The sequence below is a fragment of the Mus caroli genome, unplaced genomic scaffold (genome assembly GCF_978045245.1).
Source record: "Mus caroli unplaced genomic scaffold, Mus_caroli_1 scaffold_8, whole genome shotgun sequence".
NCBI classification, from domain to species: Eukaryota; Metazoa; Chordata; class Mammalia; order Rodentia; family Muridae; genus Mus; species Mus caroli.
Window position 1 is genome coordinate 43904901 of NW_028227263.1, and position 71788 is coordinate 43976688.

Below are 71788 nucleotides of genomic sequence, written 5' to 3' on the forward strand. Positions count from 1 at the left end.
AGGGTTCCTTTTCCGCCTTTCCTGTACCACTTCTTGCCGTGTTCCTGTCTCATTGCCACCACCCTCCACCGTCTTTCACGGGCTCAACTATGATGAACATTTTTATCACTTCGCAAAGGCTGTCTGGTCCTCACCCAACTCAAACAATGACAGATCTTCCAAAAGCTGCTGTCCAAAGCAATGCTCTGGAATATTCAGAAAGCCATCCCAGGGTGAGGGAAATTCCAAACCCACCCCCTCCTGAATTCTCTCTGCTGTGAGAGTTTGTTAAAAGGCATGCCTCTTCTGGTATCCAGAGGGAGTGTGGTCATGCCCAGGCAAGCCCTGGCTGAGAGGGAGGAGAGTATCCCTGGATTGCTCCACAGCTCCCGAGGCTTCTCTGATCTTCAGGGTCGATAGCGTTTCTGCAGTGAGGTGGCTAGTTGCTGAGGATGCCTGGCCATAGCTCAGATTCTAAAACCCAGCAAGACCCAGGCAAACCACAACAAAGTGCAAACCCTAAACTCGTGAGAAAAGAGCACTCTGTAGTGACTACCCAGATGCAAACCCAGCTCAGTCATTTATGAGCTGTGTGACTTTGAACTAGACTTTACCCACTCCATGTCTTGGTTTCCTTCTTAGTAAAATTACTTTTTTTTAATTTCATTTTATTTTTAGAGAGGGCCTCATTATGTAGCCTTGGCTGACCTGTAACTCACTATCTACAGGCTAGTCTAAACACACAGAGATCTGGATCTAAAGGCATATAACACAACATTAATAAAAATGAAGATGGGGGGAGGGGGCTGGGCAGTGGTGGCGCATGCCTTTAATCCCAGCACTTGGAAGACAAAGTTCAAGGCAGATTTCTGAGTTCAAGGCCAGCCTGGTCTACAGAGTGAGTTCCAGGACAGCCAGAGCTATTCAGCGAAACCCTGCCTCAAAGAAAAAAAAAAGACTTTTTTTTAATTTTAGATTTAGTTATGTGTATGAGTGTCTTGCTCGCATGCATGCCTGTGTATTGTGTGTGTACTTGGGGCCTGCAGAGCTCAGAAAAGAGCCCTGTACCTCTCGAAGTTGGCATTACAGGCAGTTGTGAGCCATCATGTGGGTGCTGGCAATTGAACTTGGATCCTCTGCAAGAACACTAAGTGCTCTTAGCCACTGAGCCATGCCTCCAGTCCAGTCTCAGTTAACTTTTGAACACATTTGGAACATTTCCTGATATACAATCACTATCAAATAAGCCCAACCTTCATGTACAGCCCCCTCCTGCTCCTCATCCATCTACCCCCAAGCAAAGCAGAGTATCTATCTGTCTGTGTGGATCTGTGCTTGGTGCTCTGGTGAACTCCGGCTCTCCCTGGACTCACACTGGTAAAGGAAAGTAAGCCTCAAGGACAAGGCCAGGCAGGTGCTGCAGCCAGACTACAGGGGCTAAGAAAGGGACCAGACTCTGCAGCCTAGTGCTTTTGAACCAAGAAACCCAGTTTTCTCAGCTGCTTTCCTCTGTCCTAGCCAGTGTGCATTCAGCACAGAGGTGAGGCCACACACCTGTGTGTTCTTGGCTGGCTCCTTTCTCCCCACTTTGACTTGGGTCCTTCCCAGTCTCCTTGGAACAAAGATTCTTTATATACTTTCTAACCAAAGTTGTTTTTTTCTTTCCTTGTTTTATCTCTGAACATCATTTTCCCCCTCTCATATACTACATTTAATTTTGTGTTTTATTAACAAGAAAACACATCTTGTTTAACTCAACAAGAAAACACATATAACATCCCAAAATAAATATCTTGTACAGGAGCTCCCTGAGGACAAGAAATGTCTTATTCATCTGTGTAGCTCCCCAAACACCTGGCATTGTACATTCTGCTCCAAAACAACACACACACACACACACACACACACACACACACACACACACACCGGGTAGATTCCCATCATGTGAGCCTCAGGCTCCTAAAATAACCATTTTGTTTTAACAGCCCCTGATCCTCTCCCCTGGTGCCAGTCCAGGACCAAAGTCAATGGGTGAGGATGGAAATACCAGTATCTTCAACCTTTCCTACAGCAGCTTTCTCTTGGTGGGCTTCCCTGGATTGCAGGAAGGGCGACCCCTTCTGGTCCTGCCTCTTACCTTTCTCTATGTGTCCATCGTTTCTGCCAATGCCTTAGTCATTCATACAGTGGTGGCCCAGAGAAGTCTGCACCAGCCCATGTACGTGCTCATTGCTCTGCTCTTGGCTGTCAACATCTGTGCCTCCACAGCCGTGATGCCTAAAATGCTTGAAGGCTTTGTGCATTATGCAAATCCCATCTCACTCCGCGGCTGCCTCGCACAAATGTTCTTTATCTACTTTACGCTCCTTCTGGACTACAATCTCCTGCTGGCCATGGCTCTAGATCGCTATGTGGCCATTTGCCACCCACTCCGCTATACTGACCTGATGACCTCACACTTACTGGGCCTGATGGCCACTTTTGCGATAACACGGAGCCTAGGAGTGGCAGTGCCCCTAGTGGTACTAACTGCAAAAGCTCAATTCTGCAAGACATCCATCATAAGACACTTCACCTGCGAGTACATCGCACTGTTGAGCATCGCTTGTGGAGACCTGACCTTCAACAACCGCTTGGGATTGGCTATGCGGTTGGTCACTGTGACTTTTGATCTGTCCTTATTGGGAACCTCCTACACCCGTATCATCTATGCCGCCTTCCGGATCTCTTCTGGAGGAGCCCGAGCCAAGGCCTTGCACACTTGTGGCTCCCACTTACTGGTCATCCTCACCATCTACCTTTCTGGTCTTTCCACTTCCATTGTCTTTCGAGTGGCCAAGACTGTGTCTCAAGATGTCCAGAACCTACTCAGTGCCATATACCTGCTGCTCCCAGGAGCCTTGAATCCTCTCATTTATGGGGTGAGAACTAAGGAGATCCGGCAACACATAGAGAAAATGCTCTGTGGAATGCAGTCACCCCAAGACAGCAGAGAGAAGTCACAGAATGTGAGAGGGGAGAGGGAATTGCCAGGGTAAGAGGGGGGATTTAACTTGAGAAGCTGGGGCTGCGTCCTGTGAGAACAAGAAGTGGATGGTCTGTACTAACAGGCTGGGTGGGTCCTGAGCACGGTACGGTTCAATGGCATCCTCTTGTTGCTGCTATGACTTGTTGAATTCTTAGAACATTCTGTTACTTACACCACCACCACCACCACCCCAACAATAAAGCTGCTTGTATTTATCCTTCTAAGTCATTTTGTCTTCTTTCCAACTCTTAAAAAAAAAAAAAAAAGCTCATTCTATTTGAAGATAGCTACAGCTTCACTAGGAGATACAGAGCAAGTCAAACAGTTCATTACCTGCCCTGAACCCCTGTTTGAAGCAAATGAAGTCCAGGTCCTCCCTTAGGGCTCTCTCTCTCTCAACTATAGCCTAAGACTTGACATGAATTTTCATGTGATCAATATGTCTGTCAGCCCTGGGGCTAATTCTAGAGGCCTGTTAGTCCTGAACATGAGGGAAAGTCCTTGCCTGAGATTCCTAATTTAGCACAAGCATACAGACCCAGACAACCCCGATGTCATTTACACCACACAAATAGGTCAAGTCCTACCCAGGAGCCTCAGTGTAAAGGATGGTCAGGCCAGATCTTCTCTGGGTTCTGGTCTGACAGTCTTCATTTAATTTCTATTGCTGGGATAAACATCACAATCAAATGCAACCTGATCAGGAAAATGTTCATGGGGCTTCAGGTTACAGCCCATCACAGAGGGAAGTCAGGGTAGGAACAAAGGCAGAAACCTAGGGACCATGGAGGAACTTACACGGGCTTGCTTTCCGATGCTTGCTCAGTTTGCAGTTGGGCTGTGCCCCTCCCCTATCAATCATTAATCAAGAAAATGCCCAAAGACTTGCTTGCCTACAGGCCAATCTGATGGAGGTATTTTCTCAATTGAGCTTACCTCTTTCCAGATGACCCTGGCTTGTGTCAAGTTGACCAAAAACTAACCAACACAGATCTGAAGACCAGAGTATAGCCAACCCTATGGAGCCTCAATTACCTTACACCCAGGCCAGAACCCTGAGGTCTCCTTAGATACATAGACAAGGTGTTGCTACAGAGTCCAAATCAAAGAACTGATTAGTCCCTGACCTGGGCACCTGGGTGTGACCCAAACCCACATCAGGTCATTCTTTCAATGGCTGTATGATCTATGGAAACATTATTTCCTCGCCAGGTGTAGTGGTAATGTCTCAGGATCACCTGATCCAAGGAGCTGAAGGCCAGCCTAAGCAACACAGTAAGACTATCTATATAAAATAATAAAGAAACTCTGTTGTTTCCACAGCCTCCTGTCATCTATAAATACCCTTTAGGTATGTCCAAGAAATAAGCTATTGTGCCTGAATACTAACCACCTGCAAACCAAACTGGACTTTTTTTCTCTTCCTCTGTTAGTAGATCATAGGAAACTCCTTAGGAAGCTCTAGATATAGATTGGGAAGAAGTCAGTGTGGCAGGGGCAGGGACCATGACCTGAGAGCCATTTCATGCAGCTTGTGCCTCCAGTGCTTGCTCAAGTCCAATTTTATACATGTTCCTTCCATTTGATGACAAAATGCTGTACATGCTCAGGATTATGGCTTGTTGAGTCAGACAATAGCCCGCTGGTGATATGCAATCCATGCTAAATGGTAACTTGGTGACCCACAGTTAAATGTCCAGCCTCTACTTAGGCTCACCACCACGCCAAAGGTTGTTTCTCAAAAGAATATACACCCAAAGGATGACAGGATTTTACCCCCAAATCCAGGTACTCTGCTGTGGGTCACCTCCACACTCCTGCCAAAGGCTGCAGTTATCTTCTGTCTGTCTCTGTGACTTCAGGGTCATCTTTGGATTTGCTGGATATCAGGGTCTAAGGAGTACAGCAATTTGTACCACATCCTGGATCTGTGGAGAGCCTCCCCTTGTTCCTGGACACATTTAAAACAGCTTTTCCAGTTACTCAGTAATCAGGTTAGACTAGCACACCCAAAGGAGTACTTTGCCTCCCAAATCCAGAAGACTATTTAGATAGAACCCTTTTCTTGATTGTGAAAGAGGTCTGGTACAATTTTTCCTTTACCTCATATCACAGGATCTTGGGAAATTTCACTGATGTTGAAGGCCTCTGAATTTTTGTCAGATTCATTTCCTGCCCATAGATTCCAAAGACCAGCTTTAGCACCAGAGGATAAACTGAGGCAGCCAGTGATTGAAGAAGTTAGCTTCTTTTTCTCAAGAAAAAGAAGGAAAGAGAAAACACACACACACTAAGTGGAAAAAAACAAAAGACAGAGTCTAATAACTTCATACACAAAAACATACTTGTATACGTATGTACATACACATACATTCATGCATATGGACTTACAGACATATATACATTTACACATAGAATGGTTACAGCAAAGCTCCAGCAAGCAGGTTCCAAACATTTCACACCCACCCACACACACACATATACATACATACATACATACATGGAGACTGACACACAATTGGTGGATGGAACAAACTCTAACACACACTCTGATAAGCTTTATATACATACATATACATGGTTGATGGATGGAAGGAACAATGTTCCAACCCACCACACACACAAACCTTACACACACACATAGTCAATGCATGATCCAACCCTCATTCACACAAACTTCAAACATATACATACATACATACATACATACATACATATATACATACATAGGTACATACATACACACTGTTGATGAATGGAAGGAACAATGTTCCAGCCCCCATTCACACAAACTTCACACATACACATAGAGTTGATGGAGAAACAGTGTTCCAGCCACCATACTTTATTCTTTCTTCCATAGTTTATATATCCCAGCAAAATTTTTCAAGCAGTATAAAATTATAATGTGGTTACATTTAAGCTTTCTTCTAGTAAATGATTATAGAAAAACAGTGTGTTTCCCAATGCCTTTACAAGAAATAACATTATGTAGTACAGGTAAAGAAAATAAATTATTCCCTAAAACCTATGTACATTCGTAACTAAACAACTTGTTGTAGAAGAACAAAGTGTAAGCAAGCAAGGGCGTTTTCTCAGCCAGTTTCTCTTACTGGCAGGCAGCAAATTGTGGTTACAAAGAAAGGAGTAATTACTTTATTATTTATCTTTAAAAGTAATCTTGTAAAATCTTAAGAGAATCACAAATCTAAACTTTTACATAAAGATCAGTCATATCTATTCTAAATCCTCAAAATGTATATCTACTCATCAGCGATTCTTAAATCATATCAGGAAGCTGAGAGCAAAACGGGTGTAAGAAAGCTGTCCCAGAACTTGCTATGATCAGGCTGGCTTAAACTTCAGAGATCCTCCTGCCTTTGCCTCTCACCATGCCCAGCCTTAAGATTTAAGAAAAATGATGTGTAGGCATGTGTGTTGGTGTCAGTGTGTGCACATTGTTCGGCTTCCCACATCACCTGTGCAGTCTCAGTGAGACTCACGTCTGCCAGTGCTGCCACTGTTCTTGTTCCCTGACCATAAAAGGTCCCTTGCTTAACTCTTAAGAGTGTGGCTTTCTGAACTTCATATTGTTCCCTAATATTTTTTACATTAAACCCAGTAGGAAAAACATCTCAACCTAGCCTCACTAACAACTTTATTTTCCCAAATGCTTTCCAAGGGTGGCAGTCACCGTTGACGATCTGCTTCTCCAGGTTCCTCTCTGGGGTGCTGCTCCAGCAGCAATGCCTGGAAGGGATCAAGCATTATTATGAGTGCCAGTGTCGCTGCCCAGTGAGGGACTGAAAACCCCCTTAGAGTTTTCACACAATTCTTAGGTTAAGAGGGATGTGAGGGCAGCAAGCAGAGCAGAACTCCAGAACAGCATAAAGTCCTCAAGACATAGAGTCCTCGGGGACATGCCACACGGAGACTCACTCATGTGACTGTGGTAACCCATGGGCTGCATTCCCTGAGTTCTAAAGCCATTTGTCCTCCCTCCTGCATGGCCCTTAGTACATAGACATGCTAGTAAGTCTGAAATTGTCTACTTCTTCCTAAATTACAAACACCACTCCGATCTGCAATATCATCAATGTATCAGTTCTGTCTTACAGAAGGAAAAGCTGACTGAAGTCTTGTGGGAACTAAAATTATGACACAGAGCTGATGAATAAGATGAAGGGCTACTGTTGAGGTTTTCTTTTACTGTTTATTGTAACGCTAAGTGCTGGCCTCCAAGATTTGGAATCTGCACATAGCCTGAGGAATCCTGCCCCTAGTTAATTCTGGTTGGCAAATAAAGATGCCAGGAGTCACTAGCTGGGAAGCAGAAACATAGGTTTCCCTGACCTAAGGGAAGAGACCACAAGGCTGGAGAGAGAAGCTGCCATGGGAGAGTAAGAACGTGCAGGAGGGAGAAAAGCCACCATGGCATAGAGAAGCAAGGACAGCCGCCCTGGGCTAGGGGCTCAAAGAACGTGGCCCAGAGGGCTGCCTAATTGGAGCTAAGAGCAGCCCAGATGAAACATAGTAAGGAATAACTTGAGTTACGGAAAGGAGGTCGATTCTAACAACATGGAGGGTAGGCAGCTGCCCAGCTATTATACTGCTTAAGGCATATTAAAATTATAAAGCTCTGTGTGTGTGTGTCTTTCATCCAGGAACATAAATGGTAAAAGGCGGGAAGAAACCCTGTGTGGGAATTTTAAAAATATTTCTTACTACAGGCTGGAGAGATGGCTCAGTGGTTAAAAGCCCTTGTAGGAGACCCAAGTTTACTTCTCAGCACTCACATCAGGTGGCTAACAACCATTATCCCAGCTCCAGATCAGCTTGAGACCTGATGGCTTCATCTGGCCTCTGTGGGAAACTGAACAATGTGCACACACTCTGACACCAACCCACATGCCTACACATAATTTTTTTAAAATCTTAAGGCTGGGCATGGTGGTGCATGCTTTTGATCCTGGCACTTGAGAGGCAAAGGCAGGAGGATCTCTGAAGTTTAAGCCAGCCTGATCATAGCAAGTTCTGGGACAGCCAGGACAACATAGAGACCCTGGCTAAAATAATATATAATAACCAATAAAATATTCTAAAAGAGTGAAAATATGTTCCTGCTCTTGTCAACTAAAAGCAAACATGCTTCTGGTGGCCTTTACTAAGACTAAGGAGGAAAGACTTTTTTCTTTTCCTTTTTCTTTTTTTTTTTTTTTTTTTTTTTTTTTTGATTTTTTGAGACAGGGTTTCTCTGTATGGCCCTGGCTGTCCTGGAACTCACTTTGTAGACCAGACTGGCCTTGAACTCAGAAATCCGCCTGCCTCTGCCTCCAGAGTGCTGGGATTAAAGGCATGAGCCACCACGCCCAGCGAAGAAAGACTTTTGTCTTCAAATCAGTAACTGTTTACCATTCAAGCAATCAAAAAATAAAAAATAAACATCTGATTGGAGTCACCACCCAGTTATGAGAATCCGTTGTCATTCTCTTAGTTTTTACACAGTCATTTAGGTTGAGTTGAATAAAGATGTAGACATCACCAAACTGATAGTGATCTCTGAAATGTTTATTTTCTTTTCCCAGTATGTCACTCAGCTTGGTCTAGTTCTGGAGAAAACGGGTGTTTGGGAGCAAAACAGGCAACTTGAAGTCAAATCGTGGGTCCAAATTGGTGGCCTCTGTTCTGCTGAGATGGCTTTCCAGACTGCTCTCTGCATGTGTCTGAGATGACCATTTCCACTACTCTGTCCCAGGCTGGCCCTGAGCTCAGGAATCTGCCTACATTTGTAAGCATAAACAACAACAAAAAAAACTTAGCTGGGTGGGACCTTGCCTTGTGATCACTCCCTAAATCTCTTTTTTTTTTTTTTTTTTTGGTTTTTCAAGACAGGGTTTCTCTGTGTAGCCCTGGCTGTCCTGGAACTCACTTTGTAGACCAGGCTGGCCTCGAACTCAGAAATCCGCCTGCCTCTGCCTCCCGAGTGCTGGGATTAAAGGCGTGCGCCACCACGCCCGGCCCTCCCTAAATCTCTTATCTCCTTCCTTAGTTTCTTTCTGATAGCTGGCTCCTAGTGTAGCTGCCTCTGCTCCTTTAGATATGTGAAGTCCCTTATACAATTCATATTGCATCCTTGTATTTTTTGCATATTGAGAAATATATTTTCAAATTCATGTTTTTAAGAGTTCTTTTCCAAAGCCTTAATGGCTTGCTGAGACATTAGCCACACCTTTTCCTCCTGACTCATGCTGTCTGTGAGTATCATGGAGCCAGTAACATTAACAGGGAGGGCATTCCTTGGAGGAAAATGAAAATTATGTGCATTACTAATCAAATAAGCCTCATGCTCACAACAGCCATCAACACTCATGGAGGCCCATGCCTGCTGGCCCTACAGAGGCCATGCAGGACACAGCACATCACCCTGTAAAAGGCAAGCAATAAAGATTTAACTCAAGGGAATGTGGTCTCCCCTTCATTCAGACTCTGGACCTGTAAACCTGACTAACCCTGGAAACTGGATGGAGTAATGTAACCTTGTATAGAATTTGAATTAGACTGTTTCCTTGGCCCCAAGCTCTTCTGCTCATACAGGTCAAATGAAACAGTCCTCCCATCTCTTTAGTTTCTTGGAACTCCCTAACTAACTGGCCCAACCACAGATTCTCTATAGACAAATAGCAGAGCCTTGGCTCTGCTGGCTTTTATTGTAACCAAGCCTATGGGGGTGACTGGGACAGCTCTAGAACTTCATGGAAACATTTACCCATGCATAATCCAAATATGTGCTAAGGAAACTGAGGCTTCGGTGACCACACACAGTTAAGGGCTTCCACAATAAACAAAGCAGTAGAGCCTGAGAATCTCATCTGCAGAATGGACTTATTACAAGTCAGTCTCAATTCTCAGTACCAAAACCCACAGGGCATGCCAGTGACAGAAAACAAGCAGAAACTTCCTCAAACAACCAAGATCTCAGCCCTCCTGGCCCAACACATTAACACTGCCTCAGGCTAGAGAAGTAGCTCAGTAGGTAGAGTGCACCGATCCTCAGGAGCCATTGGCAGGAAGGTCAGAGGCTCAAGGTTACCCTCAGCTACTTAGGAAGTTTGAGGCCAGCAAAGCTTCATGAGACTACAGTCACAGAGCAAAACAAAAGCCAGCTGTCTTAAACTAAAAGCTAATACAAAACATGGGCGAATTAAGTAAATGAAATCAATTACAAACATCAGACTATCAACATAGATAAAAATGATTTTTTAAAACATAAAATTTAGGAGCTAAAAACTGAACTGAAATATTCACTAGAGGTACTAAACAGCAGGCCTGTGCAAGAATCAACAAACTCAAGGGTTGAAAAATCAATTACCGAGTCTAGGGAGCAGAAGATGGAAGGGGACAAGCCAAAAGGCCGTGCACAGCCTCCATTACGTAAACCAGGAGATTCATTATGAGTTTCAGAAGGGAAACAAGGAGCAGAGTGATTACTTAAGGGGAAAAAATGCCCAAAACTCATGTTTAACCAAACAAGTCAATCTACAAGAGCAGGAAATTCCCCACTCATAGACGGGCTTTATCAAAAATATGAAAATCGAGTGTTATAAGGTATGAAGACAGAATAAGGTCTTTTAGTACTTTTATAGAAATATAACGGTGCCGCAAATGCACCTCCTCAAAGTCAAACACAGTTATATAGTCCAGCAATTCTTTGCTGTATAGAACCACCAAACCTAAAGGCAGGAATCCAATAGGTATTTGTAGACCAATGTTCACGGCAGCCATTATTCTCCCTATCTAAAGGGAGGACACAACCAAGATTCATGAACAGATGACAGGATGGATACAAGATGGTGTGCACATATGGAGGGACAGCGTATTACACTGTGATGCGTCTAGATACCATGCAAGCCATACAAGGACAAATACCGCGTCATCTGTACGAGGCCCTGGGATTCATATTCATAAAGGTGTAAGAGGAGTGCTTGTGAGCAGAGTCTCTGGAATGATGGAATGTTTTGGAGATGGTGGTGTGGACGCCAGTTTACACAACAGTGTGAATGAACTAAGTGCCACAGAATCAAATTATAAATGAAAGAAACTGTCAATCTTATGTTGACAAGATTTCATCCTGGGGCAGGAAAGGGCATATGTTAACACTAGATATCCATACAATCTAAATGTCTTCAAAGTTTGTCTCTCTGAACTCAACAGAAAATGTTGGGTTTTTGGGTTTTTTTTCCTAAACTGTCTGTATGATAATAGATGACAAGTTTAGTCCCACACAATCACTTAGACATTTTTATTTCAAAATGACCTATAGAAGTTCGTCTAGACAAAGGCCTTTAGCTGCTGAGTAATTGCTTGATTTTACTTCTAGGCAATCAGTCAAATCGAACTAAATCTCTTTGCCCAAACTGAGAATGGCCAGGCAGGGAAAGCTGGAGAGATGAGACTTCCTAAGTCTCGTCACTATTTGCAGGAAGGCTCTTTAGTATTCCCAAAACCTCTACTTTGATTCCTAATATCAAAGCTGGCTTTGGTTTTCTGTTTGTTAAAAATGACATTTACACTGTGTAGAAACAGTACATGGCTCCCTGTCCTGGCAGGCACGTCCAGCAGAGCTGCTGATAACCAAGCAAACTCACTATCCTATCTATGCTCAAATTGTCTGCCACAGCAGGGCAGGAGAGCCCGCTGTATCTCCCAGGCCCTGCTTTTCTCAGGATCCACACATCAGGCACTCCTCTCTGTTCTCCAAAGAGCACACCATGGCTGCTGTGTTCCTCTCCTTCTCCTCCTCCTCCTTCAGTGCCTTTTCCTTATCTTTCAGTTTTTCCTTGTTCAGAGTGAACTGGATTGGATTAGCGGCAGGCCTCGTCCTTAAATAATACATCCCAGTCTTTAAACCCTGCAAGGGAAGAAAACGTAGCTATTAGGAAGAACTCCAGAACACTAGATAGTCTTTGTTCAAAATAATTCCCAAATGATCAGTTACAAAACTAATTTTTAAAATCTTTAAATGTATTCCTATAAACCAACTTAAGCTCTTTTTTTTTTTTAAAGATTTATTTATTTATTATATGTAAGTACACTGTAGCTGTCTTCAGACACTCCAGAAGAGGGCACCAGATCTCGTTACGGATGGTTGTGAGCCACCATGTGGTTGCTGGGATTTGAACTCTGGACCTTCAGAAGAGCAGTCGGGTGCTCTTACCCACTGAGCCATCTCACCAGCCCAAGCTCTTTTTTTTTTTAAACTTGTAATTTTATCTCCTCTACAAAGCACCCTGAAAAATGCTTGAGTTTTTCATTCCTGAAATAGGAATGTTGCCTCTTTGGAATAGCAAATCTTTTTGTTTCTTTGTATTTACTTTTACGTGTATTGCTTGCAGGTCTAGAGCACACACCTGCCTTAGCCTATAACCATTTAGGGGATGAGGCTGCTTCTGCAGAATACTAAATCCTTCACGAGGGTAATCTTCCTGGCCACGATTCCCAGGACAGACAGACAAAAGCATGCAAGTAAGAAAGTCACTCTGTAATTCCACAGAAGGCCTCACACACATCAAGACATAAGAATGTAAGGGAAAATAGAATTACAGCACTTTGCAGTTGGCAACAGGGTAACCGGCTCATACAGTGGGATAAAGTTGGGAACAATGGACGTTTTTGGTTTTTTTTTGTTTTTTTTTTTTTTAAAGATTTATTTATTTATTGTATGTAAGTACACTGTAGCTGTCTTCAGACACTCCAGAAGAGGGCGCCAGATCTCATTACGGGTGGTTGTTAGCCACCATGTGGTTGCTGGGATTTGAACTCTGGACCTTTGGAAGAGCAGTCGGGTGCTCTTACCCACTGAGCCATCTCACCAGCCCAATGGACGTTTTTGAATAGTGGACTGACAGTGTGAACCTACTTTGGAAATGACAAAGGGGTTTGGACGGGAGAGGTCAGCTGAAGAGGAAGAAAGACTTATGAAACAGTACATAGGGGCAGGAAGACTGTAAGAGCCAGGGACCCTGACATTTAGAGTGACGGTGTCTCTGGCTGCAAGCAGGTCATTGTTCTAGCATGGAGTTCATGAGCCACACCCTGAGGAGGTAAGGACGGTTTCTTAGGAAAAGAAAGTTCCTTCCAGGGGATGGTCCCATAACCAGAAGTATACAGACAGTAGAAACTGACAGACAGATAGACAGACGTAGGAGTTGAGAGGTAAGGGGTCTGGGAGTCGTTAAGGGTGATTATGATCAAAACACATTGTATGAAATTCTGAAAGAGTAAAAAAAAATTCTAAAACAAGGCTGGATGATGGCTCAGTAATTAAGAACACGTCCTAGCCTTCTAGAGGACCTGAGTGTTCAATTCCCAGCACTCACATCAGGCAGTGTACAACTGCTGAACTGAAACAAGAAAACCCAGAGAAAGTCTGAGCTGCCATAAAAACCACTCATGAGTTTTAACACTTGAAGTGAAAAAACTTTGAGACAGCAGGCAGCTAGCAGCAACTATTCCATTCTGAAACATTTCCAGCTGGCAATGAAGTCCTCCTCAGCATGCTCAACCAACCTGCTTCCAACCGTAGAAGTGCATACTAGTGAGTTTGCCGTAGTTGGGCTCAGCAATATGGATGTTTAAAGACTGGCTCTGATCGATGAAAGCACCTCTCTCGGCTGCCATCTTGAGAACAGTCTTCTGAGAGATTTCCCACACGGTCTTATAGAGTTGCTTCAGGTCATCAGGAATTTCTGGTATGCTCTGAAAAAGGAAAACTATGTGCTGTTGTTGTTGTTTTAATTCTAGTTAAAGAAAGCAATATAACTAACAGACTAATTATCCATGCAAGGATGCTGGGTTGGATCTTCCTGCAGACCTGACACCGCTATGAGTTAGTATCTGAATGTTTATAGAAAGTTAGCCCAAACTGCTTATCTCTTGCTTAGAACATCAATAAAATCTCATTTTATCAACCAAATATAAATGTGATGCATGACTTAAACATCCATCTTGAATTGGCTTATGGACAAAACAGTTACTGTTCTAGAGGTAGTTAGGAAAGGAAAATAAGAGCTAAGCTAAATGAAAGAAAAACAAATAAATAATCAGGACTTTACAGGGACCTGATCAAAGGAAGTACTGAGATAAACTCCTTTAAATTGCTCTATGGACAACTGTATTGAAACACACAAACTGACTGATGCTACACTTTCTGCCATGAGACTCTGAAAGAGGTTAAGTTGCCAAGCTGGCCAAAGCATCTATTTTTTTTGGTTTTCCGAGACAGGGTTTCTCTGTGTAGCCCTGGCTGTCCTCGAACTCAGAAATCCACCTGCCTCTGCCTCCCAAGTGCTGGGATTAAAGGCGTGTACCACCACTGCCCGGCTAAGGCGTCTATCTTGAGACCCAAATGCCTATGGGTCAAATGCAGTCACTTTATTGTTAAGTGCTGCCTTCTACACTGTGGATCTCAGTCCCCACACTTTTTTAGTTGAACTCCAATTTCAAGTTTTAAGAAATTTAAGAATTCCTGACTTACTTAGCAATAAATTCAACCCAAGCTTCAAGGTTTTAAAAGTTGTGCAGAAAAACTGGGAACTGGTGTCTCTATCGGACACACACAATACAGACCATATAAAGATGTGTGCAATTCTAGCACAACAATGCAGAGACATTAATAGAACCTGCACGGCCACAGTGAAAGGCCATTTGCCTACGCACTGCCTGGCTGGGAGAAGGGACCTGGCACCACAATGCTCAGCTCAGCTCCTAGAAGAAGCACCTGTTACTTCCAGTCTGTACCTGAATGGAGCCATTGCATGCAATAATCTGATTTTTCATCTCTTCATTCCACAAGCCCCGCTCAGTAAGATCTTTCAGTAAGTGAGGATTCACAATCTGATAAAAAAGCAGAAAACATGTCAAGAAATAAAATAATATCAGTACAACCTACAAAAGGGTCCCAGGCCTGGAGCCTAAAATAAGTAAGACAGATGAATAACTTATTAGATCCCCTAATAAGCCCCACTGTCTTTACACAACTGAGGAGGACATCTCACCAACAAAGCTACAAGACCCTTAAGGTCTTGACATCTACTATGAAAGAAAGTGTATAGCATCACATACATATACATCAGATTATCTATCTATCTTTTAAGGTTCTGACTGTATGTGTGTGCATATCCAGACAAATCAAATCCCCTGAAGCTGGAATTACAGGTGGTTGTGAGCCTTCAGTGTGGGAGATGAGAACCAAACTTGGGTCTTCTGCAGGAATAGCTCATGTTCTTACTCCAAGGCACCTGCACACACACATGCACACTCCCGCTGACACACACAAAACAAGAAAATAAACCTTTAGTTCAGCCATTAAAGGTTATGTGCCACCACACAACTTGAGTTTCTTCCCTGAACTCACATGGTAGAAGGACAGAACTCCCAGGAGTTGTCCTCTGTCCATGGCATGAACATGCCGTCCCCACCCCACACCCAAAAAAAGTTTTAAAAAGCTAAAGAAATAATATGACATTTGCAAAGAAAAGAAGCGGCACTGTGTAAGCTGAGTAAGTTTACAGAGACTGATTCTTCTTTGGTTTTCTAAAGTGACCGAACAATAAGCACTTGAGTAAAATCACTAGAAATGCAATTCCCTATACCTCACAAAACTTATTTCAGGACACCTGGAAATCCACATGCTTGTTTGTTTTAATTAGTAATTTCTGACCTTGCAGCACATAAATTCTCATTTTGTAGCTCAAACTACTGTAGAACTGCCTAGAGAACCAAGGCTGAGCTCAACCTTCTGATCCTCTCACCTCTACTTCCCAAGAATTATGGGCATAGCCACCATTCTTGACCTGAGAACTACTCCTTAATGTTGTGTTTTGTTTTTTTAAAAAGGAATAGGGGGAGAAGGGATGCTATGTAGCCTAGGCTAGCCTAAAACTAGAACGCCTCCTGCTTCAGTTTTCCAAGTGCTGGAACTATAAATACAGACCACCATGCCTGCGTGACACTTCTATGGACACCTTTACTGTCCCAACTGAAGCATGTGAGGTAGCAAATACCAAATGTCATGCAGCCCGTGGTGAAACATACCAAGTACAGAGAAGGCAGAGGCAGGAGGATCACTTAGCAGGCAAGTTGGAGGCCAGCCTGATCTTCATAGTGAGGCTTTTCTAAAAAAGCCAAAAAGCTGGGTGGTTAGCAGCACATACCATCAGTCTCAGCATTCAGGAGGCAAAAGCAGGTGGATTTCTGTGAGTTCAAGGCCAGCCTGGTCTACAAAGTGAGTTCCAGGACAGCCAAGGCTGTTACACAAAGAAGCCCTATCTTAACCACCCTGCCCCAATTTTAGCCACGTGTTGACTCTGACTAGGCCAGGCATGGTGGTGCACACCTGTAATCCCAGCACCTGAGCACTGGAGAAAGAATGATCTGTTCAAGGCTATCCTCAGCTACAGGGTAAGCTGGAGGTCAGACAGGTCTACCTGAGACTGTTTTAAACAAACAAAAGTGTGACTTTCCTACTGTACGTTAGTTGTTTAAGCAAACTATGAGTAAGCGTTTACTCTGTTTTCAGAAGAGCTTCTATAAATCTGGTTGTAAAATTCTCACCTGAAATTCCCCTGACAAGACTCTGCGAGTGTAGATGTTACTGGTATAAGGCTCAATGGACTCATTATTCCCCAGAATCTGGGCAGTTGAAGCAGTAGGCATTGGGGCAATAAGTAAACTGTTTCTTATACCATACCTTTAAAAAGAGAGAGAGAGATATTAGAGATTCGTGCTACTCTGCCCAGAGGGCAACTACTATGCATCACTTAGTGTAGACCGATGCTAGGAGTACATCCCAGAAGCATTTAACTCACACACTGACTTCATTAAACTCCAGCAGGATACAGTCCACAGCACCAACAGAACCAGCACAACTGTAACTGTGAGCCAGTCTTAAAGTCCCCACTGTTGCCACTTGCTCTGTGGCACTTAGGAGTCACACAGAGCACTCAATGCACTGTTTTGCCCAGGAAAACTGAACTCAGTCCTCAGCAGCTCATCTGAATCAAGGCACATCCATTCAACCGCACTCATCTTCTCTGTGCGCCTCTATGACTGCCAGCCCCTTCGTGAAACAATGCTTACAATCCTCATTATCCTGTGTAAAGGCACATTACACTCAGAGAAAATCCAGACTTATTAGTTTTTAAAAAGTTAACTTTTAGCCGGGCGTGGTGGCGCACGCCTTTAATCCCAGCACTCGGGAGGCAGAGGCAGGCGGATTTCTGAGTTCAAGGCCAGCCTGGTCTACAGAGTGAGTTCCAGGACAGCCAGGGCTACACAGAGAAACCCTGTCTCGGAAAACCAAAAAAAAAAAAAACGTTAATTTTTTTACTTTTAAGTGCCAAGAGTGTTTAAACAAGAATATACTATTGAACATTCTTAGAACTCTCCACAGCTTAGCCTAAGAGCTACCAACTCCACGGTCTACAAGATGGCTCAGTGGGTAAAGGTATCTGTCACCAACCCTGAAAACCTGGGGTCAATATATAAGGTATATATTGTTCAGCATGGTAGGAGACAATCAACTCCTTCAAGCTGTTCTCTGACCTCCACATGTCACCAGTATATACGCACACGTACATACAATATATAAATAGTAGAAACGTATGTAGAGATCAACACTATAGCACTTCCCTGAGCAGGTGGGAGTGAACACAAACGTGAAAACAAACACTGTTCATCAAGCCTTTGCAGTGACTCCCACAGACGCTGACTGCACTGCTTGTATTAGTTAAGATCCTCTAACACAGACAGCATATCTTTCCTACATCCCACACTTTCGGACCGAGCTGAGCCTCGGGACTTGAGCGGGTTTGTACAACTAGGTTCAAAGCTCAGTCACTCTCTAGATGTAAGATATCAGTTATCTCACGTCTCTACTTCCTCAACTGTAAATCCCAATCATGGTTATAGATAGGAAAACACTTTCATGTCATACTTGCTCAATCCCAATTACGGAATCATCAGTAATTGTAATTACATTGCACTGAAAGATCTCTAAACCAAACACCAAAAAGTCTCAGAATATGTCATATTCAATCACATTTACATGACAAACTGCATGTGTGTGTATGTGTGTATTATATATACATACATACATACACACACACACACACATATATATATATATGGGAGAGGTCTAGAAAAACACATCATCAGTTACCCAGCTAGCTCAAAAAAAAAAAAAAAAAGAAAAAAGAAAAACACATCATCAACAAGGCTTATCTCTAAAAAAAATTAGGTTTTTGCTTGTTTTGTGTAACAAGCATCTGGTAGAAATATAAAGCACAGATTTTTACTTTCTATTTTAGTTCTGTATTTAGGGTAGGGCACAGTGTTCTATAAGTTTGCAGCCAGCCTGGTCTATGTAGCAAGTTGTAGGCCAGCCAGGGCTGTATAGTAAGATACTATTTAAAACACACACACACACACACACACACACACACACACACACACACACACACATATACACACACACAAAATAAAATTAAATCAATTAATAAAAACATTTTTAAAATGAAGACCTATTTGGGTCAGGTAGTGATGGCACATGCCTTTAGTCCCAATGCTCAAGAAGCTGAGGCAGGAGGATCTCCAAGTTTGAGGCCAGCCTAATCTACATGAGTTCCAGGGCATTCGGAGCTACATAGTAAGACATTTATCTAAAAAAAACCCAAAACCAAAATAAAACAAAAAATTGACTAGCATGGTTGTTCAGCTCCTCAAATAACATCAACTCACACTGAAATGCCTACTGTGTGTTGAAAGGCTTTCACTATGCCAAACAACTTTCATTTAACTATTTTCTTATACTTTCCAAAGCCATTTCTGTGGTAGGTCACTTTAGCCCCATTTCAGAAGATAATTTGTACGTTTCAGAAGTCGTCACACTAGCATATCCAACTCCTGAAGAGCCAGAAGAGCCCAGCCTCCTGGCTTCCAGGGTCCTTTATACCTCACTCCTTACTTTGCAATCTTCTCCTTAAGAGGCTTCCAGTCCCACAGGTCTGTAGGAGTAACATTCCACATGTCATACTGAAGAATCTAAGAGATAAATACCCCACAGTTATGATGTTACTTTGGGGCAATTTAAAACAATGACCAAAAAAAATTTTTTTAAATAACTAACTGCCATATCCCCACATTCCAGCCACTGCATCTTGTTGTCAACACATTAAGGGACATCAGCTACACTGAGTGTTAGACACAGCTCCATTAAGCATATTGCTCAGAAGCAGCCTGGGACCTCACCACACTCCTGAGGATTGACAAATTAGGAAATCTTAACATTCATTAAACATTTTAAGAGATACATTCCTTTTATAATAAAGCACACTCTGCTCTTTGCTTCCTTCATCTGTTTATTTGGCCGAGAATACCAAATTTCAAATAATCACATATTAGAATTTCTAAGTATCAGAACAAACTTCAAAACTAAATCTTTATAAAGAAGAGACAAAGGCAGCAAGGAAATCAACTCTAAGAGGGCTCCCCAGATTCCAGTCCCTGGTGTCCCTGACCATGGATAATTAATCTATCTCCTCCACTAGTCTACTAGTGTGAACGAACAGGTTTTGGGAATATCATAACTCCCAGTCTCTTGCAGAACAGGGATTGCTGGATTTAGGGTGCACCTGAATAAATCTAGGCCTTAATAATCCAAAACAGTCCCATCTCCAGGTCCTTAACTAAATCTGTACAGACCCTCTCACAAGCCAGCACACCCTCCCAGGTCCCATGGAGGACGGGCCATTCAGCTCATTCCCAGTACTCACAGGCAACAGAAAATCTCAGCCATATACTTACACCTTTGCTGACTGGAGATCCCTCATACGTTTCATAGGGGCCATACTCCTTGGCTAGCTCACAGCTGGCTTCCAGGGCTCCATAGTAAATGGTTTCAAAGATCTGCTTATTTAATAACTGGGCTTCTGGGCTCTCAAAGGGGTATCTCATCAGGATGAAAGCATCTGCTAAACCTTGTACCCCAATTCCAATGGGCCGATGGCGTTTATTTGATAAGTGTGCCTTTGTGCCAAAAGATTTAGGAAAAAGAAAAGCAAACATCACTGAACTCAGAAGGCCACATTCTACACGTACACACAACCTCTTCATCTTCCTTCTCTCACACCAACTCTGGGGACAGCCAGACCAGGACAAATGTCCTCCATCGGGATTCAATAATGATCAATAAAGCAGAGAAATCTATCCATACCTCTGGAATAGGGTAGTAGTTTATATCAATTATTTTATTCAGATTTCGGACAATGACTTTAGTGACTTCTGCCAGTTTCTCAAAGTCATACGTATGTTCTGGTGTGACATACATATTCAGAGCCAGAGAAGCCAAGTTACAAACTGCAACCTGCAATACAGAGAACGGTGTCAGAATCACACACTCCTGACTTCTTCCTTTATCAGTGAGATCACTAGAGCCTTTGGAACTACCAGATGCAAAAACTTACAACCACCCCAACACCGGTGCAGAGGACCAAACTCAAGAAATTGTATTAGTCTTTACTGGGAACCTCTTTATAACTCAGTTAAATCCCCACCCCCTAAAATCATGGTTTCCCATCATTTATCAGCAAATTTCTATACCCCATGGATTCTACTCCTCTTGCTGTTAGTCACATGAGTTGCACTATTCAGAATACTGAAATAGATTTTTGGTTTTGGTCTTTTGGTTTTCTCAAGACAGGGTTTCTCAGTGCAGCCCTGGCTGTCCTGGAACTCACTTTATAAACCAGGCTGGCCTCAAACTCAGAGATCCACCTGCCTCTGTTCTGGGATTAGAGGTGTGTGCCACCACCACCCAGCTCTTCACTGTACTCCCTGCTGCATTGCGTTCTCCTTGCTCCCGGGTACTTATTGTTTTTAAAATGCAGCTTAGTTAACATAACTCCTCCACATAATTTCTTTTCAGCCCTAGGGAACAAAATCTCCTTCAACCACTTCAAATAACCACTGGGTTCAGTAGGGAGCGACAGGCAGTAACCACCTCTCCAGTCCCTCGGTGTGCTAGGCAGTCAGTCTCTCCGCCTACCTCATCTTTACTGGTGTACTCTACTATTTCTGTACACAGGTTGCTGCATTTGATGGTTCCCAGGTTCTGCTGGTTGCTCTTCCGGTTACAGGAATCTTTGTAGAGCATGTATGGGGTACCGGTCTCCGTCTGGGACTCAATGATGGCATACCAAAGCTGCTGAGCTTTTACAACTTTTCGGACACGACCCTGCTTCTCATAACTGAAAGACAAAGCTAGTATTATCTCAATATTCACACTCTAGGAAGAATACAGAAAAATATAAAATTAGGCAAATTCTCAAAGCCTTGCAATGAGGGAAAAAAATGAATGACTTTTTTTATTTTTTTAAAAAAGGTTGGTTCTGTTTATTTGTGTGTCTGTTTAAGTATATGTGCATGAGTGTTGTGAGGGCACATGCCTGGGCACATAGAAGCCAGAGCTGAGTTACTGGTATTTCCAGGACACCTGGCTTGTTATCTAGTTATCTGAAATCTAAATCAGGGCCTCAAGACTGTGCAAAAACTCTTAACTACTGAACCATTTCTCCAACCCTGAAATCCATTTTCTATCCGCTAAGACCACAGAAAACCAGGCAGCTCTAGAGTCCTTCAAATGACCCTTAACCCCACCAAGTCAATACTACTTGTCACAATCAAAAGGAACAAAAACCACCATCAAGACTGGTAGCTGCTTACAGAGCCTCTGCCACGCAGCCTGCATCTACTTTTGCTTTTCGTTCTGTTTTGCTTTCCCTGTTGTTCTGGGCTTTCTTTCTCTGAAGTCGCTTCTCCTACATGCAGCTGCACACTGAACACCACTGCTAAAGCTGCCTACTTCCTCAGACCCTAACCTAAAAGGGCATGGCTTTCTCTCTTCCTCTTTTAGACCCCTCCCTGCAGCTGATAATATTTATAGCTTGTCTGCCCTCTTGTTTTTCTCAAACGCTACTGAAACTATCCTTAACCTTCAAAAAAATAAAAACAAAACAAAACATAATTCAGTACTGTGCTAATTTTAACTTGTGTGTCCTACTTACTTGTGATTTATATTACCAAAGTCCTACCCTGGAGCCAGGGAGACGGCTCAGTAAGTAAGGATACTTGCTGTCACACCTGATAACCTGAGTTTGATCTCTGGGACCCATACGGTGGAAGGAAAGAACCAACTCCTGCAAGTTGTCCCCTGACCTACATATATGCACCATGGCACTCGTGTCCCCAAGCCCAAAATAATTAAATGTAATTTTAAAAATAATAATAAAAAGTACTATATTATAAAATAACTCAGCTACTCTTTATCAGTTTTTATAAGGATCAATTAAAAATGCAAAGCACCCAAATTTTAAGAAGATAAATACTAATTTTGGTACCAAAAAAAAAAAAAAAATCAAGAAACATCTAACAAAAATCAAACTTACAATTACACTCTTCTTCTAGATACTTTCAAAGATTTCTAGAAATGAGCTAATGATTAAATGTTTTTCTGTTTTTCCACTGGTAGGGATCAAATGCGCCGGTGCCTAGCAACATGGAAAGTGATCGTTCTCAAGCGCCTCGCCCTTAGCGTACACACTTCTGGTATTTGGATGCCCAACGAGAGAAGTGTTAGCTCTGATGCTTACGACATTAGCAGTTTTCTCATACCTTTCATATAACTTCTCAAACTCCTCTCCCCAGACCTCGTCCAGACCAGGACACTCATTGGGACACATCAATGACCAGTCCTGCCAAAAAGGAGTGCCAGCATGAGAGATGTCACGTAGCAGCCACAGCCCTTCCCACACACTGCAACAAGGGGCTGCCATGGAAATCTGCTGTTCAAGTCAGAGTTGGGGCCTAAAACTGTAGCTCTGCCTGCTTGCATGATATTTTAAACACAAGTCAGGTGTCATCGACTCTCGAGAACTAACCGTCTGTGGCATCACAGAGGTGAAGGACTGAAGAACAAAGCTTGTAAGAACCAAGCTGCGAGGAGCCCTCTCACCTGGTTAGTCTCCACTCGCTTCATGAAGAGATCTGGGATCCAAAGTGCAAAGAAGAGATCGCGTGCTCGCTGTTCTTCCTTGCCTGTGTTCTTCTTCAAGTCAAGGAACTCAAAGATGTCTAAGTGCCAAGGCTCCAGGTAAATAGCAAACGCCCCTGGGCGCTAAAGGGAAGTAAGTCAGCATTCTCATCCAAGTCAAAACAAAACAAAGACGCGTCATAGTTTGCAGAACACTTGCATAATGTCTCCTTTCATCTGTACTATGATCAGTGAGTAAATTAAGTGAAATAAGTGACAGTATCAAAAAAGTAAACTACTAATATTTTTCATAAATGACAGAGAAAACCTGGGGCTGGAGAGATGGCTCAGCAGTTAAGACTCAGTTAAAAGCAGTTTGCTGAAAGGATCACAGTTCTGCTCCCAGCACCACATTCACACTCACAACACAGCCCATAACTCCATTTCCAGATCTGGCATCCTCTTCTGGCCTCCAGAACTCTAGAACTTAATTCCTAGCTACATTTCTAGTACCAACGGTGGGTGTCTCACAATCACTTATAACTCCAGCTCCAGAGGCCTTCTTCTGGCCTCCATGAACACCCACATGCACATGCTCACACACAGATATACACATACTAATCATATTAATAAGAATAAGCTAAATCTTTAAAAACAAAGTAAAACAATATATAACTGAACCAAGTTGTATAGCTAAAGACTTAATTCTGATTTCCGCCCCTTGTCCATAACAAAGTATACCTTGTTTCCACCTTGATCCACGTAGCGAGCTGTGTTGTTATATACTCTCAGCATTGGCACAAGGCCATTAGAATTGCCATTAGTCTGAAAGAAAGGACAAAAATAAAGGTACATGATTAAGATACAGGACTCAGGCAATGAAAAAAACAGAACAGCCCCAAAGTAAAAACTGTTCCTGATCTTTTGTTCAAAACAGTGACAATTTCCTAGGAACCCATCTATGAAGTTTGAGCTACTCCCTACCTCAGCAATGAAAACATAATATCCAACATAAGAAACAACAAAATATTGTTATGTAAGTTATATGTTGAGCTACCTCAACAACCCTACTTTATGATGTAATACATAAAAAAAAAAATCCAAAACCAAGGTAGCTAAATTTGAGCTCTGCAATCTAACAGTCATTATTAGATTAAAGATGTACTTTGGGAGCTGGTCATGGTGAGGTACATCTTTAATCCCAGCGCCAGGAGGCAGAGCAGAAGCAGGTGGATCTCCGAGAGTTCCAGGCCAGCTGGCCTACAGAGTCAGTTCCAGAACAACCAGAGCTACACAGAAAAATCTTGTCTCAAAAAAATCAAACAAACAAAGATATACTTTGGTTATCATAAAAGAAAACAAAACATACTATGATAGCATTTTCCCCCTAAAGAATTCAAGGCAACATAATGAAAATGATATGCTATGCTGTCAACATACCAAGATAACAAAATGGAGAGTCTCAGCAATGACTGGATTATAGAATGAGGCTAAGCAAACAGTGTTATGACTGAGAAATACCTTTCAAATTCTTTAAAGAATTTTCTTTTTTTTTTTTTTAAAGATTTATTTATTATATGTAAGTACACTGTAGCTGTCTTCAGACACTCCAGAAGAGGGCGCCGGATCTCGTTGCGGATGGTTGTGAGCCACCATGTGGTTGCTGGGATTTGAACTCTGGACCTTCGGAAGAGCAGTCGGGTGCTCTTACCCACTGAGCCATCTCTCCAGCCCTTAAAGAATTTTCTAAACCCCAAGGTAAATCTTTGAAAGAGTCTGAACAGATAAGTGGGCTGTGGCTCACTCTACAAATTCAGATAATTGATTGATAGATAGACAGACAGACAGACAGACTGACATGAGGTGGGTAAATCCCTGAGTTCAAGACCAGCTTCATCTACAGAGTGAGTTCCAGGGCAGACAGGGCTACACAGAGAAACCCTGTCTCAAAAAACAAACAAAATGGACAGATAGATATAAGTACACAAAATATTACAGATATTACAAACAAAAATGACACATTACACTCCTACATGCCCCAATACATCATATGACAATTTTCTTGGGAACCTGACTCTATAGGGTTTATGTTTTTTTCACACTGCCACAAAAATGCTGGCATAACTCCCTCCAGGCCACACTGCCTGTAAGGAAAGGTACAGTATGGAAATCCAAGCCCTGCACTTCTCATCACCTTGCTTTCCAGAGTCTAAAGCTGAAATCCCAGCTCTACCACACAGCAAATGACGGACACAGAACAAAACTCTGAAGCCTCACTTTCTTCATGTGAAAAATAAAAACACTGGTGCCTGGATTATTGTAAGGAACAAAGTTGCTAGCGGCTGGATTGGTGGCTGTATCCTAGGCTACAGTAAGTAAAATGAATAATTCCTGTAAAATATGGAACAGACTTGGCACATAGTGAACAATCGATAAATGATAGCTGGCTGGGCATAGTGATAACATGTCTTTAATCCCAGCACATGAGAGACAGAGGCAAGTAGATCTCCCTGAGTTCCAGGCCAGCCTGGTCTACAAAATGAAGCCCTGTTTCAACACAACAACAACAACAACAAATGGCTATTATTATTGCTTTTTTAAAAATTATAATTCTGCCAGGCAGTGGTGGCACACGCCTTTAATCCCAGCACTTGGGAGGCAGAGGCAGGCGGATTTCTGAGTTCGAGGCCAGCCTGATCTACAGAGTTAGTTCCAGGACAGCCAGGGCTACATAGAGAAACCCTGTCTCGAAAACCAACCAAACAAAAAATAAATCATAATTCTAAAATCTGAGCTAGAAAATACTGTAGAGACTATCTCACTCAGCGTAACCCTCCAATACAAGACAGGAAGCAAGAAGCAAAATGCCTCCCTCCTACTCACACCAACAGGTGGTAATCGGCAGAAGCCCAAGCCTCCCAAGCACTAGCATTACGACAGTATGGCCTTCTGGACCACACATATGAGTGGTATCAAGTCTTACAGCTTAACACTTACCCCAGCGATGTAGCTACCAGTGGCCCGAATGCAACTCACAGCAACACCAATTCCCCCAGCAGACTTAGAAATCAAGGCACACTGCTTCAGAGTATCATAAATTCCTTCAATGCTGTCATCTTTCATACTCAAGAGGAAACAGCTACAGTGAGAAAAAAAGACAACCAAAGCAAGGAAGTCAGTGAGTGACATAGAGCGATTAGATTATCTAGACGTCTACATCAGGCAACAAGAGATCTAAAGTCTACAAAGCTCCTAAGTGTTTGCAGAAGATGGGAAAACACCTTTTTTTAAAACAGATTTCTTTATTTTATATATATGAGCACAATGTAGCTATCTTCAGACACACCAGAAGAGGGCATCAGATCCCATTACAGATGGTTGTGAGCCACCATGTGGTTGCTGGGAACTGAACTCAGGACCTCTGGAAGAGCAGTCAATGCTTTTAACCTCTGAGCCATCTTTCCACCCCCCCCCTTTTTAAAGATTTATTTATTTTATATATATGAGGAGAAACACCTTTTACTGAATACAAAACATCAATATATTATTTTAAATTAAATTAACTGTTAACTACCTTAGACATTAAACCCAGAAGGAAGTCTGATAGGTAAGCCTAAAATATCAAGCCTAGTTTTTACCAGACTACTTATGTGCCAGGATTCATTTAGAAAAATGAAGTTCCTTGGTTATTTGTTTTTGTTTTTATGACAAGGTCCTGAACATAGCACCATCCTGAAACTCACTACGTACCAGGCTGGTCTCAAACTCAGAGATTGCACCTATCTCCAGAACCAGGCCCAGCCTTAAAAAAATGAAGTTTTTTGAAAACAAATACCATGTAGTCAGCAAATTCTTTGACATGTACATTAAAAATACCATTCCCTTGGTCTTTTTTGTTGTTATTATTGTTTGTTTGGGTTTCAAGGGTACTGGGTCTTGAGACAGGGTTTCTCTGTGTAGCCCTGGCTGTCTTGGAACTCAATCTGTAGACTAGGCTAGCCTTGAACACAGAGATCCCCCTGCCTTCCAGTACTGGGATTAAAGGCCTGTACCACCACAGTCCAGCCTGGAGTCTTTTTAAAAAGGATGTCTCACCTATTTAAACTTTGGATCTATCTCTTCACACTCACATTCCCTAGCATTAGTCTACCAGGGTCTCTTTGTCATCTTGAATGTTAAAGGACTCAAATAGATTCTATTCACTGACTTTCTATAAAATACTCAGGCATTAAGATTATATACACATGTCTATATAACACCTACCTCAAGAAATAAGATGCCACAAAGACCCTAATTGTAATTTCTGTAATTAGTTATCCTTCTGAAGCCTGTCTTTAATTCAAAATATTATAGCAATCCATGCCTAATAATATGTAGTCTTAACTTATTTTCATGGTTGTAAAGCATTCCATTGCATAATTATCCCATATGTCCGTGCGCTTGTTCATGGTCATTAAATTATTTTCAACTTATTTGCTTTTTTAAAAACTGCTAAAATTCTTCCTCCTCTCTATTTATTTGTTTATGAGGGCATATTAGCCCAAGCTGGCATTGAATTCTCCATCCTTCTACCTCAGCAGTACCATTTCCAATGTTCTCAAGATTCTTGAATAGTTGGGTGTTAGGAATCAAATTCAAGGCCCCTTGAGTCTACCATGAAGCTAGAGGCCCAAGTCTTGCTGTTTGGAATCAGGGTCTTCCTATACAGCTCAGGCTGGCTTTTAATATGCTACAGAGAGAAGACTGGTCCCAAAATGGTAATTCTGCTGTCCTTATCCCCTGAGATCACAAGCATAACCATCATGACTGGCTCTGAACAGCAGAAAATTAAATTTTCTAAATGCTACAATACAGGAACACATGAATTTATTTCTATTGAACTTATATCCAAGTATTTAGCTAAAATCTCCTTAATTCTAATTTGTCCATAGATACTTCTGAATTCTTTATGTAAAAATATTATCTGTGATCTTTATTCTTCCATTTTTCAATCACTTCAATCATTTCAACGTCTTATCTTACAACACCCGCTGAGACCTCCATTGCCACACTAAAAGCGGTAACAGATCTAATGGTTTGGGGTTTGGTTTGTTTGTTTTTTAGTTTTATTTTATTTTATGAGTGTTTTGCTTGTATGTATATATGTGTACCACATGCATGCCTGGTCAGAGGCGTCAGATCCCTTGGAACTGAGTTATGGATGGTTGTGAGCCACCATATTGGTGCTGGAGACCAAAAGTAGGTGCTCTACAAAATCCACGAGCATCTTAACCTGAGTCATCTCTTTAAGCCCAGACTAAGTTTTTAGTGGTTATCTTTTACCAAATTAAGGAGGTTATTTTATATACCAATTTTGCTAATGAATTTTATTATAAAGCAGCAATGATTTATATAAGTGTTAGTACAATGAGATATGTATATAGACACTGGCATATCCTCAACTTCCTGGAACACACAGACTTGCTAAGGGCACTTTTCTACCTTACTCCAAATGTAAAACTGTGATCCCTTTCACAGCTAAGCAGTCCTGTTATTCTGCCCATAATCTCAGGAACCAAACTTAATGCAGGTTTAGAACATCACAAATTCTATCAGTTTAATTCCCATGTGTCTTAGGAATCTGCCTCTCTACTTTCACCTTAATCCTTTTATGATTTTTAAAATAAATTAATAAATTACTGCAGGCATTTTGTAACTAGCTCCAGGTACTTACTAATCATTTTCACAGTGCTGAAAAGTCTTGACCCAAAGGGCTTGTGCGTGCTAAGCACATAATCTACCTCTGAGCTATAGTCTTTTTTTTTTTTAAACAGTCTTCTTGGAATATGCAATTCCCTAGCAAAAACATTCTGTTCAACAGCATCTAAAACAGTCAGCTGTACAAATATCACAACCAATTGTATAAAATTCTCATTTAACTGCATTTAACTTCCAACTTATTTCCCATAAGTCAGAGATTGTCCCAAAATACAAATTATTTAATCAGAGCAGGCAATAATTGAAGTTTTTGTTTGTTTTTAATGTGATAAACCACCTGGCTTTTTCTTATTTCCCCAGTCAAACCTTTTATAAAAGCAGCTTTAGGGGCTGTAGAGTTGACTCGGTGGTTAAGAACATTAGCTAGTCTTTTAGAAGACCTGGGTTCAATTCCTTGCACCCACATAGTTAGCTCAGAACTATCTAACTCCAGTTCCAGGGATCCAATGCCCTTTTCTGACCATGGGCAATAGGCATGCACATATATACATGCAGACAAAACACTAATGTACATAAATAATTTAAAAAAAAAGAAAGCAGCCAGGCATGGTGACACACGCCCTTGATCCCAGCACTCAGGAGGTAAGGGCAGGGGATTTCTGAGTTCGAGGCCAGCCTGGTCTATAAAGTGAGTTCCAGGACAGCCAGAGCTATACAGAGAAACCCTGTCTCAAAAAACCAAAAAATAAATAACTAAATAATAAAAAAGAAAGCAACAGCAACAAAAAGCAGTTATAACTGATGCGTGCCTGGACAGCTGTGGGCGGTTGGTCCCGGCATTGAAGAGAGTAGGAGAGGCATGAGTAAACCACTTCTCAGAAAGTAGGTTGTAGGTTTCAATTGCAGCATCAATATCTTCTTTGTGAATCCCCACAGAAACCCTCATCAACATGTGCTGTGGTCTTTCAGCCACTGAAAACAAAGAAGGAATTTCCAGATAATAAAACACATCAGAATAGTTAGTCTGAAACACATCTGAGCCAAAGAATTAACAGCAAAAGAAACTTCTAAAAACTTTACAAACAAGCAAAACAATTATTTCAATTGTGATTTAGAGATATTTGTACTCTTTTTACTATGTTTGTTTATAATCAAATAACAAAAGGTTATTTGGGTGACTGCAGAATGGCTCAGCGGGCACAAGCACTTGTTGCTAAGGCTAACACCCTGAGTTCAATCCCTGGTTCCCCATTTCCACATGTACATTATGGCACATTCCCTCCCTCCCTCCCTCCCTCCCTCCCTCCTCATATCCATGCACACAAATAAATAAATGTAATAACGTTCTATAATGTGTATGGTGTTTTGCTTACATATGCATGTCTGGTGCCCACAGATACAAGAAGAGGGCATTGGGCCAGGCATGGTGGCGCACGCCTTTAATCCCAGCACTCAGGAGACAGAGGCAGGCGGATTTCTGAGGTCGAGGCCAGCCTGGTCTACAGAGTGAGTTCCAGGACAGCCAGGGCTACAACCTGTCTCAAAAAACCAAAAAAAAAAAAAAAAAAAAAAGAGGGCATTGGATCCCCTAGAACTGCTGTTAAAGACAGTCACAGGGTGCCACATGGATGCTGAGAATTGAACCTGGGTCCTCTGCAAGAGCCTCCTGGGCCATCTCTCCAGCCACAAGTGCAATAAATGTTTTATGCAGTCTAAATAGAAATGTTAAGGCTAATAGTGCAAAGCTCTACATTTAATATAATAAAATCATTTCCTTTTTTTTTTTTTTGGTTTTTTTAAAGATTTTATTTATTTATTATATTTAAGTACACTGTAGCTGTCTTCAGACACTCCAGAAGAGAGGGTATCAGATCTTGTTACAGATGGTTGTGAGCCACCATGTGGTTGCTGGGATTTGAACTCAGGACCTTTGGAAGAGCAGTCGGTGCTCTTAACCACTGAGCCATCTCTCTAGCCCCAATAAAATCATTTTCATTTCTTACCTTTACCATTGATCTTCAACAAATATGACCGTTCCAGTGTCTAGAGGAGCAAAGCAGCCAATGAATTCTCAAGTTTTTAAGTACACAATGGATATGTAATTCATAGTTGAAATCTCTCAATGTTATCATTTTAAATGAAAAGAATAACATTTACTGTTTCTATCTTCAGTCTAGAACATTATCATGTGGCTGTTCTACTTCAGCAAAGATTACATGCCAATTTCTGGAAAAGGCCTGCCCTGCTTGCATGCAAAATGGCTGTGGTATGCAGCAGCAGCAGCAGCAAGATGTCCCCACATCTCTGAGTGCTTGTAAGAGACTATAGACACTAACTGAGACATAATCCCCATCCTAAGACTAAAACTTATTACATAGCTTATGAATAAGAAATGGGAGAGCTGGACACAGTTAGTCTCATATAAACATCCCTGTCCTTAGTCACTGCATTATGTAAGCAACATAATATATTTAGATAAACACTTAGCAGAGTAGGGAATCAATGGTTATTGAGAAAACAGTAGAATGTGGAGTGACCGTGACTCATTACCCATGTAATTTTAATAATAATCCACAAGTAATATTTGGAAAGTTCAAAAACTATTAATGAATACATTAATTTTGCTTAAAGTATCATCACTACCATAACCAGGTGCATTCAAACTAAATCATCAACATAAACAAACCACTGTACTTCCTGATTTAAAAAGAAATGCCCATATATTCGAAACCCATTATTTATTTATTTACCTTAAAGCCAAAGTAGTTATAAGAGAAATCTCGGTCATAGATAATGGCAGAATTCAGGCGCTGAAGAAAAAGAACTCATAATTAAAATGATAAAACTTACTTTCTCAACTTGTAATGTTTTTAGCTGACTCCATCCAGAACTAAAACTAATGTAGGATACCAAACATGCTTTCATACTAGTTAATATTAAAATATTGGTACCACACACTAATTTATGGTATATATGTACAGTTATTTATTTTTGAGACAGAAATTTGCTATGTATCCCTGACTAGCCTGGACTAAGGAGACCAGCAGGCTGGTCTTGAACTTGCACAGACAGTCCTGACTCTGCTTCCTGACTGTTAGGATCATAAGCATGTATCAACATTTTCAACTGCAAATTTCTGACAATAAGCCTACTTTAAACAGAACAAAATCATATGTATTATAAACAAAGAGAAAGTAGCTTATAGGTTTTGGAAATTCATGGTCCTTAGCTAACATGAATTACTATTGTGGCAGAAAAATACTATAGAATTGGTCATTATTAAAGAGCCTTGGTAAGTTATAAAGCCATTTATAAGAAAACAAAAATAATTAGTTGAGATCGTATCAGCTGTAATATTATCTAAAAGCTTTGAAGGGCATTTATGCAGTCAAGTCCAGGTACAGGCTAAGGATGAGCAAAAAACGGAAGTACTAGTCTATGAGTATTTGCTCATTTTCCAATACTTACTTTTTAGGCTCAGGTTTTGCAACTGTTACCTGTCTTTACCATGTCTTCAAGATTATGACCAGGGTGAGGTGTGGGGCCCACACCTGCAATCCCAGCACTCACAAGGCAGAAGCACAGAGGACTGCCAGAGGTCCCAGGTCCACCAGGACTAAAAATTTAGGTCTTGTAAAGAGGACTGGTGGGATGGTTCAGTGGTTAAGAGCACGCCTGCTCAGCCAGTCAGTGGTGGCGCACACCTTTAATCCCAGCACTTGGGAGGCAGAGGCAGGCGGATTTCTGAGTTCGAGGCCAGCCTGGTCTACAAAGTGAGTTTCAGGACAGCCAGGACTATACAGAAAAACCCTGTTTCGAAAAAAAAAAAAAAAAAAAAAAAAGAGCACGGCTGCTGTTTCAGAGGACCAGGGTTCAATTCCCTGTATCCACATGGTAGCTCAGAACCACACACAACTTTAATAGTCCCGGGAAATCTGAACCCAATACCATCTTCTGGCCTCTGTGGGCACCAACCACCTGCCTCTGCCTCCTGAGTGCTGGAATTAAAGGCATTAGCCACCATTGCCCAGTCTTAAATATATTATTTTAAAAAATTAAAAAATTGAAAAATTTCCACCAGCAAAGAAATGCTGTACATACATCCTTATTGGCCATAACAATGTCGAGTGTTGAGCTGGCCACCATGGGAGAGTGTCTGCCGTTGTGCGGATTTATGTAGTTGTAGAGATCCTCCATCACATCTGAGGGAAGAGAAGAGTAATAAAAAGTAAACTCAAAACCACGGAATGGCTGCTTTAAAACCCACTTCAGTACCTAGCAGAGCAAATACTCAACAAACATACCTCTGTTAATTAACAATAGAAAAATACATTATATATAAAGGAAATATTCTTTCAAAGAAAATGAATGTTAGGCCTTATGGTTTATCAGCAATTCCCAAGTGACTATTAGTGACTTCTCACCACTTAGTTTTCTTTTTGTCTTTTTTTCCTTTTTAATTCTTTAAAAAAAACATCTAGAGACTGCCATATCCGGGGATCCATCCCATAATCAGCTTCCAAATAGTGACACCATTGCATACACTAGCAAGTGTTTGCTGAAAGGACCCAGATATAGCTGTCTCTTGTGAGACTATGCCGGGGCCTAGCAAACACAGAAGTGGATGCTCACAGTCAGCTATTGGATGGATCACAGGGCCCCCAATGGAGGAGCTAGAGAAAGTACCCAAGGAGCTAAAGGGATCTGCAACCCCATAGGTGGAACAACAATATGAACTAACCAGTACCCTCCCCTCAGAGCTCATGTCTCTAGCTGCATATGAATCAGAAAATGGCCTAGTCGGCCATCAGTGGAAAGAGAGGCCCATTGGTCATGCAAACTTTATATGCCTCAGTACAGGGGAACGCCAGGGCCAAGAAGTGGGAGTGGGTGGGTGGGTGGGGGAGTGGGTGGAGGAGCATGTGGGGGACTTTTGGGATAGCATTGGAAATGTAAATGAAATAAATACCCATTTAAAAATAAATAAATAAATAAATAAATAAATAGAAATGAAAAAAATAAAAAAACAAAAAACAAACAAACAAGCAAAAATGAGAAAAGACCTTAGATCAGCAACATGGCTCAACAGAAAAAGTATTTGCCGCCAAACCTGATGACCTGAGTTCAATCCCAGGGACTGCCTCCCACAAGTTGTCCTTTGACCTTCACACACATGCTGTGGTACACATTTGTCCATACACATACAAACACACAAAACAAACACACATAACTTAAAATTAATAAAGACGTTTAAAAAGAACAGAAACTCAAAAGACAAGATGATGACATCTGCCAGCAATCCAAGAACTTGGATAGAGTCAAGAGAATTAAGAGCTCAAGGCCAGGGCTGGAGAGGCTCAGCAGTTAAGAGCACTGACTGCTCTTCCAAAGGTCCTGAGTTCAAATTCCAGCAACCACATGGTGGCTCACAACCATCCCTAATGAGATCTGATGCCTTCTTCTGGGGTGTCTGAAGACAGCTACAGTGTAGTTATATACAATAAATAAATAAATCTTTAAAAAAAAAAAAAAAAGAGTTCAAGGCCAGCTTTGGATACAAACTGAGTCTGCAGCCAGCCCAGGTTACATGAGACCCTGACAAACAACACACACTCACATACACACATATGCACGCATACACTCTTTCACTCAGTAGCTCAGCTACATGGAGAAACAGCAAGTTCTAGTTCCCATGCTGCCACTAAATTGTACATTGCTTTTAAAAATAAGACGTAATCTTTAAAATTCACTTGTTATTCCTATAATTTTATGACACTATTAAACGCTTTCTCATGTTTTTACTCCAGACGTACCACTGAACACTTTCTTTGTTTCTTTGTGCAAGTTAGAGACAGCTATCCTTGCTGCCAGGATGGCATAGTCAGGGTGCTTCGTGGTCAAGGTCGCGGCTGTCTCAGCAGCCAGGGTGTCCAGTTCCACTGTGGTGACCCCACTATATAGGCCTTGGATTACTTTCATGGTGATCTGAGCCTACAAAAATAAAACCAAGAGTTATTTGAGCTTTCCCGAGAAACAACAGGCTCCTTAGAAGCGTAGTTAAGACAAGCAAAGTTACAACAATATAATCTCATCTGAAAAACGTTATCCCAAGAGTTACTGCCACTTTTTAAAAGTCTAAATTTAGCTTTTTAAAAGAGTATATGCCAGAGAATGGCAGAAATATCAGATTCCCTGAAACTGGAGTTACAGACAGGTGTGAGATGCCATGTGGGTACTGGGCACTGAACGCAGGTCCACTGGAAGAGCAGCCAGTGCTCTTAACTGCTGAGCCATCTCTCCAACCCCCATCCCACTTTAGTTTTTGAGGCAGGGTCTCTCACTGATCCTGGAGTATACTGTTTGAACTTTCGTGATAGCATTTGAAATGTATATAAAGGAAATATCTAATTAAAAAAAAAATAAAAGCAACCCTCAAGCACATGACACGCATGGTCCAGGAATCAGCCCGGAAAGAGGTGCTTCCCTTGACCTCGCGACAGCTGTCTTATTCTTTGAGACAGTGTCTTCCTGAGCTTCGAACTTGCCATCTTGGTGTGCACCTAGGATCTGGCCCTTTCTTCAGCTGCTCAGAGCTGCCATTACACATACTGCTGCACACCGGGCTTTTCCACATGGCTGTTGGGATCCAAACTGAGAGTCTCACACTCACAAAGCAAGCACTTTGCCCACTGAGCCATCTCCTCAGCCCACCATACATTCTAAAGAAACCAAACTCTAAGTTCTATCTACATATTTACTAAATCTTTCTTAAAAACAGCTTAACAGGGAAAGTTGGCCAAAGCCTATCTCCGTCAAAAGCAGTCTGAGTGTGGGTGGTGCCTTTGATCACCGGTATTATAACATAGCTAAGCCAGTTTGCTGCTGATATCATGTTCTTGACTCAGCAGATAAGTACGAAAGCAGTCAAGCCCATATAGTTTCTGATGCTATGTGGCAAGTAATGAGAACTCGGAACAGTATAGCATCCATGTGCTACATCTACTAGCACCCAGACGTCCTCAACAGGATCCACCCTGGAAAGCTGAAACCCACTAATGCATCCCTGCATGTGGACATGTGCTGTTAGATGAGGCAATAGAATGTATAAAAACCAAGGTACTCCATTGGTTTCCCATTGCACTAACGTTAATTTAAGCAATGCCCGCCTCTCTCTTTAGACCTTTCTTACCTACAGAATAAAGACAAAATAGGATGAGGTCTTAAGATTCATCCCAATATCAACATTCAACTATTTTAATTCCTATCTCAAAATCCAAAATGTGTAGAATTGTAATAAATATATTTTAAGGTATAAAATTATTTTTTTCACTCCGGTTAACTAAACATGTATTTATTATAAGTACCTAGTTAGATAAATGACACACTGAGGCTATCCAAGAATAAGAGGTCTTCATGAGGGTTAGAGAGAGAGCTCAACAGTTAAAGTGTGCACTGCTCTTCCAAAGGACCTGACTTGGTTTCCAACATGCATCTCGGGAGATTCCCAACTGCTTTGAACTAGCTCCACAAGATGGAATACCCTCTTCTGGCCCTTTCAGGTACCTGCACACATGTGGTAGACACTCACAGAGACATAAATTAAGTCTAAAAAACAAAACAAAACAAAAAAATCCTCATGAAAATAGTTGCAGTGGCTGTCTGCACGACAAGCCTGGGCCCATCAGCATTCAGGGTTCATGGGGCCCTACCCCTCCCTGAGGAGATCTCTGCAGACCATTAATGGTTGCTGGAGGAGTCGTATCCCTCAGTGGCGCAATCACTGGTAAGCTGCCCTTGCTCAATCAAGTAAATTAATTCCAGACCAATGTTCACACAAACACACACATAAACACACACGCACACACTCACACACAAACACAAAGCACTAAGAGACTTATGGAGAAGAGGGCTGTAGGAAGGAGGTAAGAGGTCACTGAAGAAAGTATGACAAAAGTGTATTTTACATATGTATGTAAAAAACTGTTAGAGACTCTTAAAAGTTAAATGAGTAAGATACACAGCACTCCTAATTCCAGATGACGGTAAATAGAACTAATTTCTACACTGTGTGGCTAAATACGGATAAACAAGATGCCTGACCAGTAGTCACATCAACTGTCCCCTCTTAGTTCATGTTCTGAGTTCTCCAGAAAGTGAGAACTTGAGGGACAGATCAAAATTAAGGAAAGTGTCAGGCAATAAATTCACATTTAACACTGAAGTATACGTAAGTGAAGGGCTAGAGATAAGTGACATAAAATCACATAGCGTGCAAAGAACCCCTGATACACACTGTATTTACTTACAGGATCAACAAAGTCCATGTTGAGTCCATAACAGAGTTTCTGGATTCGTGATGTAATTTTGTCAAACATAACTCGCTCTTGGCGGCCATCTAAAGAATCAAATCACAGTTAGCATTAGCAGTTATTAAGCTGGCAATACCAAAGAATCAAGTATATTCAGCTTTTAAAACTGTTTAAAGCAATTAAGAGATTGTCTTTGGGGTCTGCAGAGACTGCTCAGTGGTTAATCATGTCTACTTGGATTAAAAGTATTTGTCTATCTACCTATGATACAGGAGGCAGACCTCTGTGAGTTTGAGCTAGACTGATCTACACAGAGTAAGTTCCAGGCCAGTCAGGGAAACCCTGTCCCAAGAACAAACAATGTACAAAAAAAAAAAAAAAAAAAAAAAAAAACCCTCCCCCCAAAAATGCAGAGGCAGGAGAGATACCACACTCCCACCTCAGAAGAGACCAGAAAAATGACAGGTGTTTAAAAAATGTGGTGTCCAGTCTTTTCTTTCTTTCCTTATTTCCTCCTACACCAGATCATCGACTCCGCGGTTCTTTTGTCTGTTATTTTGTTTAAGAAATGAGGAAAGACAGGCACAGGGCTATTTTGGGCTATGGGTTTCAATTCTAACCTCACCAACTACTAGCCGGGGTGGGATGGGGGTGTTGTTGGGGTGCTTTTTCGTGTCTTTGCAACCTCTTCTAAAAAAAAAAAAAAAAATGGAGCCAAAAGCAGCTACCTCTGAGGATGGCGGCAAGGAATAACAGTGCTCGGGAACAATCTCAGACAGGGTAGGAGGGAGTCTGGAAGGGAGCACAAAGTCAAAGTCAAAGGGAACACACAAAGGTCAAGAGGATGGGGACAGACTGAGCAGACACAGGCCCAGCTGACAGACAGGGCGGGAAGCGCGGCGGGAAGCGCGGGAAGCGGCGAGGCGCCGCGGGTCGGGCGGGCGGGCGGGCGACAGTGACGGCTGGGCTCTCCGCAGCCGGGTCCCCTCTTCTCCTCCCCATCCCCACGGGCCCCTCACCTCGCTTGATCACATGCATCGCCGCTAGAAGCTGAAGTGCTGAGAGGTTCGAGACCAGTTAGCAGCTCCGAGGCGAAGAAGGGACAGAGACGACTGTCAGATGTGAAGGGTTGGACTCCGAGAGGCTGCTCGGACCGAGGGATGGAAGCTGCGCGACAGACGGCACTTTCCTCACCAGAGCAGACGAACTGAATTACGAACTCCTTCCCGCGCCCGCCACCCGTGACGTACAAAGCAACGCGACGGAATTCGAATGACGTTCTTGACGTTTCAACGCCGGGAGTTGAACGGGCGGAAACTGAGCAGTAGACAGTCAGCACAGGAGTCCCTTGGCCGCCATATTGAGTGTGGGCAAAGCCCGGGAAACTGCGCTCCTCTCCACCACATTGGGTGAAAGCGGACCTGGCGGGAACGAGTTCTACTGCCGCCATATTGGGTGTGGGCAAGTAAATCTCCCACGAGTAATTTTTATTTCATAACAAAAAAGTAACCAACCAGACATCCAGAACACCTTTTTTCTTTTTCCTTCTTCCAACTCCCTCCCTCCCTCCCTCCCCCCTTCCCTAACCCCCTGAGTTTTTTTTTTGTTTTGTTTTGTTGTTGTTTTGTTTTGTTTTGTTTTTTGCTATTTTACATTATGGAAACAACAAGATTTTGTTCTGGTTGGAAACACCAAGATTTTGTTCTGGTTTGCACTAAAGCCTACAACCCACAAATAAGAAGCAGATAGGAAGCCTGGGGCTCTTAAATCTACACTCCTGAGTTAAAAGAGTGGGGCTAGACCAAAGGTGTTTGAATTTCAGCCTTACAGAAATAGGGGTACTGCGAAATTCTTATGAAGGCCCATAATCCATTTGCTTTTACAGTTTTGTGGATGGTAGTAGAGATAGGATCAGCAATAAGGTAGTCGTTGCCACATTAATACGTGAAAACAGCCAGACATTATGCAGACATCTGCGAATACTCAGTCCTAAGGGACTTCTCCATCAAATCCCTCCCCAAATACTCAGGGGGCCCCATTGAAAAGGAGAAAGAAAGAGTGTAAGAACCTAGGGGGATGGAGGACACTGAAGAATCAAGGCCCTCTACGCTCTTATAAACTCTGAGACAGAGGCAGCAGGGCCTACCTGGCTTCCAGTTTACTAGTGTTTTTTATGGGATTTTATAGTGTTCGCCTGAGTGTGCGAACAAGTGGATCTCTGATTCTTGTTCCTTCTCGTGGATTCTGTCCTTCTGTTGGTTCTGTTCAGCACTGATGTACTAGTTTTCTTTTATTATATGTTATTATTATCCCTTGGAAGCCTGTTTGTTTTCTAACGAGAGACAAAACGGGGCAGGACCCAGATGGGGAGGAACTAGAAGGAGAAAAGGGAAAATCAGGATATGTTATGTGAGGCGAAAAAAAATCCATTTTCAATAAAATGGGGGGAAAGACTAGGTGAAAAAAAGAAAGAATAGTGAAAGTCGTACTTTAAACCTATTCAAGACAAGTATAAAAACTAATTTCGGTCATAAAACTGATCTTCATAAAATACTGTATGTGGCATTCTTTCGCTAAAACCTATCATTTGTTTCTTACACCCTCCAGAAGTGATCCATCTCCACCCACAACTGACACATTTCATAGGAAATCCTACATGAAGCTAGAGGACCAGGGCTATCCAGGGGGGCAATATGATATGGAAACACAATTGATATTCAGATGTTAGGGGAATATAATATCATTTGCTAGAAATGGAGCTGGGGATCATCATAATAAACCAAGCTCATAGAGACAAATATTGCATCTTTTTTCTAATGTGGAACCCAGGCCTAAAAAATAAAAGCAAACCAAAAATCCAAACTTGGGCCAGCTGCCAAAACTCTAGGTCAGTGCCTAGCCCAGTCGTCATCAAGAGGGGATTCCTTCTGCAGCTGGGAGCAGATATAAAATCCCATAGCCAAACATTAGACAGAGAAAGAGAGCCCAAACTGGAGATTTTCACAGGTCTCTCCCTTCAGAGCTTAGAGAAAGAACTGTAGGAGCCACAGGGATGGAGGACACCAGGAGAACACAGCTCACTGAATCAACTAAGCAGGCCTCATAGGGACTCACAGAGACTGAAGGAGCAATCATGGAGCCTGCAAGGGTCTGTGCTAGGTCCTATGCATGTATGTTTCATTTGTTAGGTTGGTGTTTTTGTGAGACTCCTAGCAGTGGGAGTGAGGGAATATCTGACTCTCTTCTGACCCTTTTCCCGCTACTGGGCTGCCTTGCACAACCTTGATATGGGGGTTTGTGCCTAGACTTACTGAATCTTGTTATCTTGTTATATTTGATATCCCTGGGAGATGGACTTTTTTTTTTTTTTTAATGGAGTGAATGGGGGAAGAGCGGAGTTAGGGGGAGAATGGAAGGAGTTTCAGAAAGACATGGAACTGTGGTCCAGATATATTGTATGAAAAAGTAAAAACTAAAACTAAAATAAAATAAACAAAAAACAAGGGGGGACACTATTTGTTAAGAGGAAGAGTATAATAGGATAAAAGTGTCTCCATTTTGTCTCAGCTGAAGCCATCTTTGATTCCACCCTCTCACTGAAAAGTCCCATTGGAAAGCACCCAACCCTGTTCTAGAAATTCAGGGTCAAAATGCTTCAGCTAACTTCATATTCTTGACTCTTATAAAACTGCTTGCTTGCCCCTGCAATTGCCAACCACTATATAGTGGGTTTTGTGTGTGTGTGTGTGTGTGTGTGTGTGTGCGCGCTAGCTCTTTGTCTTTAAAAACTCCCTGTAATATGCATTCAAGGCTGCTCTGTAAGAAGTGTTTCTCTCCAGGCAGTCCCTGCCTGCTTAATACAGACTCTGTATTTGAATTTTGGTCAAGCTGAGGACCACAATGTAGCAGTGACTCTGTACTTGAGAATGGGCTAGGACCCTGGCAAAATTCAGAAATATTCTAAATTCTAAAGAGAGGTCCTTGTGTCTCTATGCTAACAGAGAACTGCTGAGAACTGAGCCAATACAGGCTATCTAAAGATAGTGATCTCCTCCAACACCGAGAAAAGGCATGCACACCTGCTTGCCTTTGCTTTATAGTTTTCTACAAACTGTAAAGGCTACAAGCTAACTTCATATCATATTCATATAACTTCAAATGCTAGGAAAAGGGACTGAGTTATTTATCTCCCCAGTGACAAAACTATGAATAAATCCATTTCCCTTTACCAAGGTGTTTCCTCATTTCTTCTGAAATGCAGAGAAACCAAGATGATTGGTTTGTGGACCTAAGAATGAACGTGGTTGAGAGGAGAGGGTGAATAATATCAAAGAGCATGCTATTCATGCATGAAGATACCAATATAAACCTCGGTATTTTATATAAGGACTACATGCTTTAAAAAAAAAAAAAAGGCAGGGCCATTGAGATGGTAGTAAAGCATTTACCACTAAGCCCAACAATCAGAGTCCAACCCCCCAGGATCCACACAGGAGAGAACCGGATCCTACAAGTTGTCCTTTGACTTCCACACAAAGGTTATGGTACACATTTGAACTATTTAAGATGTCAAGTGGGAAGCCCGGCAGTGGCAGTCTATCCCTTTTATGATTTTGTTGTTGTTATCATTGTTTTTTGTTGGTTTTGTTTTGTTTTTTTGTTTTTTTTTTTTGGTTTTTCGAGACAGGGTTTCTCTGTATAGCCCTGGCTGTCCTGGAACTCACTTTGTAGACCAGGCTGGCCTCGAACTCAGAAATCCGCCTGCCTCTGCCTCCCAAGTGCTGGGATTAAAGGCATGCGCCACCACGCCCGGCTGGTTTTGTTTTCCAAGACAGGGTTTCTCTGTGTAGCCCCGACTGTCCTGGAACTCACACTGTAGACCAGGCTGGTCTCAAACACAGATATCTGTCTACCTCTGTCTCCCAAGTGTTGGGGTTACAGGTGTGTGCCACCACAGCCTGCCCCTTTTATGTTTTTCAAAACACTAATTTATTTAAGCTGTGTATTTAATGCTAAATACTGGCCCCCAAGATCTGATCCCTCAGCAATGAGGAAACCCTGTCAATAACCCCTTGTTCTAACTTGCCATCTTCTGCTTCAGCTGCTTTTCCTCTGATCATCCAAACTCTCGTGACCAGTTCTCCCAGTCCCCTATTCCATGCTGTCTTCTCTCATCACCTCTCTGTTCTTTCCTCCTTGGAATCTCTGCCTCAGATCCTCATATATGCTATGTAACCCTGCTCCTTCATTTAAAACTATTAATTACGTAACGATGCCTACAGCCTATGGCAGAAGAGAGGTAGGTGGAGCTTCAGTTTTCTGGGCTCTGAGGCAGAGACCATGGGGAAGAAAGAGCTGAGAGGTGAAGAGAGAAGACACCATGGGATAAAGGACTGTGAAAACTGGTAATGAGGGCTGGCCAATTGGAGTAAGTGCAGCCAAAGCAGAAAATGTCAAGTTATAACTAGGGGTTATCGATAGGGAAGTAGACAAAATAGCTTAGAGGCTTGATATCTGCCCAGCTCCAGTGCTTTTAAGGCTATTATAAATCTATAGGTTTTGTGTCTTTTATCTGGGAACTAAATGATCTCAGGAAGTGTAGAAACCCCCAATTCTATTTACCACAACAGCCCAGTGTACAGAGCAAGTTCTAGGACAGGCAAGACTACACAGAAAAAACTTGTCTGGGGGGAGGCAGGGGGAGAAAATGTATTTTCTGTACCCCTCCTTATGCATGCGCAGCATTAACACATGTATAGAAATTAGAGATGAGAGGACAACTTTCAGAGTTGGTTCTCTCCTTCTACCATGTGGGTCTCAGGAATGAAACGCAAGTCTGTAAGGTTTGAAGTCAAGTGCCCTAACCCACGGGTTCACCAACCTCCATTTGTTAAGCTACAGGGACACAATAAGAGTCACAGCCAGCAGAGGTTAAAATCTCCTACATGCTTTATTGGACTTCAAAGAATCTTATGAAAATAACACAGAAAAACCCATGTGAGGGTGTCCAGGGGGCTCCAAGGCAGTCTACAGCCTAGCACCCGCCTAAGACCAGCCCCAGCTGCACCCAACCCAGGCCCAAATTAGGAACTCAGGGTACAGGCATGACAGAATGGGGCAGAGGGAAAAATACCTTTACAGCCATAGCAAAAACAGGTAAAGGAGAGAGTTGTCTGGAAGATGGGAGGTGTGGGGGGAGAAGTGGTCACACAGCAGCCTTCACATACATATACCACCTTTCTTCTCCACCCCTGCCCCAAACCAATTGTGTCTGTTTTGAGCCTATGGCCCAGGCTATGCAGTAACACAAAAATGGAATCTGACAAAGGGAGGATGCTGTGCAGGCACTTGGGAAATTCAGGAGATTTATTTATTTTATTTTTTATTTTAAAACTGTTTGTCTTTTGGTTCAAATACAACATCCTTGCCCAGGGCTCCACAAGAGCCCTGTGTCATGACTGTGGCTCCCATAGCCAGGGGAGCCAGTTGTCCTGAGCCCCACAGTGCTGACGCTTGAGGAGCTTCAGGGCAGCACCTCTTAAGAGATACACTCCTACAATATAGGGGAGCAGAGGTAAGAGGAAGGCAGGTGTGGGCAGGGCAAGAGAGAAATGGCAACTGCCTTACAGCCCACAGCTTTGGCATCTACTCATCCTCCAACTGGGAGAAGTCTCTCCCATTAATCACAAGCCTGGTCTCTCTTTAAAACTCTGGTGACTTGTTCCCTGGGAGTTGGTTCCACTCCCTGAATGGAGCCCTGGAGATCCAAAGGAGCTCCAGGATGAGGTTCCCTCCAGTCTACCACACTTCCATAGAACAAACCCCAGAGATCAGGACCGTGGCCCAGTCTGGGGTAGGCAGAATGGCTGTGAGTAGGATGAACAGATCTGAGGTACAGGTGTCAGAAGTTACTCCTCCTATCTTCCCCACAACTGCTAGGATCGTTGGGGAGTAATGGGAGAGAGGAGCCTGAAAGCAGGAGACAGAAACAAAAACCAAACCTCAAAACTGGGACAGCAGAGACAGAAGCTGGACCCCAAAAGTGGAGTGGGAACTGAGGAAGAGCAACTAACACATGCACTGCAGTGGAGAAGATGTGACAGCAGCAGCCCATGGGTGGGAGGGTTTCCCGACAGGCAGGCCATGGTGCTCAGTTAATAAATAATGATGAAGGACCAAGGATGAGCGGGGCAGGTATGTACAGTGCCCAGGCCCTTGGGCCAGCCCCTCTGTGCCCCACTCTAGGAGCCAGATATCGCAAAGAAAGGAAGGGAGGTGAAGGCAGAAGACCCAGGGAAGGACAGGCTGTCTCAACACTACCACCCTAGTCTGCCTACTTCTTAAGAGGCTTCTTAAAAATTTTGAGGGGAAACTTCTTCCTGCCTGGACTGGAGTCTGTCTCCTCACCAATGGAACCATTATCCTCCTCAGCCATTGCCTTCTTGCCAGCCAAGTGGGGAATTCGTGTGTTTCGGCTACCCTGCAGAGCTCGGTTGTCCCCGACTGGAGATGGAGTGTCTGGGTCTGGGGAACTGGGGCTATGAGAATGGGAAGAATCCAAAAGTGGGGAGCCACCAGGTGGGACTGAGGGGTTCAGCTCCATCAGGCTGTGGGCCTTGTCTAGGCCATGGTTCAACGCCAGAAATGTCTTCTTGGCCAGAGCAGGGCTGTCAGGCAGTTTCTCCACCAGAGATCCTGGATGGACCCCCTCAATCAGCCGATGGCTGCCATTGGAAGGCATGGCATTGAGAGCCTCATCTGCAGCACGGCCCATCTGAGGAGGCTTGGGGGCCACACGCTGGCGGTCACTCATGTGGAGGGAGGACTCCGAATCGGAATGGGTCAAATCCCTGGAGATATAGGACAAAGAAGAAAAAGAAACAGAATACAGGGAAATGGAAAAAGGTGCAGAAGAAAAAGGGGGAATGTTGAGAAGGCAAAGATAAGTAGAAAAATGAAGAGAAAGAAACAGGTAGCAGGGAAAACAGGATAAAAGGAAGGAGGAATGAGTAATGAAAGTTGAGTAAGTCATCAGGACAGTGTAAGAGAGGGGACAGGATCAGGAAACAGGGACAGGTTGGAGAAGAAAAGGAAGAAAGTAGGTTTATGGAGAAAGAAAAGGGAGGCAGGAATAGGAGAAAGGGAACAATAATGAGAAGAGACAAACAAAAAGAAACAAAAACAAACGTCATTATATAGCATATGTCATCATCAGGCAAATAGCTTTGCAATGGCTGGGCCTGATCCCTGCTGAATTCCAAGGAGCTACACTGATAAAAACCATAGGCTCAAATTCCATAGGCATCCTCTTCAATAATCTGCCTTCCACGGAGGCTGCCAACGTTTCTTGGGACTCAACCCTAAGCTACCATAAAAGCTGCATGTTGCTCCAGATCATGTTTTCCATGCCTCCCCCCACCCCCAACTTACTCTATCACACCTGGGACACATGCAGTCTGGGCCAGAATCCAAAGAACAGAACATGCAGTCAGCAGGCCTGACCAAGGCTGGGGAGGAGATGTTAGAACAGCCTTACAAACAATCCCCTCATTCATCCCAAAGGCCAAGATGTTGCCTCTTCCTACCCTCTCACAGAATTTATAGGTAGGCATGGACAAGTTCTGCAAAATTAAAATCAAAAAAGGGAAGTGTGGGGTTTGTTTCAGAGCTCTGCTGACAGGGAAAATGTAGAGAGGCATAGGAAGATAGAACATTGGCCTTTAAGGTACAGTGGTTGAGAAGAACTCTGAACCTTTCGGTGTAATCTTAGATAAATCATATAACTTTGCTGAGCCACAATTTTTGCACAACAAAGATGGTATTAAACTAGTTATTTATAAGTCTGTTTGAAAGAACAAAATCTTAACAAAGCACTTGCAAAATTGCAAAGTATTGCAGTAGTAGAGGCAACAGACCCAGTCAACCTGGAAGGTCAATATGAAGTCCAGTCACAAGAGGCTTTCTTCTTAGGTCTGGATTATAGGACCATGCCATTATACCCTGGACACACACAGAGTCTAGTTCAGGGACTAAAAACCTTTTAAGGGCTTGGCTGAGCCTAGGAAATCCATAAACCAACACCAGTTGCTACTGCTCCTTCCTTTACAATGAAGAGGTGACTGTTAGGGTCCCCCTATCAATCTTAAACTCTCCTTCACTTTCCCAGAGGCCTGAGAGCCCACAACAGAGGCAGAGGAGAAGGCCAAAGGAAAGGCATAAACATTTAAGTTAGAAGGAAAGGAAACACAGGCCTAGATAAGGAAGCCAAGAGTCAGGACTAGGAAGGGTACCAGCCTCCTGAAGCATCCAAACATATGGGGCTGGCTCACAGCTATTATAGGTTTCTCTCTCAGGGAACAACTAACTAGCAGCAACTCCACAGCCAGCTGACCTTCCAGGGCTTGGTAGTTGAAGGAAGACAATGCTAGATCCAATGATACCACTAAAAATACTGTTCCAGCCACATAACCCATTGGCTGTAAATATTCAGGCTCTTACTTGTCCTCATACTTGACACTGGTCCTTGCTTTTATCTAAATGTGTCTTCACCAAGTGTAGATCTTTAATCCCAGTACTTGGAGGGCTAAGGCAGAGAACTGCACCAACCCCAAGGCTGGGTATGGTACCACACACCTATACTCCCAGCAACTGGGAAGCAGAAACAGGGGGAGCATAAAGTCAAGATTACCCTTAGCTACAGAGCAAGCTTGAGGCCAGCCAGGCCTACATCTTACACAATTAAAAAGTGTCCTTGTTTCTCTAAGCACATAATAATCCTCCACATAAACACATACCACTAAGAAAGTTCTAAGACATTCCAAGAATCCATACTAATAGTGGCATCCTTTGTAAACTGAGGAGGTAAGATACTAGGAATATCTACCTTTATACACCAAGGAAAAGGTTAAAAAAAAAAAAAAAGCTTGGACTTCTCAGCCTCACTTTTTCTGACCCACAGTCCTGAACTTGTTCTTGCTTTCTATCCTTCCATGCCTCTCTCATCAATTAAAAGCTAAGAATCCCATAGAAAGATGAGGATCTAGGAGAAAGCCTTAGTAGATATAAGAAGGGAAACACCCATTAAGGTATGCTCGCTCACCTTCCCTCCCTGAACTTCTGAGACCTTTGAGGCCAGAGCTATCCCTCCCCAAGGCTAAGCTGCCTTGAACTCCCATCCCAAACTACTAACCTTACTAGAGAGCCTGTTTGCCTTTAGAGATGATCCTCTGGTGCATGGTGCAAAAGAAAATTAAGCAGTGAACAGGCCAGGTGAATGCAGGTACTCCCACCCTTCCTCCCCACTGCCCTGGGCTTAGGCCTCTGAGCATGGAATCCCAGCAACCCCTAGCTTTCCCGAACCATCCCAGTCCTCTCCATAAGTACTGGGAGGAGCAGTCTCTCTTCCCACACTTGCAGATGAAAATGAGGATGAGAGTGAACACGGCAACTCTGCTCAGTAACAGTCCTAGTAAGAACAGTCCCTTTGAGGAAGCAAAGGGAGCAGCTCTCAAGGATAACTATCCAGGTCCATGAAGCAGAGGCAGAGAATGAGGCTGAGTCAAAAGAAATCAACAGAGTAAGCAGGCAACCAGGACGGAGCCATAGTCACAATTTCAGGGATGAGAGCGACTTCCAAAGGTGAGTCCCTTCTTAGGCCTAATCTTATCCCACACAAGATCAACCTCTGATCTTCACCCAACACTTTGATATAGCAGGGAAAGTCAATGAGCTGCCAGACCAGGCTGAGGAGAAACTTCCAGCTCTTTTCTATGTCACTTACTGAGACCTTTCAGAAAAACAAACATCTTGAATGAAAAGTCAAGAGTCTGTGCTCTGTCCTAAGTATCTCTGCAGCCTGAGAAAAATGACCCTTTCAGGGCCTTAACTGCCTACTTTAACAAATAAGAAGTTTCATTCCTGCTTAGCTTTTCTTGTCACAATTTCCCAAGTCTGTATTCCTTCTCCTGTACTGTAATTCCATGAAGGCTGCACTCATTTACTCAGTCAAGCCAGACACCTAGGTATCAAACTAGATTCTCCTTTCTGTACCTGTGGCCAGTTATAAGTGAATTATCTTCCCAAGTCAAGGCCTCAGTACCTCCCCAAGTGCTATATTGCAATGCCTCAAATTCCTTAGTCTTCCTTTCTTCCTGCCTTCAGGCCACTAGAATGTTATTTATAAAGTGGAAAGATTTTAATTATTATTTTATTATACTTATTTATTTTGTGTGTTTACACACCTGCACATGGCACAGATGCAGAGGTCAGAGGGCAACTTCCAGGACTTGGCTCTTTCCTTCTACAATGTGAGCTCTTGGATTCAAACTCAGGTCATCAAGCTTAGCAGCAAGCACTTGTAATTACCCCCAAGTCCTCTAAAATGGAAGTATAGCCAGTTCACGTTCATTCAGAAACCCTCTTATGGTGCTCCATTTCTAAAATGATAAAGGCCCGAAGCCCTTCTGACCTCTGTATCCTTCTGATCTCATCGGCCACTCCTTCTCCAACACATATGTAGTGTTTCCACTTCATATATATAACATATTCTTACACCTCTATTCCTCTGTACAAAACATTTCCTCAAGCTAGAATACCCCTTTTCTCTCTCTATGCGCAGGGCCTCATCACAAATGTCATCTCTTTCGTAAAGCATTCCACCTAGATACACACTGTTAGCCATTCCTCCTTCCTCAGTACCCCAGAGCACTTAGGAAATTGTTACAGTTTATTTGTGTGCCTTTTCCAAGCAAGACTATAGGTCAGGGTGACTGGGATTGCATCTTATCATCTATGAACCCTCATATTCAGAAGTGCCCTGCACAAAGTATATTTGTTTAAGGAGTAAAGGAAATGAGATGACGGATCTAAAAGTGCATAATTTAAACAAGTGGTATAGGATCGTGAGGGAAGAGGATTGTTACTCATTTTCAGAGAAAACCCCAAACAGCAAAGGGAAGACAGGTATAGGAAATTAAGCTGACCTTAATAAGGAATCTTCTGAACTGAAAAAGGAAAGGACAGGGAATGATTCCCCACCACACCTCCCAGAGGTCAGCAAGCAGCAGCAGGCAGCAGGCAGAGGCCACGGTAAAAGCAGTAGGAAGGGAAGGAAGAAAGAGAAGAGAGATAGCTGATACCCCAAGCTCTCTGAATGCCCAGACATCACAGCGATGTTGTCAGAAGGGGTTGGGTCAGGGTAGGGATCCATCTGAAGGAAATAGGAAGTGCTGTGGTGGTAATAAACAGGGTGAACATGGACGGTGTTGATGGTGGTGGTGGAAGTGGAGGTTGTGGTGGTAGCGATGGTGGTAGTGGAAGAGGAGCAGGAAGAAGAAGCAGAGGCAGATGGAGGGCTGGTCCCGTGGCCTTCAGAACTGAAAGACTGTCCAGATGAAAGGCTACGCATTCGCCGCAGAGATACCCGGCTTGTCAAGAAGTGGCCAGCCTCGCCCTCTACCAACCTCTGAGATCCCAGGCCAAGCTGTGGCTCCGTCAGGCGCTGCCGGACACTGCTCTGCAGGCTGGGGGCTGCAAGGAGAGTAAAGAGAATATAAAGACTGGGCACCCAAGTGGTGTGCAGGCAAGCATGTACCCATAAAGATATGCCTGCTAGACACCTCTCTGGACCTTTGATACCCAATCCAGTGAAAAGGACACCACCTCCCAGAAACCTCCCTCTATGGGACCGACCTGAAAGGATGGGGAATTGTAGATAAGGTGCCCGGGGCAATTTTAGTAGCAACTTCAGTAGGAGACCTAAGGCCAATGTCACTATAAAGGGAAGTCGCAAGGCAGTTAGTGGGAGGACACAGGCAGGACAGTAGAGGATAGGGACTAGGAGCAAGGTCCGGGAGAGCACCAAGAACCAGCCTTTTCTTTTTAGCCAACCTCAGAAAATAATTCACAACACAGACAAGGACTTGTACAAAAACATGTCCACTGGATCATTATTAACTGTTGCATGAAAGCATGCATAAAGGCAGAATGATGAAAAAATAAGAAGACATCTATTTTCTGGCAGATGACAAAGATATTAAAAGTGATACTTATAAAAAGATTTTTATAACATGAAAGACACTTATTAAAAGTTCTGGAGCTGGGTGTGATAGAACATAACTGTAAACTCAGCACTTGGTAGACTGAGGGAGGGGGATTATGTGTTAGAAGCCAGCAGACTATAAAGTGAGCTGCAGGCTAGGCTAAGCTATATAGTAAGACTCTGTTTTAGAAAAATAAACAAAAAGTTCCAAAAGATGAAGAAAGATGAAATTCTTTATGAACTAGCCTTGAACTTTGGAACACACAACCTAGAGTTCGAACCCAAGCCTTTCTACTTCCAGCTGGGACCCTAAGCTACTTCCATCCTCATTTTAATCTACCTTTGTAAAATCCTGAGGGGTTGTTCTGAGACTTCTAAGTACTGTCTCCGAAATATCCACACAGGTCATTGTACTTAATAAATATCTTTTTTTTTTTTTTTTTTTTTTTTTTTTTGGTTTTTCGAGACAGGGTTTCTCTGTGTAGCCCTGGCTGTCCTGGAACTCACTCTGTAGACCAGACTGGCCTCGAACTCAGAAATCCGCCTGCCTCTGCCTCCCGAGTGCTGGGATTAAAGGCGTGCGCCACCACGCCCGGCAGTATAAATATCTTAACCACATTTTTAAAAATTTCGCAAGAAGAGGCTAGAGAAATGGTCCCATCTGTTAATGGCATGTTCTGTTCTTGCAGATGATGCAAGGTCAGTTCCCAGCACCCACTTTGAGCAACTCACAACTGCCTCTAACTCCAGCTCCAAGAACCCAATGCCCTCTTCTGGTCACTGTGGGTCCTGCATTCATGTGCACAAACCCAAAGTCAACATATACACATAATTTCAAATAAAAATAAAAAATTTTAAGTTGGTAAAAAAATGCAAGAAAAAGTATCCAGCTATGGTGAGGCAACGAGTGCCTTTTTATTGCTACTATTCATGCTTCACCTTTCCAGATTCCCTCTAATCTGTACATAAATGACAGTCACCTAGATCACTGCTGTTAGATCAGTGCCACTCCAACCTGGGCACCAGGTAACCTAGGGATGTGCCAAAGAATGTTTTAGGCTCAATCCCAGCTCCAATTTAAAAAACAAAAAGACATTTATTCCTTAAAAGTTAGAGAAAGTCAGAGGTTACTAGGGTGGCAGAGCTTTATAAGGCCAAGCCATGGAGAGAACACAATCCCATAGTGATGGAGTTAGGCAGCAGGGCTTATACAGCTGGTAGCTTTCAAAGCATGAAATGCTTGAAGACAAAGAAGCCCATAATAGGAAGGGAAGGCAAGAAAAAGAAGAAATGGGGAGAAAAGGAAAGAAACATGAAAAAGAAAAGAGGAATGTTCTTTTCCTTGCTTTCCCTCCCAGCCCAGAAGGAAGAAGGAAGAAGGTCCGCTACCACCAGGACACTCATGTGGCTGGGCTGAAGGGAAGGGCCTAAGCTACCCATCACCACGGATGTCTTCTCTCTAGCTCTCAGGTGAACAGGCTGATTCTTCTCACCCCCGAACCCCTCCCTTCAGTTAGTAAGGACAGTGCTGAGGGGACAAAGGGAGCAGGAGGGGGTGTGAGGCAGGCAACAGAAGGGGCCCATTGGATAGGAGTGTTGGTTTAGTTCCAAAAGTCGGAAAAACAAAAGCCCCAAAGGGGCTCCTCAAACCCGGGTATTTCCAGAGGGACTGATCATCCGAGCCGGCGGATGTAGAGCAGAGAGAGCGGTCACTGAACCTACGCCCCATCAGCCAGGCAGCATCTAGGGTCAACAGCCAGGCCAAAAGGAGAAGAGAATCTGATTTATGAAGGGTTTTGGCCTGTCTCTCAATGGCTACAGCAAGGTTGAGGGACAGGGAATGAGTAGCTCAAGGCTAACAAAGCTTCTCCCTAACCTGGAGAGCATGGGAGCCTTTGGATCAAGAAGTTAGGGCCCAGATTTGCCTATTAGTGATCCAAACCTTGGTAGGCCTTTGACTAAAGACCTAGCAAGCTATCAGATCAAGCAAGGCATGGTGGCACACACCTTTAATTCAGCATTTGGGAGGCAGGGGCAGGTAGATCTCTGTGAGTTTGAGGCCAGCATGGTTTACATAGAGTTCTGGCCAGCCAGAGCTAAAGACAGAGTTAGGCCAGCCAGTAACATAGTGAAATCCTGTCTCAAAAAACCAAAACCAAAACAAAAAAGATATCAGATCAAGACAAAGAGGCTCAGCCAGGGGCAAAATACTACTGAAAAACTTTACGTGGTCCTACATGTCTATAATTCTACTACTTGGTAGGGTAGGAAGAGGACAACTATCACAAGTTCAAGGTTAGCCTGGCTTTACAGCAAGTTCCAGACTCAGCCCATTAAAAAGGACATTTACAAATAAACTTCTGTCTGAATTATGAATTCAGCCTGATTAAAGAACCTGGCCTTCAGGGCAGGCAGGGGAATGAGACCCTAAACCAGACCTGCAAACCCCTCTGCACTGGTAAGGTATGGGCTCAAGATAACATCTTTACCACAGATATGCCTAATTTATTTAGCTGCCGTGGACCAGAAGGGAATCGCTAAAGCATTCCCACAGAGTGGTGTCCCTTTAGCTCTGTTTTATAAAGTTCTCATCACCTTTGGGGAAAATAAAAAAGAACCAGGTCAATGGATGGGAATGGGGGAGCCTAAGTCCAGTGGACAGCCAGACATACTTGTAAGGAGTTCTCTCCTGAGCAAGGATGCCTCCCAGCTCAGAGGCTTTAGGGGTGGAACGCTTTAAAGGGCTGCTACTATATGGGCTTCTCACGCAGAAAGGCAAGGGAAAGAGACATCATTCTATTCACCTGCTTTAGTAATTAGGAACAAGAAACATAAAGTGAAAATAAATAAACACAAATAGTTCAAATGAATATTCTGTTATACTATAAATAAAAAGTCTCTAAAGGTTATTTTTTAATAAAGGTAGGTAGATAGCATGGGTAGAAAAAAGGAGGACTAAACAGAAAAACAGAGTAAAGAAAGAGACACACAGATACAAGACAGAGAAGGCATAGAGCAAGGAGAAACCACCAAAAGGACAGCTGTAAAGAAATATCTTAACGAGAATTGTTTTATTAACCAATGAAGGAGCTACATCTTTCCTAGTTATCTTCCCCAACTGCTGTTTAAGCACAGCAGAGGCGATAGGCATCTCATCTTGCCCACCAAAGGCTGCCCCGTGCTCACCCCTACAAAGAGGTCACCTACACTGCATGGACAAGGGCGACACAATCTCCTCATCCATGTCATCCACATCGTCAGTCATGATGAAGTGGGCGGGGTTAGGGCGGGTGCTGCCCATCCAGCTGGGGTCGATGTTTAGAGCAGCCACCAAGGAGTGGATGCCGGGGTTATTGACAATCTGGAAACCGCAGAGGATCTCGATCTGCTGCCACCGGTGCAGGCGCTCCCTCAGTGCCGCTGTCACCTCACTCAGAGCTTGCCTGAAGTCAGAAGAAAGAACTGCAGGTGTGGACCGTGTGGAAGCCCCAATAAGAACAAGATCTCTTTTGAGAGGAACAAACTGGAGTAGGTGCATGTATGAATAAAAACCACAATAAATCATAAACTTAAGAGCAAAGTGGAAGCTGGATCAGAGCTTGTGTAGGAGACCAGAGCTGTCATGCTATTGTGAGGAGATGGGACTGGGGTTAGAGGCCTCACGTAACCTCAGTCTCTAAGGATGGCATTAGCATTGCTGGAGCTGGTAACTGGTGCTACTTACTTAGCAGTTAGGATTTTATGATCCACATCATCCAGGGAAGAGCTGTGGGCCACATGGAAGGTACCAAAAAGCGTGTTTCTCTTCTTTTTTATTTTCTCAGCCTGCCAAGAGGAAGCCCCCAATATAAAGAGAGTATGGGTTCATGGTTGGAAGAAATGAGGCCTTTCCATGACTGGGTCCTCCTCATTAGTTGTGTTAACTTAAGCTTCACAGGAGAAGGAAGAGAAAGAAGAAAGGAGCAGAGTGAGAAGTAAAGCAAGGGAGGAAGTGGGCGGACCTCAGGAACCTGCTGAGATGCACAAGTAAAAGGTTCCAGCCTTAGTCACGCCCCAGAAGGACCTCTGTTCCCTTGGCAGCCTTTTCCGGAAGGAAAGCTGAATCGGCTTTCCGGCTTGCTTTATTATCCCCAGAAGACAGGGCAGAGTACCCCTATACCCTCAGGTTCTCCTCCAAAAACTTCAGCACATTACTAAGCAGTGTACATTAGAAAAAGAAACAGAATCCACGGCCCATTCCTCTCTTCACTCAAAGGGTAAAGCAGAGAGAGAGTGGGGGGGAGGGGTGGGGGCATAGAAAGAAGAGGGCAGGGAGGAGAGAAGAGGGCAAAGGAAGCCCTCAGGAGAGCAGGCCTCACCCCCTCCTTGGCCACCAGCAGCTGCCTCTCTGCATTTTGCTTCTTGATGTTGTAGTACTGCACCTCCACCTCATGGGTCAGCTGCAGCCACTTCTGAAGGGCCTCAGGAGCATACCATGAGCTGTGTGATTCCAGCTCCTTCTCTGCTTTCCTCAAGGCCTCCCGAACCTATGAGGGCATGAGAATGTGAGTCTGTTTGTTAGCATTAACATCCTCCCTAACACCTCGGTGCAATGCCTCACAACTCTGCGTCCATACCTGCTTTACAATTCTTACACTAGGAAGAAATGACAAGGCCTGTACTCTGAATTTCACATACAGGGAAGTAAGCACAGAGAAGAACAGCAGCCTACTTAAGACCACACTGTCGATAGTGCCAAGCAGAATACAGTCTCCAGAACCCTGCTATCACATTAGCTTATTCTCCTGGTAAAACAGCCAGTCTCAGGCAGCTTTCCTGGTCTCTTCAGGAATATATGTGCTACTGAATAACCTTATTGTAAATGGGCCTCAAGACATCACAGTGTAGGCTAGAGGATGCTCAGTTCAGAGCACGGGCTGCTCTTCCAGAGAACCTAGTTCAGTACCCAGCACCTACGCGGCAGCTCACAACCATCTCTAACAACAACTCCAGGGACTCTAACACCTTATTCTAATCTCCTTGAGCACCAGGCACACATGGGGTATAGAGGCACAGATCAAGCCAAATACCCATATCTATTTAAAAAAACATATTGAATTTAAAAAAAATCACAATATGGTAGCCACAGCACGCGGTTGAAAACGTAATTCTGGGGGATGCATAGGGAATCAGCAGCTAAGAGTGACTAGTGCTCTTGCAGAAAACCCAGGTTCAATTCCTAGCACCATACGAGGTAGCTCAGAATTGCCTGTAACTCCACAACCAAAGAAAGCCAATGCCTCTGGCCTCTGTTGGCACCTGCACACAGATGCACATGCCTCAGTCATGAAGCAGTTCACAACTTCTATAACTCTAGCTCCAAAGGGAGCAAATGCTTCTGGCCTCTGTAGGAACCTGCGCACACGTTCACACATCCCAGACCTCTGGGAGAGGAACCAGTGCTCTTAACTACTAACCCATCTCTATAATCCTAGCTTTAGTTTTTTTAAGGAAAGGTTCCATGCAGCTCAGGGTGGCCTTGAATTTACTAAGTAGAAGTAGGTGGTCTTGAACTTCTGATCCTCCTGCCTCTACCTTCTCTGAGTTCTTAGATGTCAGGCATTAGCCCCTATATCTGCCATTAATTGACTTTTTACCCTCTTTCGTTTACAACAGACTGAATATAAACACTAATAATAGAATGTAGGATGGCTGTGGTGGTACCCGATGATAATCTCAATCTTTAGGAGACAGAGGCAATAAGAGCTCACCAGTTCAAGGCCAGCCTAATCTATAAAGAAAGCTTATAGCCGGGCATGGTGGCACACACCTTTAATCCCAGCACTTGGGAGGCAGAGGCAGGAGAATTTCTGAGTTCCAGGCTAGCCTGGTCTACATGATGAGTTCCAGGACAGCCAGGGCTACACAGAGAAACCCTGTCTCGAAAAACCAAAAGAAAAAAAGAAAAAAAAAAAAAGAAAGAAAGCTTGTATCAGAAACAACAAAAAGAATACAATAGTCTCATAAGCCAGGCATTAAGAAAATATACAAAATTGCATATGCAAATTATTAAATTGGTGGTAGTTCCTTTAATCCCAGTACTCAGGAGGTAGAGGCAGGTAGATCTCTTGAGTTTGAGGACAGCCTGGTCTATAGAATGAGTTCCAAGACAGCAGAGCTACACAGAGAAATCCTGTCTTGGGGAAAAAAAACAAAAAAGAAAAATATTGGTTTTAGTTTAAAAATTTAGTTATTTTTCATAAAATGTTTAGGCTGATTGGTAAGAGATTTAATATAGATTTTTAATTAATAAATATTTAAGTGTTTTTCATTTTATTTTTCAGTCTATTATGTATTTTTATTATCTTGACCATCATTTGAGTAACAAGCCACCACCTTACTGAACATAGATACTCATATATTTTGTTTTGGTTTTAAAGAAAGTGTCTCGATTCAGATAGTCCTAGCTCATCTGGAACTCATGTCAGCTCTCCTATCTTGCCTTCCTGAGTGCTGCCACTACAGGAATGAGCTACAGTGCCTGGCTTTCATATGCTTTATATGTAATAGCCATCTTAATTTCTTATAGGGTAAAAATTAACAGTACCATTCCCACAGAAGACCCTAAGTAAAATCCTAGGTGAGGGCTGATTTACATTGCTGAGTAATAATCTACTAGGTCATTTATAACTAGTTTTTTTCATTTTCCTGTTGATAATCACTTGGATTTTTAGCTTATTTGGCTTTTATGAGTAGCTGTAGGGCATGTGGGACCATGCTACCAGAATGAGCTCAAACCCCAGGAATCTCAAAGATTTGCCAACAGGAGCAGAGCCATTCTCTACCTGCATCTGTACCTGCTCTGGAGCACTTAACCTCGACACCCCACTAAGGACCATGGGCACTCAGTCACATAGCATAACACTGGAGTTCTTCTCCATGCTAATGAGGTAAATAGATAGCCCTGAGCCTTCAGCTAATGAGCTTCCCTAGCTGGGTATTCATTCTCCATAAAAGATATATAATCTCTGGTTCACCCTGAATAAAGTATATGCATTCACATCCACCATCAAATAAACCAGTATGAACAAGCAAGGATCATCTCAGATCTCTGCTTCATTAAGGATCACTGCATGGAAGACCTTCAACTAAAAGCCATGCCTAAGACTCTGGAGCAAGGCTCTCTCCCCTCTATTAAGTGCCCTTTGGTGCTGGGCACTCCCTCCTAACAAGGCCAGATCCTATTTATCCAGGACACTGCCTTCCCACTTCCTTCCTGAGGACCCCCCATTCCTGACTTCCCTCACAGTGGTACCAGCAGTGCCTGGGTACCCAGAGAGGAGGATGGGAACCGCTGTGGACTCCCCATTTCAGACTTTCCGCTGCCTCCTCCAGGTAGCCTGCTGCAGGACACAGGATGACAAGTAAGACTATTATGGACGTTCCTGAATATAGGTATCTCTTGGTGAGCATGAACACTCATATCTGTTGAGTATATAGTAATAAAACATTTATGGATTAGCTTTAGTAGAAACCATCAAATGAGGTTTGGGATATGGTTCAGTGGTAGAGTATTTGCTAACATATAAAGCCCAAGTTTGATCTATAGCACTGGAGGTAGAGAAGAGGGTAGGAAAATGCTAAATAGTTTCTCACAAGGGTTGAACCCATCAATACTGCTATCAGTGAAGCATGATCTTTATATCTTTAGGCATTTTAATTTTAGGCATTCTGGTAGCTGTAATGGTATTTCATTGTGATTTTAGTTTTCACTTCCTTAATACACACACACACACACACACACACACACACACACAGACACACACACACGATCATTTATTTGACTTATGAATCTCTTCCCACTTAAAAACATGGGTTGGGGAGATGCAGAGTGTGAGAGCCTGAAGGTGGAAAGGTTCAGGTCAGTGGGCCCAGAGTAGAGGTGGATTTAAGCCTAGTTCTTTAGAACATAGCCTCAAACACCTGAACTGAACTGTAGTCAAAATGAGAGAACCTTGGCACTCCCTGAAACTCCTGAATCCCGAGTTCTCATGAGAAAGAGTAGCTGCAGGTAGCACTAGTAGCTAGGGAAACATTTTAAGATGGAATTCTACCCAACCAGAAGTTTACAAGGTCCTGGCTGCCAGAAGGAAAACAAGCTAAGACATGGTTCATCACGTGGGCACATGCTGGAACAGGAGCTGTGACTCCCCATTTGCCCATCTGTACCTCGCCCAGCTCAGCATTATGTCTTTTGCTTACCACAGGACCCACTGCTGATAGTCACCAAGCTGGCTGTCCAGGCTCATGCCCACCAACCATTCAGAGTCTACACCCAGCTGCAGGTACAACTGCTGAGTCTGCACCTCCGCTCTCTGGCCTGTGGTGCCCACCCCCCACCACCCCGCCTTCCTTGAATGGAATGGAACCAAGCTTCTTGCAACACTGGAGCGTTTCCAGAGACACTTGATCTGTTTCCACACCTGAGTCCAAAGACACAAATGGCAGTGCACATAAATGGCATGGCAAATAGCAGATCAGGCTCTGAGTGCTTCTCAGTCTATATCAAGGCTACTCTGTTAACCAGAGCCACAACCTAGGGGCCCTTGCTTAGTGATTCCTGCCTCTGTTTACTGACCCCTTAGTCAACAGGAGGTAGAACATCTAACTGAATTCTTCCCCAGGTCACCTGTAGCCCAAGCATACATTCTCTTAACTGCTAAGCCTTCTTTCCATCCCCACTGCCATTTTTACAAAATTCAAAATCATGCAAAACTAATCTAGTTTACAGGCTATGACAATAGTTACTCTTGGAGCAAAAGTGAGCTTTCTGAGTAGTGCTTACACAGGCATATCCACATGTAAAAACTTACCAGTTCAATACTTAGGATTTGTTCTCTTGATATAAATACCTCAATGAAAAAGGGAGGGGGAAGAAGAGAATCACTCTGATCTCCCCTCACCTGTCATTCTTTGAAAATCATGGTAACCATTTTTTATAGCTTTACCACTATCCTTACTGGTAAGTCCAGAAGAAAGATTTGAACCATATTTCAAAACATTCACAAATGAAGCTTTCCAGCCAGACCCTGACCCTCCGCCCTTTACGCACCGCCCAAGGCATCCTGTACAGATTCTCCTACCTGCTCCAGCTCTTCCTCAGCATATTTTTGACGGCTCCTCTCATTCTCAGTGCCCTCCCTCAGCTCCTTCAGCCGCTGAGCTTCCTGCTTGGCAAGGTTGATCTCATCTCGAAGCTTCTTCTCCAGGTGGACCTTCTCTACTTCCACAGTTCGGTGCTCCTCCTGGGCCTTGTGCAGCCTGGGAGCGGGGCAGGAAGAAGGGGGACAATGTAGAGAGCAGGAGAGGAGGCAAGGAGGTGCCAGCCAACATGCCATAAGTTATGGTAATAAGGAAGAAAATAAGAGCCACCAGCTCTCAGCATATAGCCTGTCTACTCTGCTGGCTGTGTAGCTATGAGATAGTCAGGGCCAACAGAAACCAATCACTAGCTTTAAATCTTATGTTAGCCATTCTTCTACTGCTAGTAAACAAGACCATGAAGCCAGATTCACAAACATCTGAATCCCTCCCTAAAGTACCTCATACATTGAAATTATAACAACTACCAGTTTACAAGGCAGTCCACGTTTTTTCTCCTAGCAGATGATAACAACAGCCTGGGACTGATATGAATATGAAGACTGTTGGCGTTTAGTCTAGGCTCCTTCCCATAGTTGCCTGGCAACAGCCAGGTGTGCCTGACTCTCTATAAAAGGGACTGCTTGCCCCCTCCTCTCCCTCTTGCTCCTTCTTTCCCTCTTGCCCCATTCATTTCCCTGCTCTCTCTCCATGTACTCGTGGCCAGCCTCTTCTCCCCTCCTCCTCCTCCTCCTCCTCCTCCTCCTCCTCCTCCTCCTCCTCTTCTTCTTCTTCTTCTTCTTCTTCTCTCTCTCTCTCTCTCTCTCTCTCTCTCTCTCTCTCTCTCTCTCTCTCTCTCTTTCTCTCTCCATGTACTGAATAAACTCTATTCTATACTACACAGTCATGTGGCTGGTCCCTCAGGGGAAGGGATGCCTCAGCATGGGCCCTGCAGAGCCACCCCATTCCCCCACACCTGACTGCACATCCACCAGACACACTTCTTATCTCTTTATAAAACACAACAAAGATGAGAAATAAAAGACTAGAATTCAAATCTTTGTGACTTCAAAGTCCATAATTATTCTCAAATTGGAGATATATGGAAGGTCCAATAAATGTAAAAGGCCTTAAAGATAAAAATGAAGCAAAACCCACTGGTTCAGGTTCAGGTGAGGTGATGGTAGCACAGGAAGCTTATGGAAGATGAGAAAAGAATTATTAGCTGGACCTCTTAGACTCTCAAATGCCTGTACAAGCATAAGGAGCACACACCCCCTACACACCGAAATGTATGTCTAAGGAGCTGTGCTGAGCAGATCTTAAAACATTACCTGTGCTGGGCCGTGGTGGCACACGCCTTTAATCCCAGCACTCGGGAGGCAGAGGCAGGTGGATTTCTGAGTTCGAGGCTAGCCTGGTCTACAAAGTGAGTTCCAGGACAGCCAGGGCTATACAGAGAAACCCTGTTGCAAAAAACCAAAAAACAAACAAACAAACAAACAAAAAAATTACCTGTTGCCTCCTTCCTCCCTCCCTTCTTCCTTCTGTATATTTTAATTAATTCATCAATCCATCTATCCATCTGTTCATTTATTAAACAAGTTAATCAGGTTCCTACTAAAGATCAAGTCCTTTGCTGAGCCCTGAAGACAAGAAATAAATAAAAAACCTGCCCTCCTACTGGGTGGTGGTAGCACACACCTTTAATCCCAGCACTCAGGAGACAGAGGCAGGCGGATCTCTATGATTTTTAGGCCAGCCTGTCTGCAAGTGAGTACAGGACAAACAGGGCTATCTGGAGGAACCTTATCTCAAAAAAAAAAAGAGAAGAAAGAAAGAAAGAAGAAGAAAGAAAGAGAAAAGAAAAGAAGAAAGAGAAAAGAGAAAAAGAAAAAAGGAAGGAAATAAAGAAAAGAAAAGGAAAAAAAAGAAGAGAAGAGAAGAGAAGAGAAAAAGAAAAAGAAAAAGAAAAAGAAAAAGAAAAGAAGAGAAAAGAAAAAGGAAAGAAAGCAGGCTGAGCAAGCCATGCAGAGCAAGCAGGTAAGCAGTACCTGTTCATGGCCTCTGTATCAGCTCCCGCTGTCACTGCTTTTGATGATGAACAGTGAGTGGAAGTGTAAGCCAAATAGACCCTTTCCTCCCAAGTTTGTTAGCCACAGTGTTTTATCACAGCAATAGTAATGCTAACTAAGACAAGACCCAAGGGAAAGAGTTTACTAATTGCCCTGAGATGGGAAAGAACTAAGCTGTTGCCTGGTCTTTTTTTTTTTTTTTTTTTAAGATTTTTGTTTTTAATCATATGTGTGTACACTGTAGCTGTCTTCAGACACTCCAGAAGAAGGCATCAGATTTTTGTTACGGATGGTTGTGAGCCACCATGTGGTTGCTAGGATTTGAACTCAGGACCTTTGGAAGAGCAGTTGGTGCTCTTAACCGCTGAGCCATCTCACCAGCCCTTGCCTGGTCTTCTTAAGTTAGTAGGAACCATCAAGTTATCAGGAACTAGGACATGGGGATAATGGAAAGGAGAAGAGATTTTGAATGCTGGATTAGCCTGAGTGAGGTACTGGGTTAGGTCCAAAGGAGGGGAAGGTGAGAAAGGAGAGGGTGGAAAGTCAGAGACGAGGATGGAAGGGGGATGTGAAAGGAAAAAGAAAAGGAAGAAGGAAGGAAGAGGTCAGTGAGGTGGCTCAGTGGTAAAGGTATTTGATACCTTAAATGATATCAAGGCCGCATATGGTAGAATGAGAGAACAAACTCTGGTACATTATCTTCTGACCTGCATACCCATACCATGGTTTATATTCACTTCCTCCAGCACGTGCACACACACACACACACACACACACACACGCACATACACGCACATACATACACAGAGGGGGGGGGGAGGGAGAGGGAGAGAGAGAGGGAGAGAGGGAGAGAGGGAGAGAGGGAGGGAGGGAGGGAGGGAGGGAGGGAGAGAGAGAGAGAGAGAGAGAGAGAGAGAGAGAGAGAGAAATGTATGTAATAAAATATTTTTAAAAGAAAAAAGCTGGGCATGGTGGTGTACACCTTTAATTCCAGCATTCTGGAGGGAGAGGTAGGTAAATCTCTGTGAGTTCCAGACCAGCTAGGGCTATACAATGAAACACCATTTAAAAGAAAGAAAGGAAAAGAAAAGAGAGATAGTGTTTAGAATTGAGGTAGAGAAAGGCCAGACGTGGTGGCATGTGCTTGTAGTCACTTAAGAGGTAGAGACATGAAGATCAATGCAAGTTCAAGACTAACCTGGTCTATATCCAAGATCCAGGCTAGCCAGCGAGACATCACTATCATCACCAAAAGTAGTAAAAAGAAAGAGAAAAGATAGACAATAGAATAAAAAGTCCCCTTGGGAATACTGTCTATTTAGTTAAAAAGAAAATATCAGGCCTGGTGATGACTAGCTATAAACCCAACACTCAGAAGGTACAGGCAGGAAGATGAATTCAGTCACCCTTGGTTAAAAAAATCAACCGAGAAAATAGATGACTAAAAGGCACAACAGACTTGTCTGTAGCCAAGGCGCTGGTAAGAATAAACAGTGGGCTACCAGCAGTGCTGCAACACAAACAATTTTCTACCTACTGTGCCTGTGATGGTTTGTATATCCTTGGACCAGGGAGTGGCACCATCTGAAGGTGTGGCCTTGTTGGAATAGGTGTGACCTGGTTGGAATGGGTGTGTCACTGTGGGTGTGGGTATAAGATCCTCACCCTAGTTACCTGGCAGTCAGTCTTCCACTAGCAGCCTTTGGATGAAGACATAGAACTCCCAGCTCCTCCTGCGCCATGCCTGCCTGGATACTGCCATACTCCCACCTTGATGATAATGGACTGAACCTCTGAACCTGTTACCCAGCCCCAATTAAATGTTGTTTTTTATAAGACTTGCCTTGGTCATGGTGTCTGTTCACAGCAGTGAAACCCTAACTAATACAGTGCCCTTGGAGAAGGAGTTGCTTTTCCTTAGAATGGACACCAGATGGCGATACATGCACATCTAACAAAAACATCAGAGGTGCCATTTCCCCCATCTCCAGTCTTGCTGATGTCTACTGTCCCATGACCCAACTGCAAGAAGCTGTACCACCAGAGATTCAATCCTTCACTGAAACGCTGTTGCTTTCAATACAGCCTCTCCTGAAAAAGCCAGAATTACCACACCTTTCTATTACACGGACCTACTATCTAGTAAAGACAGAGATCAATATATAATATTATGTGGAGAAATGAGTAAATAAATGTACAATTAAGCACTGTCCTGCTCAAAGCAACCAATCAATAAGGAAGAAAATTAAGCAGCCCGACTGAAATCTCATGACTGTGGCTCCAACACTTGTGTGACTAGGGACATTTCACCTGCTTCTTCATAGCAAGAAGGAAACAAAATTCTTGCTTGACTCAAAGAACTGTTTTGAAACCAGTGAAATCCTAGTTGTAATGTATATGCACTGTTACATTAACTCACACCAAAACTTCATGATAACAGTATCTTGCTGTGCATTTCTTGAGATATGAGGGACAAAGTGGCATGTGGCCTCTGTACTCTGTCAGAGAAGGGCTTGTGTGTGTATGCACAAGTCCTGGGGGGTTGGGGGGTCTGTCTGTTGCTTAGTGCTACAGGGGTCATTAAGCTCAGGAGGATTAGGAGAGCAGGGAGGGCTGGAAGCTTAAGTTTTATCCCCAAACTTGGAATGCCTCTTGCTTAGATTCTTTTGTCTTTGGAATGAAAACAGTGCATGTTTTTCAGATAAATGAAGTATGGGAATTGTTTAGACAGCAGCAGTTAGCCCCTAGTTGGCAAAGGGCACAAAAGCAAAGTAACCATGAATCAGCTTAGAAATCAAACTGCTCTTGCTCTCTGAAAGCTCATAGAAATGAATCTGGTAAAGCTGCTGCTGCTGCTGGAGAGTGTCAAAACTCAGAGCTCAGGGGTTGGAGAAATGGCTCAGCAGTCCTCTTCTTCCAACATGTGGGTTCTGGAATTAAACTTAGCATATCAGTTTGGCTGCACCTTTACTGGCTAAAGTACCTTCCAGGCAGACCTCTAAGCCCAGTTTTATGTGGAGTTTGGCATATGTTAGGCATGTACTCTGTCAACTAATATCAACAATATTCTCAGCCCTTTTTGTTTTCTTTTTGAAACAGTCTTATGTAGCCCAGTCTCAAACATGTTAGTAGTCTAGGATAACCTTGTGCTCTTGATCCTTCTGCCTCCACCTCCAAAATGCTAGGATTACAGACAAGTGGCACCATGATGGCTAGCTAGGTTTGTTAGGTTTCTTTGGGAGCCGTGGGAAACAGTTAGCTGTATCCATTTGCATGAGAAAGGAAGCGATCAAGATGTAGGAGACCGGGCTGGTGAGATGGCTCAGTGGGTAAGAGTACCCGACTGCTCTTCGAAAGGTCCGGAGTTCAAATCCCAGCAACCACATGGTGGCTCACAACCATCCGTAACGAGATCTGACTCCCTCTTCTGTAGTGTCTGAAGACAGCTACAGTGTACTATATAATCAATAAATAAATCTTAAAAAAAAAAAAAAAAGATGTAGGAGACCAAGCAGAATGATCATAATGAGCCCCCTGCCAGGGAAGCTCTACACCTCTGGCAGCTATGCTTTTCTCCCCTTCAGGCTTAGAGAGAAAAAGGTGGGGGTTTGGTTTGGTTAGCTGGTTTTAAATAAAATAGAATAAAAGTTCCTCTCAAGAGGAGTAGAATCTACCCAGGGCAACTGAATTGGACGCCAGGAAGCTAGAAACTCAGAACAGTTCTAAAAGGATGGTATAGCCTTTACAACCATGTCAACAGGGTGCCACAGGAGACTTCTAAGAGCTGGTAGTACCAGATCTGTGGTAAAGAAGCAAGGTCTTGCCAGGCATGGTGGCGTTCGCCTTTAATTTCAGCACTTGGGAGGCAGAGCAGGCGGATTTCTGAGTTTAAGGCCAGCCTGGTCTACAAAGTGAGTTCTAGGACAGCCAGGGCTATACAGAGAAACCCTGTCTTGAAAAAACAAAAAAGAAGAGGAGGAGGAGGAGGAGGAGGAGGAGGAGGAGGAAGAAGAAGAAGAAGAAGAAGAAGAAGAAGAAGAAGAAGAAGAAGAAGAAGAAGAAGAAGAAGAAGAAGAAGAAGAAGAAGAAGAAGAAGAAGAAGAAGAAGCAGCAGCAGCAGCAGCAGCAGCAGCAGCAGCAGCAGCAGCAGCAGCAGCAGCAGCAGCAGCAGCAAGGTCTTACCTTTCCTGAAGGTCATGCAGACTCTGCTCAGCCCGGTGTAACCCTTCCAGATCCTTCATCATTTTCTTCATGTGCTCCTTAGAGTAACGGTTCTGGATATAGGCAAACCAGCAGCCACCCACACCAATAACAATAGACACCACCAGCATGAAGTCCTTCAGGTGATTATGCCGAGTCACTGCCGGACAGGGAGGGCACAGTGAATCGAGGCCCTCAGGGCACACTTAGTTTGCAATTCACTGCATCTTCTCCTCAGTGATTCCTCTTGTAAAAGGCAGACCTTTCAACTTAGAAGGAATTGTTTCTCTTAAACATACACGCACATACTAACATAATAAAGTCTGTGCCCATCTCTCTACCAACCAAGTCCTCCTTTGGATTGCATAATAGGCCTGAGAACAATTCTGAAGGCTTATTTCTCATCCTTCCCTAAGATATGGTAAAGAGAATAGTGCCGTCTCAGTGCATTCCCAAGTGCTAAGAGTAAAGATATATGTCACAATGTCCAGCTATTCTTTATCCTCTTGATATGTCCTTTGATATACAAAAGTTTTAAATTTTGAAAAAGTACAATGTATATTTTCTTCCTTTTGTTTCTTAGGTTTTTGTTTTTGTTTTTTAAAAGAGGGAGACTGGAGAGATAGCTCAGTAGTTAAGAGCACTGCTTTTGCAGAAGTCTGTGGTTCAGTTCCTAGCGGTCACATTGAAGAGCACACATCCACCTGGAACTCCAGTTCCAGGGGATCCACTGCCCTCTTCTGGTCTCTGTGAGTACCTGTGATTATGTGGTGCAAATACATACATTCAGGCTCACAAACAGACATACAAAATAACTCTTTCAAAGCAGTATCTTGAGGCAAAACTCATATAATACAAATTAACTGTTTTTAAATGAACAATTCAGGGGCATATAGTACATTCCAAACATGTCAATACCAACTAGTTCCAAAGCAATTCTCTTGCTCCAAAGTAAGTCTTACTGCCCATGAATAAAGAGGAGGGGGCTGGGTGTGGTGGCATACTTCTTTAATCCCAACCCTCAGGAGGAAGGGGCTGGTGGACCTCTGTGAATTTGAGACCAGCCTGATAAACATAGTAATCGCTAGAACAGTCAAGGATACATAGTGAAATCCAGATACTTTGTAGGAGATGGAAATGGGGAAAGAAGAAAGCTGGGAATGTGTGTAGCTCAGCAGAAGGCCATTTGCCTATCATATGAAAAAGACTTGGCTCAGTTCCCAGTGACAAATAATAATGAGGATAGTAGTAATATAATATAATTAATAATATATTTTATCAATGTATAATAACCAATATATAACTAATAATATTAGTAATATATCATCATTTCTCAGCTAGATAGACTACTATGAGTACTAGTACTTTGCAAGAGTAGAGAATAGTAGTTTTAGTTTGGCTGTGCAGAATTTGAACCCAGGGCCTCATGAGGGCTAGGTGAGCATTTTATCACTTGAGCTACATCCCTCACCTGGAATGCTCATGTTATCCCTCTAGGACAGAATATCATTAATTCATCTAGGTCTTCCTATAGGATCCAGCACAGCAATACCAAAAACCGGATCTTTCCTTAAAATATTTAATGAATGAGTAGATTAAATATTTAAATATGGCTAGACTAAAATAAGGCTATATCATATCTTAACGCCAGTGGATAGTGAAGTTGCTGTCTTGTAGGAGTGCCATTGAGACCCAGGATTCAGCCTAGCCACTCCCAATGGTTTTGGGTTCCACAGCACAGCAGTAGACCTCTACATAAGACTCACAGAGAGGAGGCCCAAACAGCACTGTGTCCAGGGCCTTCAGCTGCAGCTTCTGCCTGTGGCTCCGATCTGTCATCTTCAGTACAGTCCCTGTCATGGTGGTGTTGGTTACTGCTAGCCTGTTAAGAGAAAGAATAGGGGCCAGGTTTTAGATATCAAAAAGTTCTTTGGAATAATTATTTCTCTCTTCCAGGAGCACATTCAGTTTTTGTGATTGCTCTCCTCTGTACCCTAGAACACAGTCTAAACAAGTGAGTGTATTGTATTGTATTGTACTGTACTGTATGTTTATGAGTGTTTGCCTGTGTGTCTGTCTCTACACTAGATCTAGGTAGCACCCACAGAGGCCAGAAGAAGGCACTGGAAATCCTGGAACTGGATTTACAGATAGCTGGGCTCCCATACAGGTGCTGGGAATTGAACCCAGGTCCTCTGGAAGAGCAGCAACTCTTCTTAGCTGCTGAGCCATCTTTCCACCACCAGTATAAGTTGTCTCCTAACAGGGAGTATTTACCAAAAATTTGATCACCCTCTCTCTCCATAGCTACAATCTCCTCTCTAAGGACTAACAATCTGTGGACATTCCCATACCTAATTACACATTTTTATGCTTCTTATTTATTTATTTATTCTTGTTTTATATATGTATGTATGTACATATGTGGAGGTCTGGAAACAACTTTCAGGAGTTGATTCTCTCCTTCCACATTGTTGAAGGGAGGTTTCTCTTATTTCTCCCAGGAGACATAATTCCAGGCTAATTAGCTCATGGGCTTCCAAGAAATTCTGTCTCCACCTCCCATATCACTGTGAAGTGCTGGGATTACAGATATGCACCCACATATCTAGCTTTTGTTTTAAAGTTCTTGGGCTCAAACATAGGTGTTTTACTTGCTGAGAATCTCACCAGTGATTTCTCTTGTGCTTCTGCTTCTAGGGATTCTTCTATATATTTGTCCCCACCTCTCTTCATGAGACAATGTATTCTCTTGTCCAGTCCAGGTAAGAACACCATGCTCAATGACCCACTTGTTCTTGGGCCTTCTAAACAGCCCTAATTCTAACCCATTGCTACTACATATAAACTTACTTATAAACCACTGAGTTAGTCCTATTAATAACTATCTTAGTAAGTGCAATACAGTTTACTCCTAATAAGATGAATGTAGGTTTTATGACCTTTAACCACACTGATAATAAGACTTTGATTTATTAAAAATTAAAATGACTGAAGAAAAATTAGATTTCCTCATTTTTCTGTTAAAACACAGCAGGTATAAAATGAGATGAATATAAGATACAGAAAGATGGAAACCACGTGCCTGAGTCCTCTAAGGGCATAGTTAACACTTACTACCCTGTACCATTGGTTATCTTTTCTACTACATAGCTTTATTTCCTCAGCTAGAAGAAAAGCTTCTGACATCACAGTGAGTGCCTTCCACTTCTGTATGAGCATAAAGGAATGGCAGCTATTCCTCCTCTGCACTTGGAAAGCAATCAGGACATCCAACGAGAGAGGTAACTCGGCAATGTGAGCAGCTGGGCAGGAGATCTGGCGTCTGGTCCTAAGCATTCTCACTTGTCTAATCATAAGCTGCTTGGTTCCTCCCCAGCGACCTCAATTCTTCTTTATGTAAATTTTTAATTTTATTTTTTGTCACAAGGTCCACAAGGTCTCTGTGTATCCCTGGCTGTCTTGGAAGTCACTAGGTCAACCAGGCTGCCCTCCAACTAACAAAGATCCACTGTCTTCTGTCTCTTGGAGTATTAGGATTAATGACATTCACCACCACACCTGGTCTTCTGTGTAATTTACGTAAAGTAGGGGTGCTTTCTGAAAGCCTGGGAATTCTAAAATTATTTAGGTCACTTCTGCAAAATGGATTTTGTATTATCACCATTCGTCCTACGAGCTAATTCTCAGTGACACCAGTGATGACAGTATTCACTAACACTATCTAATAGTGTTCTGCTATTTCACATGTGTACTGGCTTGTTTCTGGGCAACTTGACACAAGCTGAAGTCAGAGAAGGAGCTTCAGTTGAGGAAAAGCCTCCATGAGATCTAGTTATCAATTTGGAATGGTCAAGCCACTATAGGTGGTGCCGTCCCTGGGCTAGTCGTCCCTGGGCTAGGTTCTATAAAGAAGTAGGCTGAGCAATCCAAGGGAATCAAGCCAGTAAGCAGCAACTCTCCATGACCTCTGCTCCTGTCTCCATCCCTGCTTTAGTTCCTGTCCTGGCTTCCTTTGGTGATAACAATAATGTGGAAGTGTAAGCTGAATAAATTCTTTTTTCCCCATCTTGCTTTTTTGGTCATGGTGTTTCACTACAGCAATAGAGTCCCTAAGACAACCCTCATTGATCACTGCATCCTCACAATAGACTTAATAAACCAGTTTACTTTATTTATTTACTTGTAGTGTATGGGGCGGGGAGGTCATGTTCTATGGTGCATGTGTACAGATCCATTTGTGTGAGTCAGTTTAGTTTTCCCTTTCCATCATGTGAATTCCAGGGATTGAACTCCAAGTCATAAGCTTAGAGACAAGTACTTTACCCACTGAGCATGCCTGGCATATACTCAGCAGTCAACAAATGGAAGCCATTGATATGATTCCCAGGAGTGATAAAACTTATTACATAAGAAAACAAAACAAAGTGGCCTTCATGTTTTAGAGCAAACACACAATAGATATGAGAGGAGCAGCTGGTTGCAGACTCTGCTGAGGATGAAGCCGTACTGAATTGCCCAGAGCAACCTGAAGGCAGACCCACTCCCAGACTGTTCCCTACACCCTCAAGAGAAAAATCCCACTCAATTTCTAACCTTGGCATCGCATGGCCAGTAAGCTGCAACTTCCGGAAGGTCTCCTCATACTGTGGCAGCTCCACATACGTAATCAGCCACTGTATCACCTCATCCACAGTCCAGTTGTACACTGTAGAAAGACAAAGAAAAACATTACTCCAAAAATTTCTTTGATTTAGTTGTCTCCCCCCACCCCCGTATTCCTTTTGAGTCTGAAAGATGACAGTGTTGAAGTAATTTATGATACTCTCAAGCAGTGTACCTTAACTTACACTGCAGCCATGCTGACCACGCACTTGTCATGTTTGTGTTCTTAACATTCCCGTGTCCATAACATCTTTAAGTCTGAAAGGAGTAGACTAACAATGATTGGTTTCAGCCAGAACTGACTGGGACAGAGTAAAAAGCAATAATTTGAGAGGAAAGAGATATTCTATATCTTGAATGTGGTGATTATATAAATTATGTCATCTATCAAAATCTATCAACTTTATATTTAAAATAAATATATTATGGAACATAGTGCCTCATGACTATAATCCCATTTTACAGGAAGCTGAGGCAAAAGGATGGCATTTCAAGCCAGTCTGGGCTAGAGAGTGAGACCTGTCGAGAGTAAATACATAGACCCTACCTCATAAATAAAATAAAATAATTTATCTGTATTTTCTTTATGTCTCAATACATTTTATTTTAACATAGTTTTAAACTTGAGCATGGTGAACACACCCATAATCCTAGCACTGGGGATATTAAAAAAGATCATGAATTCAAGGACAATTTAGCTACATAGTGAGATTGAAGCTGCAACTATCTCAAAACAAACCAACCAATCAAACAAACAAAAACCACAAAATAATGTATGTATTTTTAGATAAGGACTGACATGTCCCAGGTTTTCCTGGCACTCAAAATGTGGCTAAGGATGACTGTGAACTTCTGATCCTCTTCCCTCACCTCTCAAATGCTAAGATTACTGGTAGGAGCAATCACATTCAGTTTATTTGGTGTTAGGGATCAAACTCAGTAATCTAGGTAAGAACATGGCTAAATCTCAGGCCAAGATAAGTTTTTTTTAAATTATTATAAATGTTATGAGTACTGAGAGCCACCCATCCAATTTAACCAACTTTCATCTTGGCCCACATAATGCCAAGCTTTCTTCTTAGAAGTTGGTTTCCAGTACAAAAACTTAATCTTAATAGCATCAGTGAAGCATGGATTAAAGAAATGGATGAAGGACTGGAGAGATGGCTCAGCAGTTAAGAGCACTTGTTTTTGCAGAGGACCATGGTTCAATCCTAGTAGGATTTTATCTAAAATAATTCATTGACAGAAGCCACCTAAGAAAGGCTATGGCAAGCAAGTGAGTTTCCTGGAGATGACCCACAATTTCGCATGGCTGTGATGGGTGCACTCTGGAGAGGCACAGCCCCAGAGACTTCTTCCCAGGACTGCTTCTCACTTTTGATGTGCCCTTCTTGCCATTATTACATAGTCCAATGATTCCTGGGCACCAGCCCACCCTATTGGGCAAATTTCCCGTGGATCAAAATGAAGATGAGCTTTCATGAATTAATGCTGTTTAGATGAATTAGTGACTCTATAGAATTCCTGATTTCATTCAAATAATTTTAGGAAGAAAATTTAAAGAGCTAGTTTTAGTTGTTTCGCCAGAAA

The 71788-nt window shown here is 42.9% G+C and overlaps 3 protein-coding genes across 6 annotated transcripts in view; 1 reads left to right on the forward strand and 2 right to left on the reverse strand.

Annotated features, from left to right (window-relative positions):
- Positions 1 to 2006: 2006 nt before the first annotated feature.
- LOC110299369 (olfactory receptor 52E8-like) lies at positions 2007 to 3017 on the forward strand. Its single transcript, XM_021169041.2, has one exon. The coding sequence runs from the start codon at positions 2007 to 2009 to the stop codon at positions 3015 to 3017; it is 1011 nt and encodes a 336-aa protein (XP_021024700.1).
- Positions 3018 to 11277: 8260 nt separating this feature from the next.
- On the reverse strand, positions 11278 to 38378 carry Rrm1 (ribonucleotide reductase catalytic subunit M1). The gene is made up of 19 exons (XM_085841457.1): positions 38116 to 38378; positions 37094 to 37182; positions 34601 to 34778; positions 32889 to 32989; positions 31538 to 31597; positions 30791 to 30830; positions 29597 to 29759; positions 26088 to 26229; positions 23832 to 23915; positions 23073 to 23234; positions 22733 to 22812; positions 21108 to 21309; positions 20277 to 20426; positions 19868 to 20089; positions 19029 to 19105; positions 16619 to 16754; positions 14804 to 14899; positions 13574 to 13762; positions 11278 to 11915 (listed from the first exon to the last, which is right to left on the reverse strand). The coding sequence occupies exons 1-19, from the start codon at positions 38132 to 38134 to the stop codon at positions 11727 to 11729; spliced, it is 2379 nt and encodes a 792-aa protein (XP_085697583.1). The 5' UTR covers positions 38135 to 38378; the 3' UTR covers positions 11278 to 11726.
- Positions 38379 to 43023: 4645 nt separating this feature from the next.
- Positions 43024 to 71788, reverse strand: part of Stim1 (stromal interaction molecule 1) — a 167324-nt gene continuing 138559 nt past the window's right edge. For 2 of the 4 annotated variants that reach the window (XM_021166503.3, XM_021166502.3), the window contains 10 exons: positions 70127 to 70238; positions 67297 to 67412; positions 65513 to 65690; positions 59258 to 59435; positions 54494 to 54661; positions 53860 to 53960; positions 53343 to 53578; positions 51786 to 51878; positions 49558 to 49624; positions 43024 to 44946 (listed from right to left, as the gene is read on the reverse strand). In XM_021166503.3, coding sequence (XP_021022162.1) covers positions 44430 to 44946; positions 49558 to 49624; positions 51786 to 51878; positions 53343 to 53578; positions 53860 to 53960; positions 54494 to 54661; positions 59258 to 59435; positions 65513 to 65690; positions 67297 to 67412; positions 70127 to 70238 — 1766 coding nt within the window. In that variant the 3' untranslated portion in view covers positions 43024 to 44429. Of the gene's footprint in view, positions 44947 to 47285; positions 47323 to 49557; positions 49625 to 51785; positions 51879 to 53342; positions 53579 to 53859; positions 53961 to 54493; positions 54662 to 59257; positions 59436 to 65512; positions 65691 to 67296; positions 67413 to 70126; positions 70239 to 71788 lie in introns of all 4 variants that reach the window. The other 2 variants (XM_029479366.2, XM_021166505.2) reach the window with 2 other exon arrangements.

What these genes read in the sequence shown, in the direction of transcription:
- LOC110299369 (XM_021169041.2), top strand. Translation starts at nt 2,007, where the DNA reads ATGGGTGAGGATGGAAATACCAGTATCTTCAACCTTTCCTACAGCAGC.
- Rrm1 (XM_085841457.1), bottom strand. An exon ending in GTTGAAGATCAATGGTAAAG is followed by an intron (nt 29,760 to 30,790) that starts GTAAGAAATGAA and finishes CTTTGTTTTCAG; the next exon opens with TGGCTGAAAGACCACAGCAC. An exon ending in ACTACTACCCTATTCCAGAG is followed by an intron (nt 20,090 to 20,276) that starts GTATGGATAGAT and finishes TTTGGCACAAAG; the next exon opens with GCACACTTATCAAATAAACG.